Source organism: Toxotes jaculatrix, chromosome 22 (assembly GCF_017976425.1).
Source record: "Toxotes jaculatrix isolate fToxJac2 chromosome 22, fToxJac2.pri, whole genome shotgun sequence".
Lineage (NCBI taxonomy): Eukaryota > Metazoa > Chordata > Actinopteri > Toxotidae > Toxotes > Toxotes jaculatrix.
The window spans coordinates 14,907,151-14,967,997 of record NC_054415.1 but is presented as its reverse complement, the minus strand read 5'-3'; the positions used below and the strand labels follow the sequence as shown (position 1 = coordinate 14,967,997).

Genomic DNA, 60,847 nt, shown 5'->3' with positions numbered 1-60,847 from the left:
TACATATTTTGTCTCTTTATTAATATTAATATGAATATATATATTTCTTAATGTCTTAATTATGTGTTATTTAGTTAACCTATACCCAGGCACTGAATACTGCCTCAGTCAATAAAACAGTTTCTACAGCTAGCTCTACTTAGAAAGCAAAATATGAATGATGTACTCCCATCACAACAGTGTACACAGTGTTTTTTGTAGATTATGACTTAAATTATCTCTCATATATTATAAATTGTTGATGGCATAAATGTTTCTGGGAGAACTATGAGTATAAATAGGAGAGTTTGACTTGAAAACAACAAAAAGATCTAAGAACCATTAAACACCTTGACCGTGACCTTGATGGACAGTTTCAACTGAGGTAGGTACTTAGAACTTTAACACCTATTACTTAAAAACGTGAGAAATAAATGATGGATTTCAATTTAGAAACTAAAACAGCATCAGCCTACATGAATAAAACGTTTCTCTCCCATGTGTTCAAATGACAGAAAAGCACAAGAAACAAAATTTAAAAAGTCCTAATAAATCTTTAATTTGAGCCGTTTGTACAATTGACAAATTACATTAAAACATCTATCTTTTTAAATGCCTAGTATTTTACACCTCCCCCTCCCACCCCCCTCTTCTGGCTAGCAGGTTAGGGATACTGGAAAACCCAAACATACAATGCAATGGAAACAAAGCTGCATATAATGGTACATACTACAGTTATATCAATGTACAGTGTTTACATAAAATACACCAGAGGAAAAGAATTCATCCGTGATGATGTGTTTTTTTTTATAGGTGAAGCACAAGCCTGGAGAGGTGCCGTCACATCAGACCAACATTTACATTCAGCCTCAGTACAGTCAGTGTGAGGTGAGACGCTGCAGGTGCACCGTTCTGCTGGAGTACAAAAATAGATTACAGTGATGCACTAACAACTGGCTTATTTCTTAAAGTGTTCACTTTATTTTGTTGTTTTACACATCCTGACAGTTGTTTGGAAGTGGATGTAAGGTTGATTCTTGATGAAATAAAGTTATGACACATATGTAACAGGTATAGTGACATTAAAATAGTACATCACCATGGCTGTTTAAAAAAAAAAAAAAAAAAAAGAAATAAATAGAGAGAAGCATTTGGTTTAATATCAAAGGAAACTGCTACAAAATACCAAATCTGAAGATGTAAAACTCTAACAAAACTACATCTATGGCAGGCCTTACTCATCCTCTCAACTGTTTCTATTTCTTAAATCCAGTACATTGTCCAGTAATGCAGTGCCAGTCTTAAAAAAGCACAAATTTAAGGCACTGTTGTGTTGTCTGCTGCCTGCTGCAGCAGATTTTGAACATTTGAAATGTGCATCATTTGTACAATTTCACACTGCAAATACTGAATCCAACTTTCAATTCACTGCATTAAAAAAAAAAAACAATTATGTCTAGCATCTCCTGGATTTTTAGCATTTTCTGAATATACAGATGCTGTAAAAAACAAAACAAAAACAAAAACAAAAAAAAACACAAGCAACCAGGAATCCCTAAGTTCAGTAAAGTCTCCTTACAGGGGAGCTGGGATATTTAGAGTAGCGTATTACAAAATGTCAACATTCTCACAGTACTCCTTATGACAAAAAAAAAAAAAAAAAAAAAAAAAAAAAGCGTGGTAGCATCATTACATGAGGCTGATATATGATCAAAGAACAATGGTGACAGATTCAGGTTCCACCATGATAGGAAACATCTGTCTCAAAGAGATGACAACACACGGCAACTCATTCAGAACAGGTGTGGAAATCAAATCCAACGACAGGTTGCACCAACTGTAAAAAAAAAAAAAAAAAAAAAACTTGAAAGAGGTAAATAATAAATATAATAAGTGATGATAAGAATAACTTGGGGATATATTGGATTACATCTGCAGTAGAAAGGTTCAGCTGATTGTTAGAGGTACACTCCCTGATTCTGTTACATCGCTCAAAAGCGTGAGCGTCTGGGATCACTGCTGGATGCTAGAACAAAAAACTAATTTGAGGACAAAGAAAAGCCCATGCGTGGAACGCAACGGAGCAAACGCGGCGGCCGAATCAACGCACTCGCCGTTGCTCGCTTCAGATCTGAATCTGTTCTGTGCGTATCTGTGCTATCGCAGCCTCCTTCGGGGAGTGTTTGCCTCTGGATACAGATGTACTCTGCTGTGGTAAGTGAGCAGCAAGAAAAAAAAATATGAGCTTATGGTTTGCTTTTTAATACAGAAGATGTAATAAAGCTTGTGCCACCATTCACATGTATTTACAGGACACCCTCTGCAAGTCGGTTCATCCCTTCCTCACTTGACTAAATAATAATAATAATCAGAATAATAATAATAACAAGGAGTACATCGAACATCTTCAGGAAATCAACATCCACACTGTGTTGTATTGAAAGCTTACATAGAGGCATACTGTGAAACATGCAGCCGTTTTCATACAGTGCCCAGATGAATTCCGTCATGGGATCAGTTAGTTACACTGTGGAAGAGGAGGGAGGGAGGGTCGGAGTATCTGCACACGTCTTAAATATTCCAGAAGAGCTTTGCTTCCTTGTTAAATCCATGACATTTCTAATACAAAGGTTATAGAAAACAAACACTGCAACGCCTGATCAGCTTTTCTTGCAAAGATCCTGTTTAAGGAAACAAAAAAAAAAAAAAAAAAAAAAAAAAGCTCTCCCATGGCACAGACTGAAGTCTTCCCCGTTATAAAGCAGTGAAGGAGCAGCAGCAGACTGGTGCTGTGATGCAGGGAGGGCACAGAAAAGAACGCTAAATTTAATGCTTATGGTCATCTCATGAGAAGCCCGAACAGTTGGCTGAGCCGTGGTGCTGCAGGCTGGGTGTAGTGTCTGTGGTGCTCAGGTGGAGGCTGGAGGCCTTCAGAGGCGTGCTGCAGCCCTGTGCCTGTGGGAAGCGCTGGTGGTACCGGTCCAGACGCAGGTACTTTACCGTCACCAGCTTACCTGTCGACCCGAAAGAAGGAGAATGTCAGTGAGCAATCACTGCAGCGCTCTTTAATTATCACATTTCAGTTAGTGAGTCAACAGCTACAAGCAGGATGCTAACTTTCTACTGCTGTTTCAGCTGTTTTCATGGGGAAATGTGCAGAGACTGAGAAAAGCAACCACCACTGAGTTGCTCGTAGGTAACTATGCACCAACTATGCATCGTTTTGTGTAGTGAAAGTTTCATTACAGCTGTTATAGCTGAATGAGAGCTGATCCAATTAAGAGAATTGGGACGGACTGCAGATGTCAAGTGTTATTAAAAGTGTGTAATTTACCATCAAACCAGGAGCCATGAAGTGCCTTGAAGGCTTTCCCTGAGTGCTCTGCAGAGAGACACTTCACATAGACGCAGCCCTGTGGAGAGAGCAGGAAGCACAGTGTAACATCCTTGCAGCTAACAGCACACAGCGTGAACATTTGCTCGTCACTCATTGGACGGAGCGTACCTCTCGCGAGTTCTTGTCGACGGCGATGTGGACGATGCCGTCGTTGTCGCTGCACTTCTCCAGGATGGCCTCGTGGATGGCGAGATCCCAGTTCTCCCCAACTTCCCTGAGAACACAGACAGGAAGAGGTTACAAGCAGGAAGTCAACGCAGGGAGAAACCTAATCTCGGCTGCCCCCCCACCCCTTCCCTGACAGCTCATGGGACCGGCAGCAGACACCTGTACTCACATGACTGGGTCGAACATGTTTCTGATCTTCAGACATGGAGTCAGGCTGTTGGGAGGTGAGTTCCTCCGGTCCAGAGGGAAAGCTGAAGGAGAGAGAGACGAAATCTCAGTGAGCTTTGGTTAACACGATGACATGTTCACCGGAGCCTGTTAAACCACTGTGTATATAGGATCTAAGCCTGCGACATGCTGCTTCTGTTTACATTTATTATATTTATATATATTCACAAGTGAATTTCAGGCTTCAGAGACACGAGCTAGTCCAGTAAAAAATAGAGCTGGTGTGTAAAGATAGCAGAGGAGGGAAAGGAATGGAGAATGCATAAATTGTTGCAGACAGTGCAAAACACCCCCACAGAGGAAATTGCACACAGGTCGCTGCACAGAGCATGCTGGGACTCTTAGAGCTAAGCTTGCTTACTAGACATTTACCTCCAGGAAATCTGAAAAGGCAGTGACGGTGTGCTGTCAGCTCTAAATATCTCTTTACCCATGATGCCTTGCATTTTCAGGTGTCTGAATGAACGAACAAAACGCTCTCTTGAACGAGAAAGTATTTAGTGGGTGTGTTACCTTTTCCCTGCCAGACTTTAGAGGGCATCAAGGAGGTCTTGTCACAACTGAGAGAAGGCTGGATCCACCTCCAGACCAGGAAGTCCGAGCCGCCAATCCTCTGAGTCTCCGTTCGAATCCTGGACTCGTTGGCGGAGAGGAAGCTCACGGCCCGCTCCCAAATCTTCTTCATTTTCTTTCTGTAAAATATCAGAGCTTCTGTAACATTTCTGCACGTTAAGAGAAAGGCTACAGCACACACAAACACAGACAGAGACTAAATTCCACCTCCTTAAAGGGGCAATAAGAATTGGCCAAATGTTGAATTCATACTCCAAACAAATAGGGGGCAGCATTTTGCCAGAAAGTTGGGGTATCCAACCCTATCGTAAGAAACAAGTGCCATAGCCAGACTAGACTTTTTTTTTTGGATAAGATCAACAGCAGGACAGGAGAAAAATTCCTCATCAGCCACTGATGTAGCTGATGTTAAACCCATTTTTTAGTTCGGACTTGAATATGCTGTTTAGTAGGTGTCTGACATTTTCTATCTGGATTCAGATCAAGCTGTGGCAGTGCTGGTACTGACCGGTCCTGAGGCTGAACCAGGGAGTCTCTGACGTGGGGGATGGGCAGGTAGGGCTGCAGCTCCTGGTTTTCTTGGCAAGCCTCATTGTGACTCCTCAACACATCTGAACAACAAAAGGTTGTTGAAACAAAAAAAAAGGATTAAAGCTTGATAATAAAATACAGCATTGAGAGAAAACCAGCAGATTTCAAGCACCAGAAATCACCACGACATTCTGTACATGTACAGTGGCTTCACCAAAACATGTCGGCAACCATCTTTGTCCGGATCTCTGTGTGAGACAGGTGAATGTGTGCTGCTCCTTACCGATGATCCTCTCCACCATGTCATACATCTGCCTGGTCTCCTCCTCCTCTCTCCTCCAGCGATACTTCACGTAGCAGACCACACTCCACACGCAGCCTACCACTGCACACAGAGACACACACAGGGTTCACAGGTTCAAACACAGCTCCACAGTCCACAGTTTTTTTTTTAAATAAAATAATATTGTGCACAGCGCTTCCTATTGTATGTTTATGTCACTGTTTGTGCAGTGAGAGCAGCGTGTTAGCAGAATATATTAATCAGCCGTGATGTTCACTCCGTCTGTTTGAGGCCTGCCGTCGTTTATGTGCTGTGGTTCATCTCACCGACTGCGATGAGGAAGACTCTGCTGATGACGGTGAGGAAGGCTCGGCGGAAGCGGCACGTGAAGGGCATCTTGGGATGTGTGGACTCCAGCCAAGAGACCTCGGACACATCAGTCACTGGATCATCAGCTACCTGCCCGGTCAGCCTAATCACATACACACACACACACAAAGAAACACAGAGTGAGTACAGATGTCTCACACACACGCACACAGAGTGAGGTACTGTGCGAGGCTTGTGATCAGCATTAGTACCTTATCCCAACATCCTGGCCTGTCCGGATGATCCACTCCAGAGACGTGTGAATGAAGTCCTCAAACTCCTTATTCTGGGCCTGAACAAAAGACACACTGTACTGATGAGAGAAACTGCACAAACCTGAACATCAGTTACAGAAACACACCAGCAAACCCAATCTACACTCCACACCACAGCTGCCTGGTGGACGTACCAGTAAATATTCAGAGGCCTCGTCTATGGACAGACTCCTGTTTGGACACTTCTGGTCTCCACAGTCATGCTGGCCTGTAATCACAGAATCAAACCGTCACTGATGAAAAGGAGAACACTGCTTCCACAAACACATTACACGTGATTGGCCGAGTGGATTATTGCATGAAGACGCGGGTATACAGAATAAAGAGTTTGGTGGGTGTCTGTCAAAGCGCTGGATCTTTTCAATGGGATGTAATTTTAATATTCACTACATTATAGAAACTCTCTCACACGGCGAGTGTAATACTGTGCCACTCATAATAATATCCAGAACCACTCTGCTTGCTTTCATCTGCGCACAGAGCAAATGAAAAAGCAAATAAATGTGAATTATTTGCTTATTAATCATTTAAAGCTCTGATATAAGCAAAGTGTTCATTCGCTCTTTCAGCCTAATGAATACACGTTGCCTGTGCTGTCCAGCCTTAGAGTGTGCTATCACAGTGAAATGTGCCAAAGGTTTGGGTCAGTGTTAAAATGGAAGCCCAGCGATAAATGATGTTTAACCTATCACCTATCAAACCACATTAACTGGCTCTACCGGCCCGACAGGCACTTTCATCTGAATGCCTATGAATATGAACGGATGCATATCGATGCTGTGACCAACAGCAGGGGCGGTGCGTTCATGTAGTGGGAAAAAAAAAACAAAAAAACACTCTTTACTTAGCTCAGCCCTACACAGTCAGTCAGTCAGAGGCCGCAGAGTGCAGTGCAGAGAGTTTATAGCTGCCACCTACCAGCGATGTAGGCCAGGTGGTCGTGCAGATTGAGCAGCAGCTTTAGGATCAGCTCCTTCTCTGCCTTGTCCTGCAGACAATAAATACTTAGTGGACACATCAAGACAACTGCATTTATGTGTTATTTTATTTAAAGACCTTTATGATGGCACTTTGATAGCTGGGGGGAAAAAAAAAATCAAACTAAAAACCTGAAGGGGAAGCAAAATATTACAGTCTAGTAGTGATGTCAAGATTCAGAGTCTGAGTCTTTTAATATTGGGTATCTGCCACACCCCATCCAATTGTTATCTGCTTCAATGTTGACTAAATATGTATCTGACACATAGAGATAACAGCGGCTGCTTTTACATATGGCACACCCTCTTTTTCACAGACCACTGGATCAAAATACTGAATGTGCTGCTTAAAGAAATATTATGTCTCTAAGCTTAAATTATACATTTTAGTTTCATAAGAATGAAAAAGCAGCTCCTCAAACTGACTTCACACGATTAGCTGGAGAGAAGAGGTATCAGTCTGAACACACCTCATCTGAGCTTCCATCTTTGTCAGTGTCAGCACTGACAAAGACCGAAGAACCGATTTAACCGGAGAACAGACAAGTTTACGGCCGGTCATCAAAAGTTACTCAGAGCATCGGCATCAATTCACAGCTGCTGATATGATCTGTTGCTGGTGACATTTGTCATTTTAGCTGCTCAAAGTGATGATCACTCCCAGCTAAGGATGAGAAGCAGCTTTCTGAATGTTTAGTCCACTGCTCTCTGCTAATGATGATTAATGCTGGACCTTAGCAAATCCAGAGACCTGTGTCTCTGTGCTGTCATATAGGAGCAGAGCACTGCAGCATTACAAAGCTGAGGAGGAAAAACAGAGGATCGGCTTTATTTTAGCATGATACTAATACATTAAAATACACCTGGCTCTGCTCAGGACATCTCTACAATACAGAACCTGAGATTTAGTGAACTCTCAAATTTAATCTAGAACCTATTGTGAGTTATTAATAGTATTCATTAACAGTGTGGGTTAACTGGTTTTACAGTTTTGATCTTTTATCTACCCTTGTTGATATAAACGGGGTGGACAAAACTTTTTTAAAACACCTCCCAGCAAAGGTAGCTTCCAAGCCAAAGTGCACATCACAACAAATATGAGGAGCTTGAAAGGTAACACTGCTGCTGCTGCTGCTGCTGGGACAGATCACAGCATGGCCAGGAGAGCAGGTTAAGTTCATTAACATGGCAGCACTTAAGCTGTGTTCACTGCTCACATCCATTGTGCTTCCAATCCAATTCCAGGTTAAGTGTACAGATTACATTTCGTGTGCACCGAGCAAAAAAAACCTTGCTCCGCAAATTTTGTTGTACACAGAACAAGAAGAGCAAAATATCTACTTACATAAGTGGAGTCAAACTCGACGCCAAACGGGTGGCTCTTAACTGCAACAAAAGAGAAAGTGGTACAGTCAGGGTGACAGAAACAGCACTGTAAACCCAGAACACAACCACCAACAAGCAAAAGGCACAAGCTGCATGAGTAGAAGGAAAAACTTGTTCTTTTTTTTTTTACAATAAGACATGTTTGGAGAGACGTGAAATGCGAGTGCAGTTCAGACGCCGCTTAACACATGACTCAGTGTCTGTACATGAAGTTCAGCCACTGAAAGCTCACCACATCAGCTTGGCACTGAAATTCAATTAATTCACGGCAGAATTACGTGAATAATATTCAAGGAAATCTGACAACTAGCTGCTTGTTCATCTCGCAGTTTGGGAGCCGTGGAACTTCAACTCTGAAGTCATTTCACTACACTATAAAGTGATGAACAAACACAAGTATGATAATAAAATGCTCACAAGCTCCTAAAAATTATATATAACTACTTTACTTGGTTACACACTTTATGAGTACAAAAGTAAAAATCCATGTCCAATGTAAGGTAACTTGGCTGTCATGTATATAACACACATTTTTAACTTCTGACTGAGTCTAAGAGGTGCTGAAATCCACAGTAGTGTTTGAGCTTGTAAACTGTGGTGTGTTTAAGGTTTTTACTGCTCCATACTTAAATAAAGTGGACAAAAATACAAAGAGGAGGAGGAAATATATTTGTTAGATCCGGGGATGATGCATCGCGGCACCTGCGAGCACATCCTTGTGTGCATGCACAACATTTTTTGGTATCTATGAAATGATCAGAACTGTGAAAGATAAAATTTGAGAGGTTTATGTAAAAGTCTATAACCTTAAGCTTTACTTTAAATACGTGACCATTATTTTTTTGAGTAATATTATTATTCCTTTCTTCCATTGTCTCGTTGATACTGGTTTGCATTATGGGTAATCTTCTGATGGAAGTCTGCACACCAAGCAGACTCTTTGGAAGTCTGGAGAATGTGCATTCAGGAGTCCTTGTGTACCTGATGAACTGTGAATTTAGACACGTCCTGGCACTTGCACACTTCCTGGGGATGCACCCTTAGAGCCTGCAAACGCAGCGAGGTCTAGACATTTGTATTCATCCATACATCAGGGAGGAAGGGTGAAAGTTTGGGTCAGCTCTGAGTCCCTGCTTGGACATAGCTGAATAGCAGCTCGCTTGATCACAAACACATCCGAGACAAGACCTTCTCAAACCTGTGTGGGTCAGGAGTGGACCAACACTTCTTAGAGAGGGACGGATTATGTTCCTGTCAAGTGGTTAACTGGCTCTTACAAGACAAATCTAAAGAGTGCACCTGCAGGAGGGACAGACTGAAAACAGTACTGTGCACACTGATCTGTACTCCTGGTTTACATTTGTTGAAGATATTGTAGGAGCTCTGCTTAGCTGTACTGACAGCTCACACCTGTATGGGGTATTCGGTTTCTTTTTTAATACCCATAATGCCAGCAGGCTTGGAAATAGCCATCTGATAACAAATAATCACTGTGGAGAGGAAGGCAGTCTGCCTGAAAAATACACACATACAAACACAAACCCCATGACCATCCCACGTGGGAATAAAAATGAAACACTGGCTTGAAATTGTTAGTGTACACTCCATGGATATAAACAATGGACAAGGTTAATTAGCAAATCTTATCAGATACTTACTGACTCCATCCACATCTGAGGACCCAGAGCCCCTCATCCTAAGGTACATGAGGCCTAGCAGCAGAAAGAAGAGGCAGGCTGCCGTGAGCAGGAACATGGACAGGTAGTGAGCGCTAAAGCTACCAGAGGAGGCCACCTCTTCCCTTTTGAACTGCTGGAGCAGCTCATCCTCCGGGACAGACAGCTTCTGCTTCAGGGCCGCCTGGCTGTATGAGTGGTTGGGAGCGGTGTGGTTGGAGTGGTTGCCCCTGTAAGGCTGGGACAGGCTGCTGTAGTTGGTAAAGCGCGGTCTCAGCCCGATGCTGAACCTATTCGTGCTGCTGCTGCTGCTCCTGGAGGATCCGTCCTCGCTGTCGACGTGGTTGTTTTTGCCGGCCTCTCTTCCATGGTTCTCGGCGAGGGACACGTAGATGGACTTCCTGGGAAAGTTGTGGCTCCGCAAGCCTCCCGATGGGTCCGAGTCCCGTCTCTTTACGTCGTCTTCCCCCGCCTCCACCCTCCGACTTCCCACCATGTTTAGACTCCCAGGCGGGTTAACCTGTCTGGACGCCCCTCCCGTCTGAGACCCTCGGCCGACTCCGTGTGAAGAGAACGCCGCTTTCGGGTGGCTCCGTCTATGCTCCAGCCTATCCCGCTGTCGGTCTCCGGCGCCAAGGGCCCCAACCTCCTCCTCGTCCGAGTCTGAGTAATCCCCAGCTAACTTGCTAGTGATCAAGTGAGACGCCCCACAACCATTTAAAGAGCGAGAGTTCTTCTCCGTTTCCCCCTCATTATCGTCCTCGTCTCCCGATTCGTCGTAATCCCTCCCTTCCGCCTCAGGGCTGGATCTGGCACGAACTCCCCAGCCCAGCGAGACACCTCTCTGTCCGTCCGGACCCGGGGAAGAACTGCTGCTATTCAGCGTACTCCCTGCGCCATACTGATTCTTGTTAGCCACAGTCGGTGTTGCAACGGGCCTTATCTTCGGTTGTGGTTGAAAACCGGGGCTTCGGTCCGCCCTACCGCTGTGGTTGAGGCCCTTTCTTTTCAGTGGAGTTTCAGCGTCAGACTCGTCGGAGCTGAATCCGAGGACGGAGGACTTCCGGCCCGGTCTCCTGTTAGAGCTCAGGTGCGTGACGTCATGGCTGGCTGGCCTGGATCCCGCCGTGTTGCCGCCGCCAGTGGTGCTGTTGATGGCCCCGCTGCTACGGGTTTTACCCGACCTGGAGCCCCGCTGCTGCTGCTCTTCGCGAAGCTTCTTCAGTTTCTTCAAATATACCGGGCGGGTGTTTTCGGTAACCGGGCCTGGAGTGAAACCAAAGCGCTTTAATTCGGAGAAAAGCTCCTCATCCGTTAACTGCATTGACGCCATCTTAGACAAAACTCTCGGAGAAGGTTGTGTGACGGAAATGACGTAGGGGTGAAGTGGCAGCAGACCAAGTGGGCTGCGTTCAAAATCAACAACAAGCGGTTTATAAATGATAATGCTCAAATTCTTAGATATGAGACATTTCGTAGGTATAAAAGCTTCTTTGTTCCATATGTATTTTAACGCATGTCTTCTGCAGCTTTTTTTTTTTTTTTTTTACATTTTTTCCACAGTCGTTTTTTTATTCATCTACTTGACTTAATTGATGTTAATATCAATACTAAATTTATTAGTAGTGATTATCCTTTCTCCTTTTTCTGTTTGTACTACTTTATATTTTATCCTAGCTTTTCTTTATTGACATTTTCATTGTCTTAATTCAATATGTAACTATTATACATCTTACTATTATACATTTTTTTCTGTTTTATTGTGCATATTTTTAGGTAGTATGAGGCTACCTGCTTAATAATGAACATTCATGTTGAACAGTGCAAAACAAGAAAATAGCCAAACAAAAAGGAAAACAAGTGCTCATCCATCCATCAGTTACACCACTTATCCTTTCTGAGAGTTGTGGGGTGGCTAAAGCCAATCCCATCTGCCATTCAGTGAGAGGTGGGGTACATCATAGCCAGGTCTCCAGTCTTTATTAGATACATATAGAGACAACCATTCACACTCACATCCATACCTATGAGTACTCCACACAGAAAGGCTCCAGCAGGCCTGCAGGTGTTGTGACCACAAACCTGAACTTTAATGACAATGCAAGGTGTGGCTAACTGTCTATAATCCTGCTTTTCAAGCTCTGAAACAGCTGTGTCTGATGAGTTTTTGTTAAGAAATGCATTCCACTGACAGATTATATTAATATTAAAAGCCATACATCAGTAATCAATAGCATTAAGTCGACAAGGCAATGCTTGTACTCACAGACATTACCCCCACTTCACCCAGAAAGACTGTCAAACATAAAAATTAAATATCCAATTTAAAAAAGTGTTCTTCCCCTTTAAGTCTTTATTTAATGCCTGTTGGTATAACCTCTTCAGTTTTTTAGAGAAATTAAATCTGCAAGTATGCTACAAAAAAAAAAATCTTTGAGACAGAAAGTTCATTCTGTTGATAAATCACTTGTTTCTGTAGTTTTACCCACAGTCAGGCACCACTGTGGTCTGAAAATGAAAAACACTTCACGTGGTCTTTTTTTAATTAAATCATGCTTTAAGAACAGTCGAAGCAAACCCTCTCACAACATTTAACCAAATCCTGGTGCTCGGGATCACTCACAGGACAGAATCACAGATTGTTTATTAAAAGGCTTTAGATTCAACTCTTCACTAACCACAGTACTTGAACATTAATCACAGAGTTTTGCTCCTGATTCCCCCAAAAAATTACATTTACACCATAAAAATACAATATGTACAACCACGGGTATTAGTAATGCCAAGCATGCACTTAACCTTCATTAAAATAAACATACAATGAAACATCTTCTTGCTGTTGTACAACATTAACATCTGTTGAACATGAGAGGGCAGCGCACTGATGGAATATAAGCTACTTATTTTTGGCAACACTGAAAACATTCAACAACAGTTTCAGTTTCAGAATAAATGAGTAGAGTGACAGATGTGAAACCCTTCTGATATAATGCTGTACTGAAAAATATACTCTGACAAACAGAAAAGGGAAAGTTGTTATTGCACTGAAACAACAGGGTAAGCAGCCGGTGGACCAGGTGGGGGTGCTAGTGGGATCTATATCAAATCAGGTAGTGTACGTTTAAGTCACTGAGCTGTCTCCTTACAGGATGAGTACATTCTGGTTTCAAAACAATCAACTTCACTGATGTAAATCTCCTCAATACAAAAGAACAAACAGCTACAAAAAGTAGAGGGATGAAATAAACAGAAGCCTTTTCTTTAGTTTACAAAAGTTCTTGATGAACTTCAGGGCAGTGAAACTCACATGAACACCGGGTATTCGCAGCACAGGTATATCTGTGGGTTTCCAGTGAGGAGGTTAGGACTGAGAATAAGCTGGTTGGAGCTGGGTAAAGCAGGCTGAAGAGGTTCTGCAGCTCTCAGTGTTTCTTCATAGAGTCGAGGACACGCAGGATGTGCAGGAAGAGGTTGACGATGTCCAGGTAGAGGTTGATGGAGGCCAGGATGTGCTCCTCAGGGGAGAGCTGCTTCATCAGCAGGTGGGTGTCGTAGATGATGAAGCCGCAGAAGACCAGGGCCCCGGCTCCAGCCAAGACCAGCTCTGTGCTGTCACTGTTGAAGAAGAACTGCAGAGAGAACAGAGTGGGTATGAACCTCGAGGTGAGGTTGAAGGTTTCTTTCAGGACTTCGTCTGCAACATGGACTGGTCGTTTTGAAAGGTGGAACACCAGTCCAAAAGTATGTGGACAATCCTGTTCCACAGCCTCCACTCTTGGGCTGGGCAATGAATCAAAAAGTTATTCAAATCAAGTCCATATATTCCATTACAAGCAGCTGCCTGCCTCTGTGCTACATCTGTCATATGAAATAAACACATAATATAAAATAATCAGGCACTTCCACTCACCCTCATGAAGCTTGCAATGATGAGGATCCACAGGCAGGTGAACAGACTGTAAGGGCAGAACAGATCAGATGTTGTAAGTCTGACTGATGGCTCCCTCTAGAGGAGGGAAACAGCAGCACTGATAAAACCACTGTGCAACCATATCGTAACAGAAGCCACCTACCCTACTCCCATTTTGCTGAAGTCTCTCTTGGACTGGAACGTGTACGCTGTCAGTCCAGCAAACACAGCACAGGTCAGGAACAGGGCTTGCAGTACAGTGGAGTATTCATAGAAGCTGACTGTGGAGAGAAAAACTCAGCAGTCAGGACAGTCTGCCAACAGGCTCAGAGGATGGAAACTGACAGAGTCCTTCAAAAGATCACTTACCAGCTGTGGCCACAGAAACTGCCTCCAGCAGAGTCTGCAAACAACACACAATTAGTGGCACTTACACACTATCCAGCTAGGAGTTATCATTAAACAACCAGTGACTGTAAAGGTCACTGAGCAGCTAATCCATCATCACAAAATGAAAGTAAATATGGAAATAAATGGAGGGGGTAAATATACACTGTACGCCATCTGTTACAATGCTGGACAGTGTAATATTTACACTTACAAATACAAGCAGCAGGTAGAGGTTGACTGGATGCTGGTGCCTGTACATGGCCAGGGCCAGTAGGAGAACCAGAGAGCCCAGAGCCGAAACCAAAACCACAGCAGGACTAAGGAAGAAAAGCATACCAGTCAGACAACACCGCCAACACAGGCTTCATGTGTGTTGATCATTATGCTTCTACACAGCCAAAGGTTCCAAAATGAGTCTTGGTCAGACAGACCATTCTCACCTGGCGTGGACAAAGTCCTTGATGGGTTGAGAGAACATGAAAAGAGCAGAGGTGGCCGTGGTCAGAATGATCTGCAGGCTCAGGAGGCTGTACACCTTCCTCAGGAAGTCTGATCAACACACACAGCAGTGGAGACACAGCATTACAACATATCTACCCTCAGCTAGATACGTACATTTATCTTATAACCAGAAGTATACACAGTATACCATCAGCTTGATTTATTAACATAGCAGCTGGTTCAGCCTGAATTAGAGGCAACAGTTACTAACCTTTGTTGTGAACCAATAATAGCATGTTTTGCTAATGGCACTGCTGAGTCTGGGCCAGTATAAGCAGCTGGTTTAACTTAACGTTAACCAAAACAGGTGCTACTTCAAGCTAACAACGTCAGGTAAAGCTTCTCAAAGTAACCATGGTTGTGTTACTATAACTGATCATAAGCAGCAAACGATATATCTATGCTAACAACGTTAACAATGTCATGGTTTAACTATTAACGTCATGTTTTAACCAGTGCTCTCTAGCTAACACTGGGAAAACGAGGTAACGTTAATAAACGTTACCTGGTCTATAATGACAACAGCGATAGTTTATATTTGTGTAATAGCTCACGTTAGCGTTAACTAGCAATAGCTGACGTGGTGAGGAGCTGCCAACACTACAACCATTACCATTAGCCAAACATTATTTTACTTACCCATTCGTATCTGGACACTGGCTGTAGCGACATTTGTGCCATAGTTAAAGTCGTCTTCAATAGAAGACCGGGGGTATTTTTCACTGCTCATCGTGTTACTGTGGCGTTTCCTCAGATAGATAGTGAAAAGCTGGTTACTGTGGATTCAGGAGAATACGGAAGGACTGGTCTCAATGAGGCTGCGCCATAGGTTTATTATGGGCTGTGCTCCTTATCAACGCCAGGGGGCACTGACTAACCAGGAAAACCAACAAACAGTTGTTGTTTTTTCAAAAATCTTTATTGAAAATGTACAAATCTGTACAAATCTGTGTATGGAATAAATACGTTAAAATAAAAGACTACAACTACGCTATATTTAGACATAAAATACAATCCATTTATAGTCTTTATCTATATGATCTAAAAAAATAAATTTAAAAAACGAATTTGCTAATGAATTTACATTATTTAATTGAAAAAAAAAACAAACAGACTCAGCCTCATAAAGATGACTCAGTGACACATGACTAAAGCACACACACACACACACAGGAAGCCAAACGAAATATTACCTTGCTGTTTTACATGTGCATTATTTGACTTTCTAAAGAAAGACTTCTGACTGGTTAACATGATTTTACCTTTCCTCATTGCCACTCCACATACAGCTTGTGTAGGCCTTATACTTCATTCACTCAGTCATGTGTCATTTAAAGTTAGTCAGTTATATTCTCCTGTTTAGACACTTAATCCAACAGTCTGGTTGTTTATTTTATCACTGCTACGCTGCAGATGCACAGCTTTTACCATTAGGCTTGGTGACCACACAGAGACTGTAAACGGTCTTGAGCGAGGGGACTGTATGTTTCCTGCCCTGGGTCCCAGGCAGTTTGCTGACCTGTCTCTCCTCATGGGAGACAGGTCAGCAAACTGAAGAGCTATATTGTTTTCTAAGTGTCAAGTGTTAACAAGATAACAAATAACAAAGCAAACAAAATGGAAAGCGAGAGACACATCTGATCTGTTAGAAAGCCCGCAGGCATGACTGTCCTGTTTTTAATTCAGTGGAATTCCCCTCAACAATCTTATTTATTTACTTTCAGTTTTCAGCAGCACCATCTCTGCTGTGACAGCACCCCCACTGGCATCAGTGTGGCACACACAGACACACTGAAGCCAGTGCTGTCCAGAGTCCAGAGAGAAAATTTCTAAATTCTCAGTGAAATAAATCCTTCCAGTGTGTTCCCATGGGGAAAAAAGTACAGCTAAAAACATGTGTTTCCATGGAAAGGATAAGATCATGGAACATTTCTGCTATTACTCCATTGTTAAGTCACTTAACATTACATCAAGAGGACACTCACCTTGGCTGTGAGCATATGATTCACATAATTTTCATTCTCATCAAACCAAATGGAAAGTGAAAGGTTCTGACCAAGACAACACACACAGACAACAATAAATACACAAAAATGAACATAGAAAATACAAAAAATATATATATTTGAAAACATATCTGAATACTTGCACCACTGTTGGTGTCAAGAACACCACAACTTGACTTTATATCATATGTAAACAAACAAGGAACACTGGAGGGCAAGTTATAGCTAAAAAGCATAATTAAACACACAACACAACCATTGCTTTGAGGGAAGAGGCCGGGATCTTGAAGAGATTAGGGTAAATGGGGAAAGGGAGGAAGAAATGAAAGTAAAGCAAGCAAGAGAATAAATCAGGGACAAAAGAACAGAGGGCGGGAAGGACACACGAACAAAAAAAAAAGCAAGAGGACTGAGAACAGTCCCCGATAGTTGTCTAAACTGTAGGGTTGAACTGTATCGTTCCTGTCATGGGGGTCTGGATGTCATATTGCCTTGTTCTTGGCATCATTACACAAAGAAAGCTCAAAGAAAAACACACTTTTTTTTCCTGCAGTTTGATGAAAGCGGATTTGGGTTTTCAGGGAGTTTCTTTAAACCCTCCCTCTCCATGATGTACCAAACCTGTTAGGTCATATTTTACCTAGTAACAGCCTGGTGAAATTAATGATTGGCCTGTGTCCTGCAGTGGGCAGTCTTAGAGAGCCTTGCTTTTATGCTCTGCTGTTCATACTTTCACTTTAGTATAGCCTGCCAGACAGTGGGGACAGACGCATCTCATTCGAGGATCTGTGAAACAAAGAATTTGACCAAATATGAAGATCATTCTATGCCTAGCAGCTCTGGTAGCTGTTTTCTGCTCAGTGGAATCCAAACACAGTAAGTATTATTTTCATCTACCTGCTCTAACTTAAACCTAGGCATTTTACTGATGAGTACCAGAAACTGTACCTACTGTAAAACGCCCTTTATGATGGCCAAACTACATGATAGATTAATTAGGATGTGTGATTTTTGATAGTCAACATACAAGATACAAACAGAAAATGAGGTCTAAATGAGGTCTAAACCTGTAATAGGTTGCTTGTAATTTGTTAAAAACACTCAGAGGATAATGTAAAGAGCTGATCTAGATCAAATAGAAGGTCAAATAGAAAACGGACACATTCTAAAACATGTATGTCTTGTTTTTTTTTTTTTTTAATTTACTCGGTGGAATTCCCCTCAGCTGCCTGCATTTAGTTTCGATTTTCTGTAAAATCATGTCTGCTGTGACAGCACCCTCCACAGGCTTCAGTGTGGTACTCCTGCTGCTGCCCAAAACTCCAGAGGGTGGATGTCAACAGGAAACTCAATTTACTGCTCATATGCTAGAGGACAAACAAAAAAAAAAACAGTGCAGCATGGCTTTGATTCTACACGTCTCTGGACTCTATTGGAAGGACGAACACCGTTCTCCCATTGGATATTCCCTCATCTGATGTTTTAATGATGGTGGTGGAAAGTACCGTCTAACACGTCGGCCCAAAATCTCCCATAGGTGTTCACTGAGGTTGAGATCTGGTGACTGTGAAGGCCTTAGCAGTATATCATTTTCATACTCCTCAAACTATTCAACGAGCACTCTGATTAGTAAAGAATCACTGTTACATTTCTCAGCTCACTGTTTAATCTGTCATCTCTCCACATGATATATATTAAACACAATGTTGATTAAACATCACAGCAGTTTGACATAATTTCCCTTTCCATGTTGCCTTTAGGTCCACCCAAGGTTCAGGTGTACAGCCGTGACCCAGGAGAGTATGGGCTGGACAACACCCTGATTTGCCATGTGAGTAACTTCCACCCTCCTGACATCACCATCGAGCTGCTGAAGAATGAAATGGAGATGCCACAAACCAAGCAGACAGACCTGGCCTTCAAACAGGATTGGCACTTCCACCTGACCAAGACTGCTCCCTTCAAACCCGTCAAAGGAGAGCACTACAGCTGCAAGGTCACCCATGGAGGCCAATCTAAAGTATATGTCTGGGGTGAGTAAGGACAAGGCAAAAAAAAAAAAACGTGTGTGGAATGTTCTCATAACCTAAGAATGGACAAAAACTAAAACTTTATCAGCATATGATACAAAGTTCTGCAGAAAAACACACAGTGATAGACAATTTTAGAGTCATCTGCCTTGAAATAATAAACATCCAAAAATACATGAGACAAAATGTAAGGAAAAGCAATGTGAAACAAGTTAAAGGACAAGGAGAGAAGGATTCAGCGGTAAATGCAAGAATGTTGGCTCACCAGCTCTGATGAGATGGATGATAACATCTGTACACTTTTTCTTTCTGTCTTTACAGAGCCAAACATGTAACTGTCGGCGGAGGCCCAGTTCGGTGAGTTCACGTCTTTCCCGCCCCAGGAGCGTCACCAGATGTTGATTTGTCGTGAGCTGTTGTGTGATGCTGTGATGTCCTTTTCTCTTTCCAGAGTGACACCAGATGTTTGGGCGTAGGCTGCTCCAGCATTCATTCTTCACAGCTTCAATCAACAGGATCACAGCTTCTGTCAACTTTCTCACTTTTATTTTCATAAAACCAAAATACCAATTCCATAATAACGGGGCTGTAAATGTTCAGTAGTTATTGTAATATGACAGAATGCACAAACTGCAGTTCTTGTAGGGATTTGTAATTAAACTGTCTTGCTTAGATTACTTGCAGCTTATTTTCCAGCCTTTGAGTCTCCAAAATTGTGTGTATAGGACACTGAAGTAACGCTTATGTTTATTTCAACCTGTTTTATTGGTTTGTTTAGCTCGAATGACTTTGACTGTTTTTTTTGTTTTTTTTTAATCCAAATTCAAATGGTGACTGGTCAGATTAATCATATATGAATGGGGTAGTCTTTCTGGACCACATGACCAGTGTTTTCTACGATTTTCAATTGTCATTATATGGATTTGTCAATTCCCTGTAAAATAAATTAAATTAAATTTAAAAAAAAATTAAATGTATTGATGCTGTCAATTTTTAACCACCAGCTTCTTTATGCTGTTATTATGGCAATATTTATCAATATGTTATCTTCGTGGCTGTAAGGAGTAGAGAGTGGCAACACATATCCATTGCGGGTAGACAAAGAAGTCAATTAATGTAGTGCAAAGACATTTAAATGAGTCGCCCAGATTTTACCCTTCCCTCCAGTTAAGGGCTCCACCTGAGACTCATCTGACCTGCAGTCTAATGTCTGCCTTGTATATGAGCTGTTTATTTCAGCTGGATGTGGAAATAAAATTGTTGTGAAAACTCCCTGTCCCTGTGCAGGTGAATATGCTCTTTGAGTTAAACATGATTCATAAAAGACTTAAGAGGCTGAGATCAACCCTCTCTGGAGATCAGGTGATTGAAATAACAACAGAAGTCAGATGTTTGTCAGCGTTTTTTGTTGGTGAACTTCCTTCCTCAATACCATGACTGATACATTTATCATTACAACTATTTATGTAAAGTAACTTTTCTTTTTAAATTATAAAGTATAAAGTACATGGTCAGTGTGTGAGAGAACAATCAGAAAGTACGGATAAAGTACAGAAATTAGGGGGTAGGCTCTTAAAATTAACAGGGAACTCAAATAAACATGGAGTCGATGTAATCTAAACTGCGCCACAATGAGGAACATGTCGGACTGATTTCTACCTAGCAACAGACACTTTCGATTTTTCTATTGGGGGAATTAGTGGACAAACAGCCTCGCGAAGTAAGGTTAGCCGAAACTCCTTCTGGCGGGCGGAGTTAGCAAAGACTCAACACTGTGGGGTTTAAACACCGCCCCCAAAACCTCCCGTCGCCAACGAGGAAGCGCTCCCTCATACAAGACAGTTTTTACTTTCATTTTGCATCGCGAGGCGAATTTATCGTCTCTTTTATTTGAACAAATTTCGGAAACGTTTTTGACCGTCTGAAGGTGAAGTCATGAAGGCCTTTATCTGCACTGTTCTGGTGGGTCTGCTCTGCCTCCCGGAGCCTTCACGGACCACAGAACGTAAGTAAACTACTGTCCGCGTATGCGTACCAATATATTTACCAAAAAATGTAAGGCCCTGAAATGACAGGTAGGCCTCGGCCTCTAAGGCTCTTAGACTTCAGTTTATCGCCATATTCAATACAAAATATTAAGAAATAAATAAAGGAACACTTCCTCTGTGGGTAAAGGTCTCAGTTATGAGCTAAACATCTGGTAAAGTTAATGTTTTCGAGGCCGCAGTTTCATCTTCATCTGATAAACAACAGAGCATTGACAGGCTGAGAGGACAACGTTACATATCTAACCCTCTGCTGAAGCCTGACACACCAAATAACAGTCAGTAAATGTCATTATTATTATTGTTATTCCTTAACAAACTATTTTTCACCGCATTTTCAGTTTTGTTCTTTATTTGTTTGTTCAAAAATGTGTTTATTTATTTTGCTGAAAAGATTGAAAAAGTTTCCCGTTTGAACAAATAAAGAACGAAACTAATTGAAAAGTTTCACAATCAAACTATACTTGCTTTTGTTTCTAAAATAAACAATATTATGGTCAGTAAATAACCACAAAGGCCTTATTTATGGTGCACTGGTGCCATTAAGTTTTTCTGATTCTAATCATGATTGAATAACAACTGAGATGTGTTATATAATTTTTTAACACAATTCTACTATAACAAATATAATATTTTGTCTCAATATAAATATTGAGTAATCATGAGTTCAATACAATAATGAAAAATTAGTAGCAAAATTATAAATTATATTCTCACTGGAACTAGCAAAGATCTACCTGCTGTAAACTAGTGAGTCATTACCTGGTCACGACACCTGCGTGCAGTGCACAGACAATCCATCAGAGGGAGGAAGACGTGTGTCAGGTTGTGTACAACAGGAAAGTACTGATCATGTTGATGATGTAGAGGCCTGAGAAACTCGTGGAGCAAATATGATACAGCTGGCTACAGTATGACCAGTCAGGGTGATAATACTGTACTATACTTTTTTTTTTTTTTGCAGATCCACCCAAGGTTCAGGTGTACAGCCGTAACCCGGGACAGTTCGATAAGCCCAACGTTTTCATCTGCCATGCGAGCGGCTTCCACCCCCCGGAAATCCGCATTGAGCTGCTCAAGAACGGAGGGGAAATACCTGGCGCCAAGCAGACCGACCTGGCCTTCGAGGAGACCTGGTACTACCACCTGACCAAACACGTACCCTTCACTCCACAGAAAGGAGAGCTGTTTTCTTGCAGAGTGACTCACATGGGAAAGTCCAAGACATACAACTGGGGTAAGTGTCTGTTCTCTGTCTGTACATGTTACTACTCTATATAACATGCAGTACATTACTCAGCTGCATTACTTAACCTACCCAGGCACTGAGCAGTAGGCAGCATTTCTCTTGTGACTATTGCTTCTTTTGGACTTTTATCTGTTTTACACTTCTGTGAATCTCATGCACTTTGTGTTTTGTGTAGTTTCTAATTTATCTAAACTGACCTGATGGTTTTTTTCCCCCTCTACAGAAGCAGATGTGTAATTCCTATGCTCCACCTTTGCTCCAGGTATGTAGCCTCTTCACTGTCAGTGTCATTTCTCAGCTCAGTAAACACGTAATCTGTGCAGCAACTGTACAAATGACCACATGCTTGTTTTTTTAATCCTTTGTTTGATAACCGCAGGTCTGCTCAGTCTCAAGAAGGTGAAGAAGATTGGAACATTTTGTCTATACTCGCTGGGTTTACTCGCGAAAGTTTGAGCATCAGAAAATGAGAGGAAAGACGGCCCTTAAAAACCCAGCTGGCTTTTTCTGGATCAGAAAGTCCAAATGGCAGTGGAGCCTCATTAGTTTGCTGTGAAAAAGGCAGCAACACTCCAAAACAACAAGCCTTAAATTACAAGATGATATGTTTCATAATGAAAACTAGGAAAAAATAAATAAACACAATGAATTACTAATTGATGCTCCTCACCCAGTTTTCTCTCCCTGTATTATTTGACCTGTGGTAAATGCGTTCACACTAGTCGTTTTGTGTCCTGGCAAAAAAAGGATTTTTAACTATGAATATTTAGTCCATGTATGAAGAAAATGTTTTCTGGGTTGCAGTAGATTTCTTTGTTACGGCAAAACTGAGTGTGCCACCCTGTATCCAGTTTATTTAACACAGACCTGCTCTATCATTGTGATATTAAGTCCTAATGGCCGACACCTAATAATGTGGACATCCGTGGATATGACATTTACTGTGACAGACAGCTCAACGTAGTCATGTCAACAACATGGCAGTATTACAAAAAAACAAGTGCAATGATTAGTAATGAAACACTGAGCCACAGTGTGCAACAAGTTCTGAGTATATAAGGTACAGGGTAAGTGATCACCAATAAAATCATGTAAATGTATGAGGGCCTGCTCTTAATTAATTAATTCTCCAAACAAAATATTAAATTAGAATTTCAGTTACTTTAAATGATGGATTTTTAGCACCTGCTGTCAGATACAGTGGCTCATGGCTCGCAGGAAGTGTCCTGTCAGCTGAGTACAAATTTTACCGCTCTGAGGAGTCATTGGATTTAATATTCATATGAAAAATATTGCTTTGTGGAGCTTTACCTTTTGTTTTGGGGTTTTTTGGGGGGGGGGGGGGTTTCGGTGATGATTTGAAATATAAACGTTTGCATACTCTGATTCTTAATCTTACCTCTTCTCATGAGTTATAATTCACATAAAAGGAAACTAAATAGTTCTTTAACTTTCACTGTGCACAGATTAGCTCATTAAATAGAAGGAGAGGGTTAAGTTTATGATTTTTTTTAGTGGGGATTTATTGTACAGAGTGATTCTAAGCTACAGCACTTACCTTTGTTTTTTTTTTTCTGGTTTGCTGTATACATGTAGATTTGTGCCTGACAGCACCTGTCCAGCTCATATCGACTGTAAACTTATTTTTACATTGATTTTCTGTGATTACATTGTTTATGGCTCTTCAGATTAAATTTATTTGGAAATAAACTTGACAGTGTGCTTGTCTGTTTGTTCTCATCAGAGGACAAAGTCCAGTTTTTATGTCTTCTCGTCACATTTTCAATGGAGGACACAATCCAAATCTGTCTGTTTTCATCTGTCTGAGTAAGACCATTTGGGGACACAAAGACAGGTAATTATTTGAACTCTGAAGCCTCATACTGGTTTCAGATAAACTTTGGGATGTATTTCTTTTTCAGCTCTCGATCTCTCAGGTTTTCATTTAAATTTAAAGAAGGGAAATTCTGGGTCAACTCAAAGCCACAAATTGCTTCAGTGATTGGTTAGCAGGCTCACTTCAGTATATGAAAACAAGTGACATAAATAGAAGCAAATTTTAAACTGAGTTTGAAAGGAAGTAGAAGGGGATACAGTAGCACTGATGCTTGGTCAACTGAATCCATGCAGAACCCAAACTGGAGACTCGTTACTTATTTATGAGATGCACCTGCAGCACTCTCACATTATTCTGCCTCTGCCACAGAAACCAGACACACACAGCTGATGTCACTGTTGTCACCACGCACCACTATTATTTTTTCACTGGATGTTCGTGACCATGAGTGAAGCTGTTTTTCCAGTTGTCCTCCTGATGGTGCTGCTGTCTCACTGTTAACACAAGTGAATGCAGACACACTCATGAAGAAGCATATTTTTTAAACAGCTTATTGTCCTGGTAACAAGATGGTGCAGCACCTGGATCACAGGTTTTAGGGATGCAAACAGGTGTGGGGTTTTTTTTTTTCTGGCCAACCTTGTGAAGCCACAAACACACCACAACAATTACTGCTACAGGATTTGTCTTTTTGTCACCCAGACTCCTGCCTGTGTTGACACTGTGTTTCCTGGCCTCCATGAGCAGCACCATAAAATGAGAGAGTGCTGCAGGTGCACCTCATAAATCTGTAACGAGTCTGGGTTCCGCATGGATTCAGTTCACCAAGCATCCGCACTTCCGTCTTCGCTTTTAACTCAGAGTCAATATTTTACTTCAGTCATCCACATAGATCTGTGTCCAAACAGCTGGTGTGGTCCACACAGCTCTGATAACACGGACCAGTCCTGCTTCTTTCAAGTATATTATCAAGGGTTCAAGCATTTTGACATGTTACCAAAGATTTTTATTGTCACTTCACTATATGTGCAGGACATAGAGAAAAATCTAAATGCTGTCTCTCTCTCGCCGAGTGATTGGAGTGATGGGACAGGTCCTCAGAGATGTGCACCCTCAGGAACCTTTGGTGCTGCTCACCCTCTCCACAGCAGCACTGTTGACGGGCAGTGGGAGATGCTGCAGAGGTCTTCTCCTGGTTTTCCCCCCAACATTGAGCAAGAGATTGTTGTCTCTTCATCACTGGATCATTTGGCTCACCTTACTTCTGTAGTTGGCTTCATCATCATTGTGGGTGATGATGAGGCCTTGACTGACACCTTGTGAATGTCCTTGACTGAAACGCCCTCGTATGATTTCAGTGTCTCATCAGTCTACAGCTGGCTCTGTAGTACATACACCTCATACACCTGTGGCGTGTCAGAGCATCAGGTGGCTCACAAAGTTTGAAATAGTGTGTTTCCTGTTTTGTTGTTGTGTTTGGTGAAAGTGTTGTGTTTTGCTGTTGAAATCACTGTAACTCGGGTTTTTTTCCCCTCATTGTGAGTTGAAAGATTGTTGTATGTTGAAATTGTGAGTCTCTTCTGTTGACTCACCAATCAGTGACTTCATAGGTCGTAACGTAACTTCGGCTGCGCGAGCGCAGCGGAGGGAGTTTCCGTACTTGAGCAACTCTAGTGCAGCGGATCTGTAGTTGGACCCGCGTCCTTCTGTGAGAGCGGCTGTGCTGTGATGGATTCCTCCACCTTCCTTTACGATGTCCCTCCGCTCGTCGTCGAGAAGTTCTGTAAGATCATGGACACCGGAGATGACAGCCTCGGGTGGCGGGGACTAGGTGAGCAACCGCCGTTATTGTCGCGGAGATCGCAGCCGCACAAAGCGGCCCCTCTGCGGGCTGAGAAGCCGGATGATGGGAGGAAGAGGTCCAACTTTCAAAGTGTTGACTGTGATAACAGGAGGCTGTCTCTGTCTGAAATCTTTGGGGCTTTTAAAGAAAGATCTCAGTCAGATTACTTAAAAACCATCAAATCAGGTTGAATGGAACTGACTAGTGAGGCTTTTGTTAACAAAACAGATACTGTAACATCTCCTAAAATAGCAATAGTGTAATAGCACACTTTAAAAATCTTAGAATAAGACCTGTTAACTGCAGACAGTTCATTGAAACTGATAAATTATAAAATATTATGTATGATTTAGTTATTAAAGAAGTTTGACATCTGCTTGATTTTCTATGTTGCATGTAATAATAAAATGATTGCTTTCTTTGTTGGTTAGTAAGAATGTAGAAGCAGCTTCAAGTCATCCATATGAACCAGTGAATGTATGCCCAGGTGTACATACATGTGGGTAAAGGAATGAATGAATACATGTTCTTATTTTAATGTGACACTAAGTATAATGTGATATCCGTCTCCTCCTTGTCCCCAGCTGTCCGAGTCGTCCCCAGCCTGTTAGAAGTTCGCATGTTGGAGCGCACGGAGGCAGCAGGTCGGAGCCCCACCAGGGAGCTGCTGTGGTCCTGGGCCCAGCAGAATCCAAGAGTGCAGGACCTGCTCAAGGTGCTGCAGGACATGGGCCACCACAGGGCCCTGCAGCTCTTCCACAGTCAGTGTCAGTTACCAGCAGGTAAGGGTAAGTGTAGTGATCTTCTCTGGCTTTTGTGTCCGGTCTGTATGGAAGTGTTGGAGGGAAGTTATATCGCACATGAGCCCCTGTCGTGGTTCCTGTTTGTGGTGCATGTCTGATGTAAGCAAACCACACTGAACCAGTTGACCCTCAGATATAAAACTCTGATTTAATATTTAGGGAATGTTTTTTATTTCAGAATCACCTTCGCCCTCTGCCAACCAGCTCCCAGAGTCCACGGGGCAGACGTCAGCAGCTAAAGCGAAGGTAGAATTATTTGAATGTGTTTAGTCCTGTTGTTTAGTCTTCAGACAGGAAGTGGCCTTCTTGACCATTATATCGTGTCTGTGCGTCATGTCTGTGATCAGGAATCCCTCCAACCAGAGTCTGGCTCCTCGAGTCAAGCTTCAAGTCCTGGTAAGTACAGTGAACATTAAAATGAGTGCCGTCCGTGGCTTGTCAAAATGTGATTTTGAGCGTGCGTGTGTGTGTGTGTGTGCGTGTATTCCAGTGAAGTCTGCCAGAGAGAACCAGTCACATGTGATCACTCTCCAGGACATCATAGAGGGAACCAGAAACTTTCATCATGAGCTGAGAATTGCCGAGGGCCACTTTTCCAATGTCTACAGAGCACAGATTGGAAGTGGAACATTTGCAGTGAAGCTTTTTAAACAGGTTTGATTGATTGTTGATTCTGAAAGGAGCAGTGTGGCATCTTGGGAAAATACACCATTTTTCCTGTTTAACAACTTCAGGTGGAAATTTGTAAATTTCAAAATACATTGAAAGTTTGAGTTTGAGTGCAAGGCTAATTGGAGTTTATCCCTTATCCGTCTTTCTCCAGACTAATAAGGTGTCCTGGAGGAAGCTGTGGGAGATCTTCAGGAAAGAAATGGAAATCCATCATTTGTAAGGGTCAACCCTCACACTCAAAAACGCCTTTCTCTGTTTATCGGATAGAGCGGGTTCATTGTATTCAGCGTGGTGATGTGTTACAGGTATCAGCACCCGAATATCTTACCCTTATCGGGCTGTTTCTCTGATGAGGGCCACTACTGTCTGGTCTATCCTTACCTCCCCAGTGGATCGCTTTTCCGCAGACTACACCATCAGGTAGATTTATACTTTATCCACATCTCTTGTTGTTGTTGTTCATCCTGCTGTTTTTCCAGTATGTGGTGACTGTGAGGTGAGTTTTTGTTTTGCGACTCGCAAAACGGTTTCTAGGCAGAACTTCAAGTATCAGAGGAACAGGAAGTGAGCTTGTGGTACACAAGCGGGCAGTGGTTTTGTCTCACTTTGTGGAACGTCGTCGACAGATAAGAACAAAAAGGGAACGAATTTACAATGATGAAGAACTGTCCACGTAAAACGCTGTCACTTCTGGCCTTAGTGCAGACTGACACTGAGGAGGAGAGGACAGCTGTCTGTGGATTTATGCACAAGTATACGTGAGTTTGTTGTGTCTCAGTAAACCACACTTGCTCGGAGGACGTATGACGTCCTTGCTTGTCAGTTAAATGTCTATAATTAGAGGATGTAGGCTTTACCTGAAACCAGAGGAGGCCCACCTGCTTCCTGTGGCTGCTCCACTCAGAGCAGAGAGTGGAGGATCAGTGCGGGCTGGTGCTCTTCTCGCCAACGGGGCACTTACCTTGTAAGTTGGTTTCAGTTCATGAATTTAACCTATAGACGCAATTAGAAACATTTTTTTTTTCCCATTGTGGCCTCAACAGAAAGCACAGAATGTCCTCTAAAAGACACATGATCATTTATACATAGAAATCTTTCCTATTAGGGTTTTTGAGCAAGTCATCACAAACTCACCCACAGGTTTCTCAGCTCCTGTGTAGGTCGTCTGTTTACGTTGTTGTCCTCATTCGCTTCACTGATCTCTGCGCCACATGCATCCACAGTGGATGGAAACCTGGTCCTTATGTCATGCGTACTCAGTGGTCTGTGGAGGCCTTTACATCCAAGCCAAGCTGGTTTTGAAAGCATGTTTTTGTGTTAAATCTAAAGTGGTATGTTGTCGCCGCACAGGACAGACAGCAACCTCTGACTTGGCAAGAGCGCCTCGCCATCATCAAGGGAATCGCAAAGGCTCTGCATCACCTGCATACCACCCAGCCCTGCCCTGTCATCTGTGGCAACATCTCCAGGTACGAGTGTCTACACACACACACACACACTCACTTCACTGACTCCCAAGCACAGTTCCGGTTTTACAAACCCACCCCTGCTCCAGTCCTGAAAGAAACCAACTGATGACAACTTCAACCTACAAAGCTGACACGGTGTCTGTCTGTCTGTCTTCCCCCGCCACAGTTCTAACATACTCTTGGATGACGCCCTCCAACCCAAGCTGTCCGACTTCGGGTTGGCTCGTCTTCGTCCTCATTCAACCAATCAGTCCTGTACCATCACTCTTGATACGAGTTCCCACAGCAACCTGGGATACCTCCCTGAGGAGTACATCCGAGATGGCAAGCTTTCCTTCAGCCTGGACGTTTACAGCTTTGGAATGGTGATTGTGACAAGCTCATGGGCGTAGCTTTAACTACTTTACATTGTTTTTTAGTAGAAGAAGTCATTAATGAATTAATTTGAGTTTACTTACTCTCAGGTCATAATGGAAACAGTAACAGGACGGAAGGTTATAGAAGATGCACCTAAACAAACACTGCTGGTGAGTCAACACTGAAGCTGTGTGTTCAGGTTTTACACAGAGTTTACCAGAAAAATAGGAATGCATTTACAATCTGTAGTTGCATTGTGTAGGATATAAATAAAGAATTAGCGCCTCGTGATGTGTTGTACTCATAAACCACATGCGCGCTCTGTCTCTCCCTTCCCTCCTTCAGAGAGATCTGCTCGTCACTAAGGTGGAGGACAGCGGTGGCGTGGACTCTTGTCTGCAGTTTTTGGACAAGACGGCCGATCAGTGGCCGACTGCCATGGCCCTCAGTCTGCTGTCTCTGTCCTTGGACTGCACTGCAAGCCGCCACCGCCAAAGACCAAGCATGGAGAACGTGAGCGTTAACAGTTCATTCTTGACTTTTAAGACATTATCTATTATTATTATCCTGCTGCTGGAGGATTGCTGGATTGAAGTACCTGTGGATATAATAAATCCTCTAAATCTCAACTGTCTTCAGGTGCTCCTGGCGCTGAGCCAGCTGCTTCCTCCACCGAGATGCCCGCCTGCCGACCAGCCCCGCAGCCTGGACGATGGAGCCCCTGTTAGTGCCCAGCGGCTTCCCTCGTCCTCCATACCCGTGGAGCACGAAGAGCAGCGCAGCCCACCTGTCTCTCCGACGCAGGCGGAGCCCTGTGAATACAGCCAGTCAGAGGTGACGCACCTGAGTGACGCTGTGGGCGCTCAAGGCGAAGCGGCAGTAGACCTGTACAGCAGCTGGCCTGTGCAGTGCAGCTGCCCGGCTGAGACGGGCGGTCTGGCCTGTGAGGACTGCAGGGCTAACGGGTTCACCTCCGACCACGCGGAGAGTCCTCAGAGTAAGTCTCTTTAAGACACTCAGCTCCTGCATATGGTCACATTCCATCATCTAAAACTTCCAGGTGATTCCTAGATGTCGCTTCATCTGAGGAAACAGACGTCATCTAAAACATCCTCAAATAAAAATCAATCAGTGCGATCACTTATATATATTTATTACACGTGGAATACGCTGAGTGTGTGTCAGCCTAATAAAACAAATCTGTTGTTATGTTGTTGTTGTTTTGTGTGTGTGTTTCAGCCGACTTCGGTGTGGTGGAAAACGCAGCCAAGCAGAGACTGAGGAACAAACTGAGTCTTTATAACGGAGGGTTGATCCGCACAGAGGAACTGTTCTCTGAGACAGGACTGCAGTAGAGACCAGAGTCCCTTCAACAGTCCCGACAACAGCTCTCTGGACCGATGTGTTGTCTGTTGCATCCCTGTAAGCTACGGTATCACAGTGTGACACCTGAAAATGTTCTCATTCAGATGGTAATTACTAAAACTTAAAAGATAGCATGACTTTAAACAACACAAACTAACTTAGACACCTCAGAGCACATTAATGTCAAAGTGTAGCAGTGGAAGTAACTGCCCTGTGTTATTATTACTATTAGAATTGGTGTTATTAGAATACCAGCAGGTTGATTTGCATTAAATGACTTGTAAATAACAACATCCACGTGGTGTAAATCTTATTTAAATACCTTAAATACTATCTGCTCCCCTTGTGTTTTCATCAAGAAGAAGTTTTTGGTTTTTATTTTATTTTAATGACCTAAAATGAGAGTATGTGTTTTTTTTCCAGTGCATTTGGCTTTGCAGTTGTTTTTTAAGAGAAAAAGCTAAACCAGATTACCAAGCTGCCCACAGCAGATGTGTGGGTTGCAGTCAAAAAGCCTGTAGTGGTGAGGAAGGTTACTAAAGATAAGAGTTGGTTTAATTCTCTTCATGCTTGTGACGCGATCCAGCGCTTCCTGAAATCCTCACGTGATTGGTTGAGTTCCAAATCTAAACCTGCATCTATCCAATCAGAACGTCTTATCAAATATGTAAATAATGTAAAAACCCTATATACTTTTTGTCTGAATATAATAATTTAAGTTCATTGTTTTTATTTAATTATTATTTTAATTGCTTAACTTTCTCTACATGTATTTTCCTTTTTTTTTTTTTCTCCCCACATTATCTGTTTTGTTGTTACTTCCTGTCTGTAGCTGATGGTTAGATGTACCCTGCATATAAACTGAAAGCTTCCTTTCTCAGGAGGTGTAATTCTGTTTTGGACAGGAAACTGTACTTGAATCGAAGGCTGAAAGAACTGAGTTTGTCTCTGTACTGATCTTCCATGTGTTATAAATAAAGTATTTTAATTTTTTTTTAATTTTTTAAAGACAAGTGTAAGTTCAGTCTTAGCACCACTTTTATGTTTTCCTAAGTCCGTTTGAATTCTCCTTCACATCTTTGCTTGACGTTTTCCGTGTAGTTCAAGGAAAAGTGCTCATGAAAGGACAGTAGCGGTATCTGATGGCTTCCCAGCATGCACTGGGGCAATAGAATTATTCATCTTAATTCATCTTAATTTTATCTGTGCTGTTGCGCTGGTAACTGGTGTTATTGTGATCTGCAGTGTTTCCACATTCTTGTACAATTAGACAACAGTAGTGATGGATTACATCCTGAGTGATGTGTGCAGATGTGAGCAGAAACTGATCTGATGACTTGAGGGGACACCGATAGTGAATTATGCTGCAAGTAATGACCCCATGTTATCATGAGTGAGAGATCAAGCCCAACAGGAAGTTTGTATCTCGAATTGCGTGTTGTGACCAACACACTGATGAAATCATAGTCTGAGAAAATTAAAATGAGCATGTCAGAGTCAGCTGTTTGCTCTAACTAGTACTGACAACACATTTGAAAACATTTCTTTGGGGCCAACAGCGTTTCTTTTAAATCAAATTTTGAAACTGAAATTAGTGAGTCAAGTACAAGAAGAAGTGTCTCAATAAAAGAAAATACAGCACAGGATGCAATTACAGCGTCACACCCACATACAACCACATGTTATCATGTGACCGCAGTTCAGTTCTCAAGAGGGAACAATAGTGACAACTGCTGATTAAGTGATGTGGTGAGATACGAAAGCTCAACAACAACAACAACAACAAAAGTAAAACTAAAAACTAACTAAAACTAGTAAGTGAAACAGGAAATTGAAGATTACACACATGTGTTGTGGATTCTCTGTTCATTTTCTTACACTGGGACACTTCAAACATTACATTCAAACATGACACTATTGACTACATTCATCATAAGAAGGATATGCTTCTATAAACAGCTGATTGGTTCCTGCCAGAGAACTGCATCAATATAAAGAGCCGTGTTGGCGTCATCATAAGAGGAGCGTTTGTCATCTTCCTGTCTCAGTTGGCAGCAATGTTGGAAGGGTGGGTGGAGGAGACGCTAATTACTATTCACAGTTCCATGTTGTGAGTGTGCAGCGGTGCTTTCTCCTGGATGAGGCTGACAAACTCGTGTTTCTCCAGGCAGCCTCGACACTCTTCTCCCCACGAGGCTAGAATGTTCCTCAGCTCCAAAACTCTCAGCTTTTTGAGCCCGTCGCTGCTCAGATCCCTCAGCTGAGGCTCTGCAGACAAACACACGACACGGGACACAGGTTTTGTTCTGCGTCTGCACACATAGATGCACAAAGGAACGGTTCGTCTTTGAACACACTTTACCGTATCTAAGCTCGCAGATCTGCGTGTCTGTGCTACTGAGGCGCTGACAGATCTTCTCAACGGGGACATGGGAGGCCAGAGGTCGAGCCACTGATGCTGTGACGCGTGTTGCTGCATCACTGCTGGCTCCGAGGTAGTAACACTAGGACAGCACATAAACGTATTGGTCAAATCTGCAGATACACCAAACTACAAAAAGAGACAGGTGATGAAATAGGTTGCAGCACAAAGCGGGGTCAGTGAAGCAGGGCAGGGCAACATGACTAGTTTCTGTTAGATGCTCTGATACACTCCACTGTATCATCATCAGATGTGGCAGACTTCGTGGAAATCTGATGTTTTCACATCCCAGATTATGAATAAATACATTTAAACATTAAATATTCTTATCTCTCCTATTTGTAGGTGTAATAAGGAAAAGGCAACAGTAGTAATCTTAAGTGTTTATCAAAACAAAAATAACTATGAACCATTTGAATAACAGGGTGTTTTAGTTTAGCCCGATCTCTCCCTAACTTCAACCAAGGTAAAAAGAAATGTGTCTTGAAGGTCAAATACAAGTTTTTAAGCCTGAAATATAATAATTTAATTGGATTTCAAGTTTTTAAATAGATTTTTTTCTCATAAAATATCCATAAATGTTATTTTCTTTGTTGCGGCGATGCTCTCACCAGCCTTGCCTCCTTCCCCTGGGCATCAGCGCAGGCCCGGACCAGCTCTTCCTCCACCAGGGCAGGAGTGAGTTCCGTGTGGGCTGAGTTCACGATGCCATACAGTCTGTGGAGAAAGCTCACACACACTGCACACCAGTTTCCCCACTTCGTTATACATATACAGTATGCATCTGACACATTTATCAGTGTGTGAAACACACCTGTTACAGTAAACTGAGGTTGTGTTTTCCTGTGTGTACACTGCATGAAGACATACATGTTATTTTGACTCAAAGAGGATAGTCTCTGTGGGTGCTTTGTGGCCCACCCACCCACATGTGAATTAGATCAAATCAGTTGAGTGTCCTGACACCTGCTCACATTCATTCAAAAACTGTCTCTTGATATTTTTAGAAATTGTGTGTTCCCTTCCTTTACTTACAATTTTGTTTGCCTTCAATACAGGAAAACCTCAGGAGCTGTATCCTGTGAGCCATGTCTGTAATTTTTACATTCATCTCCTAACAAAGTCCTACCTGTATTCTGACTCAGATCCCTGTAAAATAACTTCGCAAAAGTCATTTGTGAGGTTTCAGCCCGACTTCGTCAGCACATGCAGGGCCGCTTGTGGTGCGGACGCAGGCATGCAGGGCTGATTTATTATTGACATTTGGAGTAAATGCCTGATTGAGTAACACTGCTAAACCACAGACTGATCACACTTCTGATCACACCATGCTGTCTAACCTTCACAGTCCTCTGCGGCAGATAAAGTAAACCCCCTGAACAACAGGAGAATGGCAAGGGACAGCACCGACATGGCAGAGTTTGCGGTTAGTTATTAATAGCTCCGGCCAACAGCCTGCCGCCGCAGCACGGACTGAGGCTCCGGGACACACGTCACCGCGGGGTTAAGGAAGGGGGCATGAACAGGGAAAGTCCCGTTAATGTTTCCCACAGAACATGTTATATAATGTTTCATACAGTTAAGACCATTTCGACGCTTAAAAGTCTGGAAAGAAAAACTTTTTTTTGTAAATCCCCACGTCCCTATTTATTTTCTCCCTCTTTGCCTGTACCCTTGGGCAGGTTGTGTTTTTGAAAATGTATTTTGTGCCTTTGCATGTCCTACATAGGCCTATATTTATCTCATTGCCTTCTATAAAAAAGTGAATAATAATATAAAATAATAAAATCTAGTGCTTAAAACGTTTATTCATTTGTTTGTTTGTTTATTTTACAGTTCTGTACGTTAACAAATAATAATGCACTATCAGAATAAAAGCTCGTAACTTCTTTGATTGGTTCATAGAAGCTTTTACTCTGACAAAAAAAAATGCTACCGGAAGTCGTTCCTGTGAGCGGAAGCCGGTTAACGTGCGCGTGGTCCAGCCCTTCTAGCTGAGAGTTTTCAGCATGGCGGCTATTGGGGTTCATTTCGGTTATACCTGCGCTTGTGTGGCGATATTTAAGGTGAGTGTCGCACAGTTTGACTCTACAGACACTCTCACACGCCGACCTTCTTCTTGTGGTATTTAATACAGTGACAGGTTTGATCTTAAATCCAAAATTGGCACTGAAACAGCGCGGGATGTAGCTGCTAACAAACTCCACACCAACAGAATGAATCAAGTCATTTCACGAGTGATGGGTCTGTCCGTCACAGTACAGCTGCGCAGTCCACTCTTAACGAAAAATAGTCCCACTTTAAACTGTAAAAAGCAGAACTGACAGCAAAGCTTTCCTTTAGTGATTCCTTGTTACATTATCGTAATGTCATGAATATAGTGCAGTGTGCTACAGTGCTATTTGAACCAGAGCAGCAGCACAGGGCGCTGCTCACATGCACACAGACTGTATTTTAAATGCATCTCTGTCTCATCATTGATGACACCTTGGTGTGTATGTGTGTGTGTGTTGTTTAGGACGGACGGGCAGATGTGGTGGCTAATGATGCAGGAGACAGAGTAACTCCAGCTGTGGTGGCCTACAGAGACACTGAGCAGGTACTTCACAGTTTATCATTGACAGTCATGTGCTGTGTAAAGCCTCTATAGCTTTTTCACAGAGAAACAAAGAGGCTGACATGTTGGATTTTGTCTTATAGCAGCCCCTTTATTGACAGATTTTTTTACCTTTTGCAGATTGTAGGCATTGCAGCAAAACAAGGACGGGTCCGCAACGCTGCCAACACAGTTGTTAAAGTGAAACAAGTGCTGGGGAGAAGGTGACACACTTCACTGTCGTGTTGGCTAATCATAAAGCTATGGAACAAATTTTTAACGTGTTGAATATTGAAATCAAAATAATATGTCAGCAGGCAGATTTACAGAACAATTTGTAGCCTGACTCTTGGCTTGAATGTTTGAGGAGGCGGCCATTCATCATATAAATGACCTGTAATCAACAGAATCAGCTAATTGATGTACAGATGTGTAGGATATCACTGAATGAGTAGATTCTCTCTCTCTCTCTCTCTCTCTCTGTCTCCCAATGTCCAGCTTTGATGATCCAGAGACACAAACGCACAAAACAGAGACCAAGTGTCGGGTGAGTTTGTGAGCAGATCCGCAGTTGTGTTGTCTGTGTCGGTTTTGTTTGTTAGCTATATTTTTGAAAACACCGGATGAACCCACAGCGATTGACTGTACAGGTAAAGCAGTGAATACTCAGACTGAGCAGTGTGTGCTGTGTTCAGGTGGTGAACAGAAACCAGAAGCCTTATTATGAGATCACAGCAGGAGAACACCCAGAGTATGTTGCTCCAGAGGATGTTGCAAAACTCGTCTTCCACAAAATGAAAGGTAAGCTTGTGGAAAACACACACACACACACATTCACGTGTTGTAAACAGTAACTTTATTGGTTATTACTTGCATCCTGACAGAAACGGCTCAGTCAGCTCTGGGCTCTGATGTAACGGACGCAGTGATCACGGTCCCTTTCGAGTTTGCACATGCTCAGAAGCGTGCTCTGAGGTAGGCCACGTTACCCTCTGCTCGTCTGTACTACTTTGTTGTGACACAGTGAAAATCGTTCTATTTGCAGTGTTTGATAGAGTCTGGGTTTGTTTTGTGCAGGGAGGCAGCTGAGGCTGCAGGGTTCCATGTCCTGAGGCTGATCCATGAGCCTGCTGCTGCTCTGTTGGCCTATAACATCGGACAGGACTGTTATTCTGGAAAGAGGTGCGTGTTGTGGAACACGTTACATGTCAAGAGTTGACCTGTTTCCTCATTTGCTGATGTTAGCCTTTTTCCAAAATGATGAATACATGGGTCTAGACTGCCACCTGCTGGTGGTTATGATGGAATAGCGTGGGGAATGTTTTCCTGACTCACTTTGGGCTGTAATACCAATCAGTCATGGTCTGAATGCCTCAGTCTGTCTGAGTATTGTTGCTGACCATGTTCATCCTTTCATGGCCACAGTTCATCATCTTCTAATGGCTACCTCCAGCAGGATAATGCCCCATGTCACAAAGCTAAAGTCGTCTCAAACTGGTTTCAGTTTGCCCTCATACTGATCTGTTCTGTGTTGACAGCCATGTCCTGGTGTATAAGCTGGGCGGGACGTCCTTGAGCGTGACGGTGCTGCAGGTCAATGGAGGAATGTTCCGGGTTCTCAACACCCGCACTGACCACAGCATCGGAGGAGAGAGCTTCACCCAGGCCCTGGCCCAGCACCTGGCCGCTGAGTTCAAACGGTAGCTGTTGTGTTAAGTAGTATTTATGATTGGTTAGGGTTAGATAGCATCTTATGAAATTTGAATCTAGTTTTGAATCCCTTATTAAATCCAATCATCTTCGACCTGGGATCTAAAATGAACTGCCCAACTAATCCTGCTTCATGACACAGGCCTCTCATGTCTTTACATGCAAAGCATATGATGCACCTCTGCTGCTAATCAAGTATGATCCATAGTGACACCACCTGTCCTACAGAGCAGCCAGTCTCAGAGAGCTGGTTCATGTTTTGTGTGTGTGTGTGTGTCACTCGCATATCCCTTCTGATGTCTCACACACACCTGCTCCTACACAGTGTCTTTCCTTCCTCATGTTATTTCTCTGTGTTTCTCACGCAGCACCTTTAAACATGATGTGAGCGGTAACGCTCGGGCGATGCTGAAGCTGATGAACGGCGCAGACATGGCCAAACACTCTCTGTCCTCGCTGGGATCGGCCAACTGCTTCGTCGACTCCCTGCACGACGGCATTGACTTTGAATGCAACGTCTCGAGGTAAAACACAGGACAATGCACAGATGTTAGCATCGGTCAGTCGGCCACTGTCAACAATTGTTACCAACGCTTGTTGTTGCCAACACGATAATCTCAGTGTTGTGTTTCCTCAGAGCTCGATTTGAGTTGCTCTGCTCCTCGCTCTTCAACAAGAGCATCCAGCCAATCAGACCCCTGCTGGAGGAGGCGGGACTCTCCACCAGCAACATTAACAAGGTACAAGATTTACAGAAGTGTCTGAATGAGAGTGACTGTTATTATTATTATTATTTTTTTTAATTCTTTGATGTGTCGGCGTGTTTCAGGTGGTGCTTTGCGGTGGGTCAGCCAGGATCCCTCGACTCCAGCAGATGATTCGTGAGATGTTTCCCGATGTGGAGCTTCTCAGCTCGGCGCCGCCTGATGAGGTCATCGCCGTGGGAGCGGCGCTGGAAGCGGGTTTACTGGTCGGCAAAGACAGCCTTGCCCCTGAGGAAGAGTCGGTCACAGTGGATGTTTCTGCCACTGACATACTTGTGAAGGTATACTGATCAGTTAAGAACACACAACTGAATATTCAGCAGTGAGAATACGAATTACTTTCACTTTTCCATGCGTTTAAATATAAACGTTTTAATTTTATTAGTCGATCCTGCCTGATCTAAAGACTTTAACACATTCATTTTAATTTGTTCTGTCTGGTTTGGTTGTGTGTGGGTGCTGCAGGAGGTGGATGAATCCGGATCTGAGGTGTTCACTGTTCTTCTCCCGTCCGGCACGCCCCTCCCTGCCCGCAGACATCACATCCTGAGTGGAGGGGGGAAGCTGTCCTCCCTCTGTCTGGAGATTTACCAGAGATTTGTCACGGAGCAGCCGGAAAAACTAGCTAAGGTACAGAAAACTGCTTTGTTTCAAAAACATTAGAAATTATGACAGAATACATTTGTCAACATCCTTTTTTTTCTCCCCGTAAGGAAGACGAGATGTTGAAGAGATGGAACTGACTTTATTAAACAATAAAAAGAAGAGATGAGATTTTCATAGACTTTTCAGTAGACTTTTTTTTTTTTTTTTTCCTTTCTAACAAGAAGTAGGGCTTGGTTGGAAAACAACAGACTGACATTTGGACCCACATCAGATGTAATAGCACAGAGAGAAAAAGGGAGTGTACAGTAACATTATTGTCAGGCTGGAAGCCCTGCAGCGACAAATTAGCCCGGGAAGAATACAACAAACCTGAAGAGACACCTCACACAAGTCGCACCACGCACGAACGGAGGCAACGGTCATGATAAGACGTTTAATAATGTGACGCTGGTGCAGCATTGTGTATCATAAGCATCTCACAACAAGCAGACAGCAGACATCCACTCTTATCTGAATTAATGATGACTTTATTAGTAATAATTGAACCTCAGCATTAATCTGCTTGTGTGTGTGTGTCATGTACAGATTATCTTGAGAGACCTGCAGCCCACAGAGGAGAACCACAGCATCGACACTGTGGTGACCATGAAGAGGTATCCACCCTCCCAGCATCAGTGCGTGTGCCTCCTCGCATGACCGCTGGTATGTAACTGTTTTTCTGTATGTTGCAGGGACGGCTCCGTTCATGTTTCCTGTGCGGAGCAGAGCACCGGGAGGTCTGAGGCCGTCACCGTAGCAGTTTCATCGTGAAGCCGCCGACCTGCCGTCCAAGTGACCACGGTGCCAGTACACGGTGTCAGTGCAATGTCTTTTTCTATTTTTCACTCAATAAACATAATCAAACCAATTATATGCTCAGATTTATTACTGTCTGGGTTTTTATATATATTCTCATCAAATATTATATGACGCTGCTTATCAGTGGGGACTTTTCATGCAGCTGCAGCTAAAGTGGTGGTGGTGATGCAACAACATGTAGCATGCAAAAAAAAAAAAAAGTCATTTCTGCTCATGAAACATTTGCTTTATTTCAAAAGTACACTTCAAGTATCTGGTCTGCGAGTCTTTGCACACGTCAAGTCTTCATGGTGAGTGCAAAAGGAGAGTGATGACAGAAAAGAAGACCCCATATAGTCACTGCAGGAGCCATCGCGTGTGATTTGTTTCAGTCATGACCTCAGGTTGAAAAACGCTGTGTATTGCAGCAGCAGTGTTTGTATGGAGCCTCCTATTTCCACTAAGTATCTCCTGTAGAAATGACTAAAAAAATTATATATGTATTACTATATTTAAACATGCTGTGCGTTCTACACTTACTCCATCCTGTCCATGCTCAACCCTCGATTGTCCACACACTAGATAATATCGGGGTGTGAAGAGTGGTGGGGTGGGGGGTGGGTAGAGTCTTTGGGTTAGGAGTGAACATATGTGTGTATCAGTTTACATCCCATACAAAACAGAACAAAAAAAAAAGCTACATCTTTATCCGTGCGGTCGCTAAGTGAAGCGTTTCCATTCCGGGCGTGTGGATATTTCTGGAAGTGTTTTCTGGCCTTCAGCATCCGTACTCGGGAACGATGCGACACTTGAGGATCTTCAGGTAGTTCTGGACCTTGTTGGAGTCTCGGCGGAAGCAGTAGAGGAGGTCGTAGTCTTTCATCAGGCGCCATTCGGCACTGTCAGACGGCAGCCAAGCCTCAGGAGAAGCCTGGCTGCTGACGGAGTTACTGATGAGCCCCAACGTCTGCATCTGGAGCACAGAGGACACACACACACACACATTTAAATTATAATACTCACAATACTACACAAATACTCAGGATGAATAGATTCATACACTTAGACGTGTCTGTTATGTGGCCTACCCTCGTTGATTTAAATGGAGGTGGACAAAAAAATAAGAACACCTGTCAGTCTAATGAGTCACTTTGTGGAAATGTTTTTCTTTCTTGTTTTTATATCTTGATTCAGTCATTCATTGTATGAAATATAAAATATTAACACTCGCCCTTTTCATACAAATAAATATACTGGTTAGTTGGATGATGCCTATTGGTCGATTTGGACAAAGGGAGGAAGACAGACAGGCAGAGTGGTGGCTTCCTTTTTTTTTACATTGCGGCTGAATGAATGTCCGAACGATAGGTCGTGTGAGGGTGAACGGTGCAGTTTGCATCTGTTGTGTGACGCAAGGACTTTGCCATCTGGGTGTCTTTGTCATTTACTAGGATTATGCAACCTGACAAGGAAATACATCCCCGGAAGCTACGTGAACCCCAAGCATCCAGCACGCGACCTGCCGTGCCATTTCACCTCGATATAAGACATACAGTACCTTCTCAGCCACTTTCTCTACACCTTTGCGTAGCTCGTGCACCATGTCGCTCATCTCCAGAGCTTTATTGGAGCTGAAGTTGTTGAAGTCGTGCTGGTGAGCCATGCTCTGGTGGAAATGCCACAGAGGATCCCTCCACGCCACCAGGAGCTTCAGAATCACCTCCGTCAGCTCCTCTCTCTGCAGTGACAACACGACAGGCGGATGCAGAAGACATTTAAAAGCCAGTTCAAACTCAAGCCGTCCTTTAAGTCATGACGGCTCTGTGTAGTTAGGATGACATTTATATCACTGGATGTTTGAGGATGATGCAAAAAAATAAATAAATATAAAGGGAAACAACAAGGAAAAAAATCTAAAAGAAATATTTCAAATACCCATGTAGAGTGGCGTCTTGTAGAAAGGAACAAAGGAAGAAAAACTCAAGATGAGGGATGAGAGAACATTGCATTCTCACTGGAAACATGATGAGGACAGTTCGTGCCAATGAGAGGAAATAGCTTTTCAGGAAGGTTAATTCACCGCCATTCTCTGAGCGTTCTCCTTGCCATTTGGGGTGAAGATGGTGGAGGTGTGACAGTTGCGACCGACCCGGCCAATTTGATTCTTACTGGGCAGGAAGTACTGCTCCTTGAGAGGACAGACACGAGCGCAAGAATGAAATGTCAGAGGTCAGGTGTCATCTAAATGGCAACTGTGTCCAGAGTCCAAAAGTGATGAATGAAACAACAGAATAGCCTGCTACTGCAAACAGTCACAAACAGCTTAACATCCTTCTCTCTCTCTCACTATGTGTGTGTGTGTGTGCCAGTTTATGAAGTGCAACTAGCCAAAGCAAACTCAGCCTATATATACATTTAGCAATACGTTTGTCCAAGCATAAATATCCCCATTACACAATCAAACATAAACATCATTAGGAAAGTAATGAAACAATTTGCACGATGAGACTCACAAACTCAGAGTGAAGGTCGTTCGAGATGCCGTGCATCCTGGCCGAGTGCTGGATGACCCGGTCAAACAGGTTGGCCAGGGAGACTACGTGGCACCCAGCTTGAGCGTTGGTACAGATGGGTGCTGCACCGATGCTGGTCAGTCTCCTGCAGAACACCAGACAGACCAACACCACCCACACAACAGACACTGGGAGAGACCAGAGAAGAAAAGAGGAACTAAATAAAACAAAATGTCCAACACACAGAACAATAACTGATGCATGTCATGTCCTCGCTTTTAAAAAAGTGTTTGTCTCTTTTTTAGTTTTTCTAAAAAAAAAAGAAAAAAAAAGTAATGTCTGAGGACAGATGAAAAATTAAGAAGTGAATGAAATACAGAGGAGAAATCATGATGGAGAGGTGAACATGAGGAAGACAGGATGACATGCAGAAAAGACTGACGGTTCTGACAGCTCTTCCTCTGGGTTCCTTCATGCGGAGTTCCAGTCCTGCACTAGTTACCTGATCTGATGTGTCCAGGCATCCTGCAGGGCGCAGAAGGAGGCTTTGTCTCAGAGCAGAGGGTGCAGAAGCTTTTCTGTTCAAAGACCCCCGCAGCTTCATGTGAGGGTCCCTCACTCACCATTTCACTCTCACACTTTAATATCTAAGAAAAAGAGAGGGAGGGAGGGAGGGAGATAGAGAGAGGGCGGGGGCAAAGAAAGGGATGGGTAGAACATTTACAGTGACCAGGAGCTACTGTCCTGTGAGTCAGATGTAAACACTACATAGTAAAATAAGTGTGCGTCAGTACAGTACTGAGTCCTGGTTGTTCCAAACTTCTTCCATCCACTGTGCTCTGAGGAACCTTCAATACCCTTCAACCTTATGGTACACATATCACACTGACATTCATAAGTCTACATATATATAAATATAAGTATATATAAATGGCCCCTCAAGTGCTAGAAGTCTGTCTCCTTTCAGGCTGTGTGTGTGTGTGGGGGGGGGGGCAAGGTTTAGGTTAGGGTTAGGGGCTGGGGAATGGATGATGTCATCAACAGGTCCCTATGAATATGGTACAACAAAGATGTGTGTGTGTGTGTGTCTGAGTGAGGGAGACTATTACAATAAAGTGACCTAAGGCCGTCTGCGAGATGACATCACCAGCCTCAGACGTCATTCAGGCAAAGCATGGCGGGACTGTCTGTCCAGCACTGTTTGGTAGCTGACACTCACTCAGCTCACTCAGCAGTATTCACGTTTATATGTCGTGCAGGCTGAGATACCAGCCCATTAAAAGGGCATGCAGAGCACTGATAGGAAGAGAAGTGGAAGCCGGTGAGTGAGCTTTGCCGGAGCTCAGACTGACACCACAGGGCAGCAGTAAATGAATGTCACGTTGTTTAGAAAGTCAGTCCAATGACGTCAGCTAATTGGAGCCTGAATCAGTTTGTCTCTGTTATGAGCAGCTGACTCACTTTGCTGTGTGTTGGTCAGGTATCGTGACGTTGGCCAGTGGAAACATGACAGGAAACAATCAGCAGAGAAGGTTAGAATTCCTGAGGACATTTTATTTTACAATACCATTAATGATATCATGACTAACTTCACTGAAACACTGACAGTAACACCATTTTTCCCATTTTCCTGCCTTGTTAAGCAGTAACAATATTACTGTTCAATAACATATGTTATGACATATTTTAATTGGTGATAATGAGAAAATATGTTATCATAAATGCCTTCATACATATCTTTTTTTTTATGAGAACTGTTTATTTTGTTAAAACAAAGAATATTTTGTTGTCACAGAGAGCGAGTGAGCAGACGTGTGTGGGCCAGTGAGAGTAATACGTAGGTATACCTGCGTGTTTTAGTCAATGAAAGTTTCCGGAGATGACTAAAAGGCTGGTGCTCCACGTGACTCTGCTGCACGTTCTTACACACACACACACGCGGGAACATAGTGTTGTCGGGCAGACGGTCTCGTGTTGTCACATTCAGACTGACCTGCAGAGTAACGGGGTGACTGTTACAGCCGTACATGCCCCTGGGCCAGCACCTTCACAGGCTTTGGCCTTTTGCTCCATTTTTTACAGAACAAGAACTTCCTCTGTGAAGACAGACCTGCAGCTCAGGCTACTACACTAAAATATAGTTTTGTTTGGGACAAAGTCTCCACAGAGTGCTGTGCTTATACCACTCATAAAGATGTAGGTGGGGTGACGTACTGCAGCACTGGTGAGTGACATCAAGGCTGCAGAGATGTCAGGGCCTTCCAGCCAAACTCAAACTGGGCTGTCAGCTGACTGTTGGGTTATGTGGTAGCTCAGGCAGCATGCTCCAGTTGTTGAGCGGGTGCCCAGGTATTGAATCAGTAGACTTGCCTGCACCCTTACATGACACATAACTTCATATAGATTTTGTTCCTGTGCTTAGTAAGACGGGTCAGCTGACAGCGGTCAAAAAAGGTTTCTCATAACAGCAGGGTTGCTAATTCGTGGCTATTGGTAAAACTATTGGAACCAGTTGTACAGTGTCGGTGGCTGGACAACCGAACAGGTCATGGCATTCAGACAATCCAGCTATAAGATCAGATCATGGCACAGAGTATCTGCTCTTTGCTTGGGTGAAAGTAGGAATTAAAGACAACTTAAAGCTACGTTAGGTCAGGGCTAGAGAATGGTGCCCTCTGTCACGGGGGCCCAGAACATTTATGGTGGCATAGCCTAGTATGCACTGCGGGGCCTTTTGGTAGGTCAAGCATCATTTAACATAAATAGTTGGCTTTTATAGGAATTCTTAGCCAACTTTTGACAGATTTTACTTTGTATTTATAACTGTAAAATTGACATTAATTACTTCTCAGGCATTGGACACTGGAAAAATGAAAACCACAGAATGTCAAGACAACAAATTGCAATAAAATCCTTAGTTTGAATTCAAACCGCATCTTAATGCCAGCTGAAAATCTTGGTTTAATGACTTCCTGTGGACCAGGAGTGATGCAGAAGTGGACCACGGGGTGCATCAGTGTGACATCAGTGTTTTACAGGTGCAACACATTTGAAGTTTTGTGGTTAATCCTGCGGTAGTCTGCAGGATCCAACCTCCATTCAACGTCTCTTGAGTCAAACCCATCAGAGAGGTCTCTCTCTGTTCATTTCCTCGTGAATGTGATATTTTTTTCTCGTTAGATTATGTGTAACCTGAAACCATTTGTGTATGAATTTTTATTTAAAAAAAAAAAAAAAGAAAGAAATTAAAAAAAAAAAAACAGGAAGCAACAGAAAAAATGAATGAATTTGTTGACGTGTGCTCCATGGCGTGCGTGATGACGTGGAGCCTGCAGTAGCCTCATTGGTGCCGACGTGACCTTGTTTTCCTCCTCAGTGTGCTCCATAGATACAGCTTTTGGCGGAACGAGTCTGCAAGAGCCAATGTTTCAGTACACAGAGTTAGCAAAACACACGTATTAACTTCATTTATGTTGAAATCATATACGTACGAGGAGTAAGTTAAAAACTCGGGCATTTCAATGTCACGTAGTCACGGGCGAAGACACTGTGCCCGCCCGCGGGACACGCACGTACTAGAATCGAGCGCCTCCTTTCCCATAGCGTCGTAGAAAGTTTGTTGACAGCGTTGCAGAGGAAAGATGGCGGCGCTCACAGCAGCAGAGCAAACGATGAACAAGCTGACAGACCACTTCTCAGACCCCGTTTACTCGAAAAGCCAAGATGGCGAATCTTTTTCAGCAGGTTCGGGGAAACTTGAGGACTTTGTGGTGGACTTCCTGGAGAAAGAAGTGGGCAGCGACCTGAAGTCCCTGAAGAATGTTGGCAACCTGCTGAAAAAGCTCAGAGAGGAGAACAGCGTTCTGGAGGAACAGGTGAAATAAGTGCAGGTCACTGGTGATAGCTTAGCATTGCTTATTGAATAATGTGTCTTGTTTATACTCAAATATTTGGTGTAACCTCCCTTTAAAACAGCATCAGCCCTCTGAGGTTCAGTTTTATAAAGTACTTGGCCTGAACCAGGTATGTTGGTGAACTTGTCACGGTTCATCTTGACTCTGGTTGTATGTGTGGGGTTGTTGTCATGCTACACAATGAATTTGGGAGCGTGATGACATATACTCTGTCTGTTCCTGTCATCCAGGTTCTGACTGTATCCAGCTCCGTGCCTCCGAAAGTTTCTGCAGCCCTGTCTGCAGCGGAGGAGGCTCGAAGTTCTCTGGACGACCTGCAGCAGAGGGAGCGCCTCATCTCCAACAGGCTGCACCAGGTAGAGACAACACAGTGTGTGTTACTCACTGATAAATGTCCATTCTGTTAGTCTGTTAGTTACAAGGTGTAAGCCTTAGTTCATGTTCCCTCTTCTAGCACCTGCAGGGGGCCCAGCCTTGGATGGACAGTCTTGGCCAGACGCTTAACCAAGTCGACACCATAGAGAGACACATGAAATACCTGCGCTGCCTTCAACATATAGAGGAACTCAGGTACTGTAAATGAGGAAGAGGGGCTGAAGACACTGATTAGTTATCAGAGACTAACGCAGAATAATGTGTGAAATGTTGTGTCCCTGCAGTGCTGCAGTCCAACAGTGTCTGATGACTAGCAGTGTCTGGGAGGCCATAAGGGCGGTAGACAGCATGGCTGCGCTGGACGCTGGACTACAACAGTCCGGATGTTCTCACCTCCAAGACTTCCTCCGAGAAACACTTCACTTCTGGCACAAGATTATCAAAGACCGACTGGCCAGGTACACCCCCGCACCACGTGCTTTCATAAGGCTTTGTCTTTAAATGTGAAATAGTTCAGAAATGCCAACACATATCCTTTATCACTGTGTCGTTATCCTCTGTTCACCAGCTGAATCCTCTTCTTTTCTTTCATAGTGATTTTGAGAAAGTATTGACTCAGCTTCACTGGCCGATCATCTCCCCTCCTACTCAGTCACTGACTCCCACTGCCAATTGTCAGGAGATTAGCAGTCAGCTGGAGCTGCTGGTCACACAGCTACTCGCCCTGCAGACCTCGTATCCTTCATTTTGGGCTTCTACATATCTTTGTTCCATAGAACCCACATTTTTCAGTGTGGGCACAGAACTCTGCATGTGCTGGTTTCTTTAACTTCCCCCCCGCCAGTGATGACCTCATATCTCAGAGGGCTCCGGCCTCTGGTCCGGGTGGACCCTCGACGCAGCCGGTGTCTTCAGCCACACCTCCGTCCCAAGCTCCTCCCCTCTGTCTGCCCATCCAGATCATGCTGCTGCCGCTCAGCAAGAGGTTCAGATACCACTTCTTCGGGAATCGACAGACCAACTCCCTCAGCAAGGTCTCTGACACACACAGAACACGTGCAAAGTTGTGCAGCAGCCTTCAGTTTGTATCTGGTGAAACTATAGAACCTCAGACTCTTCCTCTGTCTCTGCCTTTTCCAGCCTGAGTGGTACCTCACACAGGTTCTGATGTGGATGGGGAACAGCACGACCTTCATGGAGGAAAAGATCCAGCCTATCCTGGACCGAGCTGGAGCCGCCATCAGTGCCAGGGTGTGTTGCTCTATGATTATTACCTGACAGCTCTGACCTTGTCTGGTGAAGTGAAGCCCAAACTGGTTTCATTTTCAGTCAGATTTAATCCAGACCAGACTTAACGCCTGTTGTCAGCTGAGCACGCTAATTATTGTACGTGTCTGTGCGTGCAGGTGGAGCTGTGTCGAGGCCTGTTGTCTCTGGTCCAGGAGAAAGTGGCCAGCGATGCTTCCAGGCTGCTGTATGATGATGTGCTCTTCTGTCACTTGGTGGAGGAGGTGCTGCAGTTTGAGAAGGAGCTGCGAAGCAACCAGTCCTACCCAACGGGGCTGCCTGGTCTGCTTCACCTCCTGCTTGACGACGCAGTCCTTCAGAAGTGGCTTACTGTGGAGAGGAAGAGTAAGTTGTCGAGTGTGAAGGCACTGAACTGCAGGAGCCTTTCATTCCTGTGTCAGTGTGATGAAACTGTGAAGCGTGGACCATTGATATATGAATAAAAAGTGTAACAGGAGAATAACCCTGTGTTCCTCTGGATGCACAGTGGCAGTGGAGAAGATGGACGCCATGCTGTCGGCTGAGGGAGCTTGGAGCTCTCAGTACAAAGATATCAGTGACATGGATGAGCTGAAGGCTCCAGATTGTGCTGAGACTTTCATGACTCTGCTACAGGTCATCACAGGTAAAACCACCAGTCCTCTGATCCTGTTAGTTCGCTTTTTGTTTTTTATTATGGAAAAGCATCAGAATAGAGTGAAACCATTGACAGGTGTGCGTAGAATGCCACCTGCAAGCTTGTGGGTGTGGATTCCTTTAAGCCATACAGGTTAAGTGAACAAGAGTCTTGTGTTGTTTGTCGTCTTGCTGCACTCAGAGCGGTACCGGGCTTTACCCTGTCCTTCTGCGCAACTGAAGTTTCTGGGCCTACAGAGAGAACTGGTGGATGATTTCCGTATTCGACTCACTCAGGTAATAAAGACAAAAACAGGAGGTGGCTGTTTTTTTGTTTGTTTGTTTGTTTTAAAATTATAATTATGCTTTTGTCCTCCAGGTGATGAAGGAGGAGTCTCGGTGCCCACTCGGTGCCCGTTATTGTGCCATCCTTAATGCTGTCAACTACATTTCCACCATCCTGGGAGACTGGGGGGACAATGTGGTACGTAGACCTTATTAAATGTATTTATTTTATTTATACAACAGGTCAGGGCTGCCTTGTCTTGTTACGTTTGCACAGAAGGGACTTGAAAGGTGCAATATGGAAATTCTGACCCAGGTTTACGAACAATTTAAAGACGAGGGAAAGCTGCTCTGAGCTGCCTGACGACAGTGAGGATGCCGTTCTCATTAAGTTGTGTGTTCACCGGCTCCTTTATTCTTTCCTCAGTTTTTCCTACAGCTGCAGCAGGCTGCGGTTTCACTCGGCGAGGAGACGGTACTGGGAGACCTCGGGGTGATGGAGGTGGGTCGCCTGGCTTCTCTGGAGGGCTCTCTGTTCGAAGGTCTGCTGGCATTGCTGGATCGACTGAAAGGAGACATGATGGGAAGACTGCTGGAATGGACCATGAGAGAAATCACGGAAAAAGCCAGACCGTATTGCCAAGACAGGTAAGAACTATTTAAGAGCTATGTTTAGACCCAGATGAATAAAAGAATAAACCTTAGCTCTGACCTATTCTCTTTTTTTTTCAGGTGGTTGTCTCTTCCATCCCAGCATGACCAGTCCACCATGTCCCTGTCCAGTTCAGCATGTCCCATGATGCTCTGTGTGAGGGACAGATTGTTGAACCTTCATCAGGTCCTGAGTCTTTCTCTGTTCCAGTTAGCCTGGCAGGGTTTGGCTGAGAGACTTGACAACTTTCTCTACCAAGATGTAAGAAATGAATACACACCACACATACAGCGTAGTTTATCTCTGCTCATTGGCATTAGCTCTGGGAGTTGTTTGGAAACTCCAGCTCTGCCCTGACTATGAAGTTTAGCTATTAAACAGCTGATCCGTGTGGATTCCTAGCATTGCAGTTACAGTGAGCTCATTAAATGCACCTGTCTCCCTGTCAGGTGATCCTGTCTAACCATTTCAGTGATGGCGGAGCAGCTCAGCTTCAGTTTGACATGACCAGAAACCTGTTTCCTCTGTTTGGTCACTACTGCAAAAGACCTGAGAACTTCTTCAAACAGTGAGTGTGTGTGTGAGAGTGACCATAGGGGTCAAATTGCCCACACAAGTGTGCGTGCATGTGTATGGGTGAACTGTCAAGGTCAGTTAAATGTGCATGTATGTATGTTAACGAACTAGAGAAAGGGGCAGATTAATTATGTACAAACGCTGTGATAGCAGCACTAAGAGAATCACAGAATTGTGTGTGTGTGATGCATGCACAGTGTTTTCCAGAAGTTGTTTTACTATGTTTTCTCTTTGTCTCCGCAGTGTTAAGGAGGCCTGCATCATCTTGTGTCTGAATGTGGGCTCAGCTATTCTGCTAAGGGATCTCCTTAAAGATTCAGAAGAGCAGACAAAGGACTGGGCAGGCGCAGGGGATCCTACACCCGAGTCTGCACTAAACGAGCTGGGGGTTTTCTGCTTGGCATCCTGTGATGTGTTGATTCTCCTCAGGCTCAGAGCCTCCTTACCTGGACAGTGACATTTCCCTCTGGCAGTATGTGTTGGAGTGTGGAGTGTGTATCAGACTGAGTGCTTGTCAAAAATTTCTTATGCCATTTTTAGCAGTGGCTTTAATCTTCTTTGTAAACAAGACAGATAATATGTCTGTGTATGTGTAAGGGCTGTCCAGATAGTGTTTACTAAGTTAATGCTATTGAATTGCCATTGTATGAAATGATTGTGTTGCACTATTTACCTGTCACCTCAGCTGACTAAAGTATGCCACAACAAAGTATAGAGAACAGTCCTTCATCTGATGGATTATGTAATAAACCCATCTGATCTGCTATGCTCTCATCCTCAGTTAACTTATAATGCTTTTTCAAAGTGATAGCCTATTCTTTTTTGTTTATTTTTTACAGAATAATAGAGCAGATGAAAGCCTTTTAAATACCTGTGAGTCTTTAAATATATTGCATTATAGTTATTCCAAAACCCTGCTTTAACATTTCGTTGTTAACATCAGACACCCAATCACTGAAGTTGAACTCCTCTAGCCCCGCCCACTGAATGTCATATCCTGGCGACGAGTTCCCCGGTCCTTCTCTCATTGGTTAATATTTGGATTTCCGCCATGTTCAAAAAATAGTCACGAGTGTCTGTTATTGTCCTAAGATTTATTGTCATTATCCCGTTTAACCTTGTCAGTAACAGTAGTCTGTGTCATTGACATTTCAAATGGGTGAAACCGGTGAGGTCCAAGCTCCTGTTTCGGATTCAGAGAAACCGAAGAGACAACCGAGCTCCAGGAACTTAAAGAGGAAGTTTTCAGCTGAAGAAGAGTCTCCCCCCGAGAACAACAGCAGGAGTGTGCGACGGTGAGCCCAGCTTTTCTCCCCAGACCCTGAACCGGCTCAATAAAACTGTAGTATTGAAATTAATAACGCCAGCTGAACCGTTAGTGCCAAACCATTCTTAGCTATTAATTCGAGATAACAGTTATTAGAAAGCTAACGGTGGCTAGCAAGCTCTAGCTCGGCATTTTACTGCAGTTAGCTTATCAGTTTTTACTGCTGTAGTTTCTCCTAAGAGGCAACATTATCAATTTTAAATCGCACAGTTTAAGAATGTCACGTTTGTAAAGTCAAACGTACTACCAGAACAATACAAACACAAATAAAGACGTTGCGTTTTACTTTGTTTAAAGTGGGTACATATTGCATTTGCGTCAAAACGCCACTAGGTGGCAGCAAAGGGTCACTGCGCGCCCTCCTCAGGTGAAGAAAAGTGTGTCCAACAACTTGTACCCAATTCTTTCCACTGTATTTGATTTCATGATGTTTATTTGCTTTTATTTGCTTTTCAGCAGGTCACCAGTAACCCTTTTAAGGTACAATGGGGTTTGTGATTCTTGTTTTATGACCAACTTCTAAAAAAATGTGAAACCCTTTCTTTGGTTAAAGCCCCCAAAAATAATAAACAACAATGCTGGTGGGATGCTTCAGGTATGCAGTTAATATTTGACTGATACTTTAATATTAAAGCAGATATTAGCCAATAATCACAATTCATTGCTGCATTTCTCTGATCTTTGCAGTTCCCAAAGCATCAATCACAATAAAACTAGTATTCAGGCAGTGTTTTTTCTCACCCTACTTCTGTGTCTAACGTTTGAATCATGATCCAATGCAAAATTGTAAACATGCAACGCAGACATTATCTCTCTAAGTCATGTCTTTAGTGTGGTGGCCAATAACGTCCCAGAGCTCATTTATATCGATATATTATATATTCCTGGTAAATTCTCAGACTACTGACTAACGTTATAGTAATCAGTGTGTTTTGGGATAATAAAACCCTGGGAGCATTTATATTGGAAATATTCTTTTGAAAGGCTTTCCATATTGTGTGCCAAAGTGTCCCAGTCCTGCCCAGTGCCCAGCTGGCTCTGCAGACAAACATGGAAAAAACATCACCCAATATTTGACCTCCACCCAACAAGGTTTATGGAAAAAAAAAAGACATAAATGTTGAGCGAGTGAAAATAAGGCTTGATTTCCCAAGTGAGGCTGGCATTAAAACATGAGACCGGCAGTGGATTTTTTTTTTTTTTTTTCATTTTTGTGTGGTCTTGTTGCCAAGCATGTGCAGACTTCAGCTCACAGAAATAAACAAGGCTGGTCCAAAGTTTGTGAACTCAGCATTCTAAGTTCATTGTCAGTGTAAAGCAGCATGGTTAAAACATCTCGTTGAATGGATGTAGAGATATAATATATGTAGTTTCATATATGTTGTTATGGTCGGGTCCATAAAAATGGAAATGCTCCATAAAACACTTCATAGAACAGTAGAACGGTCCATGATTTCTACTTTGCCCGCCAGCATCATGAAAATGCTATGAGGGTGTTTGTCTTCTATTATAGTATCAGTAGAAAAGACACAGGCGGCCTTGTGGGTGCAGGTGGGGTCAGGGGATAGTTCAGTTTCAGATTTAGCTTTAACAAACAAGGGCAGGGCTAACTGGGATGCTAATCCACTGACTCATGTAGCATACTTCCATTGGCACATAAGAGCCAGGTAAAGGAGGAGAAAAGACCTTTGTCCCCTGACTTGCCGCGATGAGGACTGTGTATTGACATCAATCACGTAGTCATGAAAAGGTTACACTCACCAGAGCTATTGGCTTTCAAAATAGCCCATTGTACGGGAAACAAGACATTGCAGTGTTTCTCCCAGGACTTGATGCACTAATTGTGCATCAACTAATTGATGCACGGAGCAAATCACTGTGATTGTAGGTAAATGAGTCTTTTTTTTTTTAATAAAATGTGACTGTCAGTTGTGAAAAGGCAGGGACGAAACAACGGCAGAGAGAGGGTTCTGACTTGAAACACAGAATCTAACTGGGCTACTAGCTAATGTTTTAACTTCTCCTGAAATAAGCTGAGCAAAGTCCATGCGGACTCCTATTTTGGATCCACGGGGACGCTCACGGAAACCATGAATTAGCCTTAACACCCCTTGAGCTTATCATAATGCAAACGCCCAGTGTAATTACATTTATCTTAACATGTTTTCAAGGGAAAGAGCTTGGTTTTTTTTGTTGCTGTGTGGTCACTGGCACACTCAAGCATCTCAGTACAATGTCCTTTTTCTGTGGAATTTCTCGTGGATAACCAAATTTAATTAGCATCAGCCCACACTGACTTTGGTCACAGTCCATTCTGGAGGAATGAGTGCACCCTGATGTATATTTCTGAAGCAGAGATATTTGTCATAACTTTATGACAAAAACCATGGTCAAGCTAAAAAAAAAACATTCTTCCCACATTCTTCCCATGACAGCTCTGTCTTAGTAAGACATAGGCTTAGTCATTTGATGCTTGTATCTGTGGAGACATCGGGGGTGTACAACAACAGAGTTAACCTCAGGTCCGGGGTCCTCAGAATTTCAAATGAGCTCTGTTATGGAGCATCAAAACCACAGGACATTTTCCCAGGATAATAATCTGATTCTAAATCATAAAGCAGTCCTCGCCCCAGATGGATAAGTAAACTGGCTGGAAACTCCTTAAAATGCTGAGTAAACCAGTGTATTACCTCCCCACATGGTCATAGACATAGACGTCATAGGGAACATCACTTATCTTTAAATCATCAACAGTAATATTGCCTGCAGTGACATTTTGAGTGGCCAAACGGGGACAAACTAACCTGTCCAGGAGTGTCCCATTAATTCAGCACTTTGACAGTTAAGTCTGAACACCTGCAGTGACCTTTAACCCCTAACTTTGCCTGAGGACACCCAGGGAGCGTCTCATTTTCCTTCTCTCTGTAGCTATTTCTGTTATTCCACAACACATGCTGTTTATCCAGAGCACCTTACAGGAGCATCAGTGCATGCATGTCCAACGCGGGTGGTCCCGACAGGAACTCGAAAACTAGCTTAGTTAATTAGTGTGTATTAGTGCTCAGTTCATTTCCCACTCAGCTCCACAGGACCTGTCAGCTCTCACTTACTCTACTTTTTGGTCTTTATATTATTGTCAACCTCAGTGTTTGTGTTATCACTTAGTTTTATAAGCCTCTCAATTAGCTATAGTAATGTTGCATACCTCTGCTTTGTTGTGAGCATTATGAGATCACTATGAGACCAGTGGTGACTTATTTCTTCACTCCCTCCGCCTTCGTGTGTTGCTGTCGGGAACAACTATAAATGTCATGTGTTAAGACTTAGTTATGAGCGACCAAAAACCAACCCTTAATGTCAGCTACCTAGTTCAGTTGAGTTTCTGCCACACAAACTGTTGTTACTGTTACTGAACCATAAAATGCCTCACTTCCTGAGCAGGAGCTACAGGAAAACAGGGCTGTGTTAACTGCTGCCAGATGTAGTAGTCCATACAAAGTGCTGCTACTGGTTGTTACTAAAGTGGTGAATAAATGAATAAACAAAGCTCTAAGGTCTGTTTGGAACATTGTCATGCTTGTGCCTGTCACACAGCTCAGTTTGGTTTTTAATGTCACAGATTATAAATATAAAAATCCTCAAACAGTTCTGTTTTGTTGATGTGAAATTACTAAATTACAGTAAATTGCTCTAAATGATTGTCTGGCCCACCACTAGTCCATCTGTAGGAGCTGTGAAAGGGGTGCAGGGAGCAATGCTGACTGTAAGACAGTTGCTGTGTCACTGGATAAATACCACCTGAAGCAACAGTAGTGGAGCGACAGTATGACTGGAATGACTCAGCCTTACGAGCAGCACTTGCGGGACACACACACACACACAGAACAAGTGTTTCTGAGCAGCTCAGCATTCTCTGAATGCTCATGGCTTTTTTTTTTTTTTATGTCCTGCCATCAAAGGCCTCCCCAAGACATAAATCCCCAATATTATAAACTTCTCTGATACCATTTATGATCATGTGTGAGTCCCAGATTAGGTTGTGAAATGTAGGTGGTTTGATTCACTGTGCTGTCACGTCTGCTGAATGTGATGAGCCACTGTTGCGTGATAGTTCCTTTAAACATACTCCACAACGTCTTAACATTTCATCTTTTGTTTGCCTTTTTATATGACTTCTGCTCAGTTACGGTATCATGGAGAGTTTTTCCTCATATTTTGGGGGTTAAAATTCTTCCTACTTGTGGTCTTGTAAAAAGGTCACAGCTGTATGTCTTTATCAACAAAACTTTATCAACTAACTTTGCGGTCTGTGTCGAGGCAGTACATAGCTTTTTGTAATCCATTTACTTAGTTTCATAAGTTACTTAGCCATGTATGGCAGTCGGAGGCGCGTTTCTCATCGAAAGCATTTCATCAGTGTGAAATAAAATTCAGTTAAAATGCAGTGTATTGTTGGTACAAGACACATTTCAGGCCCTGCTTTGATGTTTTTCATTCACTGAGTGCGACGTGTTGTGTAATGGTCTTTAGTGTGGCCTCATCTGGCCTAACCTTGTTATAATACTTTAATAATCACACAGGTTGAAGATAAATTCTTTGACATGAGAAGGATTTACAGTATGCATGGCTGGTTCGTAGGGTGGGGGGTGTTTAGTCCTGACAGTCCCCCACTGTGGAGTCCCAAAAAAGGCAAATATCTCCCCTTTCAGAATATCTCAAAAAAAAAAAAAGACATTTGGGTGCTGCCCAAATCTTTGGGAGGGAGGAAGGTGTAGGATAAAGGACTCCTCCTTCAGATGTCACAGGGGTCTTAGGTCTAAGGACAGCGTAGCGGTTGATGAGGCTTTTCTGAGGAAGTGGACCGGGGTCATGTTCCCCTGTCCTCACTGACTGGGTGGATCTTTATTTCTCAGTTCTGGTCTGGGTTGGAGGACAGTGCTTGCAGCCACACCATGCTGAGGCTGTGGTAGGTAACGGGAGGTGAATGTTTTCTCAGGACACCACCTCTTCTCTGAGTCACAGTTCCCCTCTTATCACCGTATGAATGCTTTGAACTCACTAAGTCAGTGGCTTTACTCACTCTTTGGCTGGGACTTTAGGTCAGTGTGGTTTCCACTGGTGGTTTAAATGAATATTCCCATAGTTTGATCAGAGTCATGTCTGTTTCACAGGATGGGACGACCTCTTCAAATGACATTGATGCCACAGTTAAAACCACAATGTGACGCCATGATAAACAGACTCTGTGCTCTAAAAATGGTGGTTTCTGATTCATCTTTCTATTTGTCATCAAACAGGTCACTGCGAAGAGGAAGCTCGTTCACCTTCCTCACCCCGGGACCACAATGGGACTTCAGCCTGGTGAGTGCAGGCCTCATATTTTCCAGTTTTGTATATTATATTACGCCACCTGCAAGACACTAACACACAGTTTGGCTAGTTTATCGAAATAACCTGAGGTGGCTCTGAAGTAAAGAAAAAAAAAAGTACGAGGTGGTCCATTACTAAGCAGCAAGACAATTAGACAGTTGCTTTATTTATTTCTTATGTGACATACAGCACATGCATTATGTATACAAGTTTTGTATACATTTACCGTCTGCACATTCCTCCCAGCTGGCTTCTGGCTGACTTCTGTCCTGTCGTGCAAACTGGAAGGCAAACTCGAGCACCACTTCCCATCATAACAGTGTCTTTTGGCTTTAAAACCCACCCTCAGAGTTTTCAACAAAGTCCAGGAAACGGTATCGCTGTTCACTGTCACGGCGATGAAAGGCGGCTCCATGGTGGCCCACAGCCTCTGATAAACCATCCAGACTGGAGGATAAAGGTCCTGTTTACACTTTAGACATATTAAGCATTAATTAGGAGTAAATTCTTTGATTTGAGGGATAATTGTATAGATGTTACGATTTGATCTCACTTGGCTATCCGTCACGTTATTTATATAAAGTTTAGCCCTTCTCAGCTTCCCCCCCTGTGGTGTAGCTAAGAGCTTTTTGAATCCATTGGGCACAGTGTCCCAGCTTTATGAATGGCCCCTTCGGATGTTTTCTAAATAAGGCCCCTGCCCTTTATACTAATTGCTTCATAGCGATCACCAGCCTTGATCCTTGTAAAATTTGCTCTACTTACTCAGCCAGCTTTTCCCTCAGCAGCTGTCAGCACTGAGTGTGTATCTATATCTAATACCTCACTCAGGGACCGTGATGACTGTTGTTATGTGGCTCCTTCATCGCTGAAACAAGGCCTGTTCGTGTGCCAGAGACCAAATGCTGGATACAGGAAATCCAGCCTGCTCTGATTTCTTATCCCCCCCCCCCCCCCCCCCCCCCCCCCCCCACCTACCAGAGGAACATAATGGCCTACAAAGAACGGCTGTCTGTGAAAGACTGGCCTGCTCGTGGTTTACAGTCAGTCTTAAATGAAACAATCTGATTAGAAACAGAAAATAGAGCGCAGATTAGACGGCGAGCAACATGACGAGTGTGAAGGTATTCCAGGGTTTACAGCTGCCTAAAACACGATCCAGCGCTCATCTGAAGGCAGAGGAGGGGAAATAAAAGCAATAAGAGAGAGAAGGCCAGCGGCTCTTTATCTTGTGCCAGCCTGCTGCCTTTGATTTGCAAACATGGTACGCTTAGCTCATCCAACAAAACCATGTGGACCTCATTAGGTCACCCTTACAATCTACTCCCCCCCCCCACCCTCACCTCCAATTTATCTGTCACTTATAAATCTACAGCGAGCCCTAAAGGAATCCTGGAACAGTCTTGGTCTCATTGCCCCTCACTGCACCTACCTCACCCCTGCCACTTTAAGCTTGAAGGTTTTGCCAGGCCTTTAAATAAAGTTTAGCCAGATCTTTAGACTTTGAAGTGGTTAGGGGGGATTTTTTTTTTTCATTGCAGACTGGAGTGTGGCCAGGTATAGGTGGGGGCGCATTGGCCTCCAGGCGAACTTTAGAGAGGTTGGCGAGGCAAGCATTCCCCGGGCACCTGGTGCATTCTCTCAGACTACATCAGGCGCGAGGCCTCAAGGGGCTTTCTGTCATGGCAAGAATGCGTATCAGGTTTCCAACCCCAGCGCCAAGGTGGAGAGCAGATCAAACCGAGACTGCCTTTTTGGTGGAATGTGGAGGTGATTAACAAAAGTGAGAATCTTACCCTGAGTTTTCTGCAACAAGTTCAGACGGCCAGAGATGTCAGCCTCGAGAGTGGCTTGCCTGATAAGCATTCCAGCTTTAATCAGATGATGGTGATTTAATGTGGCTGTCAGCCGCCGAGTCGTGTCTGGCTTTCCACACAAACATCCATAATTATTGTGGGAAGGTTCTGCCTATATCAGCGGCTATTTATATTCAATCTAAGACTCACTTCTTTACTTGTGGACTCTCTGAAGAGACCTCAGCATTCCACAGACGGCACCATTTATATCCCATAACCCTTGATAGCACGAAAAGCATCCAAGGTGCTGCTTGTCCGGTGGACGCTCGTCTGTTTCAGTGAGAGAGCCCAGCACAACACAGCACAACACATCATCACTCTGCGGACAGATTGCACTTTGATGTTGCACTGCAGTTGTCCAGTGTCTTGGATTCATGCCTCTTAATAGTTGATAACACGTGTTTTAAGTGAAATGAAATTTCAGCCTGTTTTTATTAGCTCTCTGTGATGTTTCGCAGCTTTTTGATAGTAGCTTGATGTGGTCGTGAATGTATGTTGTAATGCTGCAGTCGGTGAGTTATTCATCTCACTGTATCTCTCTCTCCCTCCCCCTCTTCCTGTCCATCGAGTAAATATTTATCCTTCTCACCAGATTGTATGTGTTAAACATTTATTGGTTAGTTAGGCTCCTGTCTATTGCAGGCGTGGGTCAGAATGAGCAACAATTCCTGTCCCAGTAGTTTTTTTTTAGCATCCAGCCCATTATGTCATGGCAAATGTGTTGAAGCCTGTGTATAGTGTGGGCTGTTCATCATGGCTGTGTTTCTGTTGTGTGTAGACGTCATTATCCTTTTATGTAACACAAATCTGTCAGTCGTTGCCCATATGAGTAATGAAGAAACCTACAGAAAACTTCTCCCGCCTCAGTGGGTGTGTATAATTAGCAGGAGGGGGGCGGGTGGGCTGTGTTTGTTGAGTCAGATTATTTACATTGAACCCAGGTAACCATCTGAACAAGTCACTGCTTGGAGTGTGTGTGTGTGTGTGTGTGTGTTATCTGTGAGCTGCTGACGGAGGGATTTCCAAAGGTGGGAGGATCAGGATGGCTCATTTTCCTCTCCTTTTCCCCCCGTCATGTCTGTTTTTTTTGCACGAGAGATTACTCTGGTGTTGTTTTTATCTCATGTGCAAGACCTGAGCTTAAGGCTAATATTTAATTTGGACGGAGCATTCACACTTAGCACGCACCCTACCATAGACAATGAGCTGCTGACCGGCACCTCCACCACGGCTGAGGCTTTTATTAGTGTCCCTGTTCAGCCAAACATTTTCATAACCCAGTCTGCATGTTACCCTTCTCACAGACACTGTACATGTGTATATATGTCCTGTATGTATCTGTATATGTTTATTCACATTCATTTGTCCATTTACTTTTGAGCCACTGAAAATGGATGCGTATAAAAATGGCTGGAAAGTGATTAATGCAATATTTTTGTTAAACCCCTTGAATCAAAGTTACAAAGTTGTGTCATTGTCCAGATTTTTATGGACCTTACTATGTGTGTATATGTAAACACACACACACTAGCTTTATTACTAACAGTGAAACGCCTCTGTTTGCTCAAGTGTGGCGCTGAAAGAAAGTCTGTCTGTGAATTACACAATCTTTTGTTATTTGCAGCTCTGTTCACAGCCTCCTATTGTTATTCAATGCTATGTGAAGGGTAACGGCCAGTCACAACGCCACCTGAAATGCATGCAGGGAAAATATTTAAGAGTAAAGCTGAGCAGATAGCTCTTCATTTTTTATGGAAGCGGGAAAACAAATAGTTTAACCTGCCACAGAGGAAATGCTTCACACCACCACCCGTCTTTAACACAAACACACAGCTCAGCCATTCACCGCCAGCCACCCCTGACCATTATGTATCCATTTTGGCCCTCCTCACCTCTCTGCTCAGTCAGGTCTTGACATCCTGTGTGTCCAGCCAGACGTATTCTGGCCTCCATGGTTAATGGAGCGCAGTAACTGAGCCCTGGGGGTCCCAGCACTGCCACCACTGCTCCTCAGGACTTTTATAACCCTCAGCCTCAGCAGGCCAGACTACTGCTCTCACCTGCTGAGTGACAGTCCGCATGCAGGTGTTAAAGTGTCCTGCTGCCTAATTAACCCTTTCCTGTTTTCTATAGGACCTACAGCAGTGTCTGTTGTGGCTTTACAATAGAGCTACAGGGGAAATGAGCATAACTGGCCTGAAGTACAAGCAAGGAATGGGGGGTGGCTGTAAATTTCTCTGCATGTTAGTCTCATCTTGGCCCCCAGACAAGAATGTGTACTACACCACAAAGCAAGTCAAATACACACTACCTGTCTGTTGTTCCCATATGTAAGGGCTCTCATCAGTTACCTCAAACAGAATGGGGAGACAGCTAGGAAAGTCACATCCTTAAAAAAAAAAAGTGTGTGTTCCAGACTCATGCAACTTGTTTTAGTGTCTGCGGCAGACTCGCTTCCCACACTGTGAGTCATAGCAGCGTTTGGTGATACATCAGCCTCTTCCTGATAACGTACTTGCCGCTCGTCTCTTTCCACAGAAACGGAAGCGCAGAGAGAAGGATGACAGCGACGCCGTCAGCCTCTGCAGCTTCGACTTTAAGGTAAAACACATCGGCTGACATCAGGCTGCAGTTAAACTTCCCGCTTTGAAAACCAGTAAATGGGATCCACACATCTCCTCCCTTATGTCACAGACCACACACTTTATACTCATTCAATTATATTTCACCCAGCGAAAACAGAAGAAAGTGCAGCTTGGGTTAAAAACACGCAAGAAAATAAAAAGCATTACAACAGAAATTAGAAGTAAAGCAGGCCTCCGA

The 60,847-nt window shown here is 43.4% G+C and overlaps 10 protein-coding genes across 13 annotated transcripts; 6 read left to right on the top strand and 4 right to left on the bottom strand.

Annotated features, from left to right (window-relative positions):
- Positions 1 to 2,652: 2,652 nt before the first annotated feature.
- On the bottom strand, positions 2,653 to 11,181 carry lemd3 (LEM domain containing 3). The gene is made up of 13 exons (XM_041030444.1): positions 9,825 to 11,181; positions 8,126 to 8,166; positions 6,722 to 6,791; positions 5,938 to 6,011; positions 5,741 to 5,820; positions 5,486 to 5,631; positions 5,160 to 5,261; positions 4,854 to 4,956; positions 4,286 to 4,464; positions 3,714 to 3,795; positions 3,485 to 3,590; positions 3,314 to 3,392; positions 2,653 to 2,993 (listed from the first exon to the last, which is right to left on the bottom strand). The coding sequence occupies exons 1-13, from the start codon at positions 11,173 to 11,175 to the stop codon at positions 2,824 to 2,826; spliced, it is 2,583 nt and encodes an 860-aa protein (XP_040886378.1). The 5' UTR covers positions 11,176 to 11,181; the 3' UTR covers positions 2,653 to 2,823.
- A 1,190-nt stretch (positions 11,182 to 12,371) lies between these two features.
- On the bottom strand, positions 12,372 to 15,480 carry tmbim4 (transmembrane BAX inhibitor motif containing 4). Its single transcript, XM_041030617.1, has 7 exons — positions 15,283 to 15,480; positions 14,583 to 14,691; positions 14,354 to 14,459; positions 14,122 to 14,155; positions 13,916 to 14,033; positions 13,753 to 13,798; positions 12,372 to 13,471 (listed from the first exon to the last, which is right to left on the bottom strand). The coding sequence occupies exons 1-7, from the start codon at positions 15,371 to 15,373 to the stop codon at positions 13,265 to 13,267; spliced, it is 711 nt and encodes a 236-aa protein (XP_040886551.1). The 5' UTR covers positions 15,374 to 15,480; the 3' UTR covers positions 12,372 to 13,264.
- Positions 15,481 to 17,371: 1,891 nt separating this feature from the next.
- Positions 17,372 to 19,637, top strand: LOC121176152 (beta-2-microglobulin-like). Its single transcript, XM_041030150.1, has 4 exons — positions 17,372 to 17,525; positions 18,410 to 18,682; positions 19,001 to 19,036; positions 19,131 to 19,637. Exons 1-3 carry the CDS (start codon positions 17,462 to 17,464, stop codon positions 19,012 to 19,014), a joined length of 351 nt encoding a protein of 116 aa, XP_040886084.1. The 5' UTR covers positions 17,372 to 17,461; the 3' UTR covers positions 19,015 to 19,036; positions 19,131 to 19,637.
- An 838-nt stretch (positions 19,638 to 20,475) lies between these two features.
- LOC121176229 (beta-2-microglobulin-like) lies at positions 20,476 to 23,683 on the top strand. The gene is made up of 4 exons (XM_041030253.1): positions 20,476 to 20,684; positions 21,689 to 21,961; positions 22,197 to 22,235; positions 22,353 to 23,683. The coding sequence occupies exons 1-3, from the start codon at positions 20,615 to 20,617 to the stop codon at positions 22,208 to 22,210; spliced, it is 357 nt and encodes a 118-aa protein (XP_040886187.1). The 5' UTR covers positions 20,476 to 20,614; the 3' UTR covers positions 22,211 to 22,235; positions 22,353 to 23,683.
- A 1,797-nt stretch (positions 23,684 to 25,480) lies between these two features.
- irak3 (interleukin-1 receptor-associated kinase 3) lies at positions 25,481 to 31,332 on the top strand. Of its 2 annotated transcripts, none has more exons than XM_041030592.1 (13): positions 25,481 to 25,641; positions 26,238 to 26,435; positions 26,635 to 26,702; positions 26,804 to 26,852; positions 26,947 to 27,110; positions 27,280 to 27,344; positions 27,434 to 27,548; positions 28,479 to 28,597; positions 28,764 to 28,962; positions 29,062 to 29,124; positions 29,300 to 29,467; positions 29,594 to 29,951; positions 30,194 to 31,332. In XM_041030592.1, the coding sequence occupies exons 1-13, from the start codon at positions 25,539 to 25,541 to the stop codon at positions 30,307 to 30,309; spliced, it is 1,785 nt and encodes a 594-aa protein (XP_040886526.1). In that variant the 5' UTR covers positions 25,481 to 25,538; the 3' UTR covers positions 30,310 to 31,332. The 2 variants fall into 2 exon arrangements, with proteins under 2 accessions (XP_040886526.1, XP_040886525.1); XM_041030591.1 differs by having other exon boundaries at positions 26,238 to 26,441.
- A 150-nt stretch (positions 31,333 to 31,482) lies between these two features.
- cdnf (cerebral dopamine neurotrophic factor) lies at positions 31,483 to 34,163 on the bottom strand. Of its 2 annotated transcripts, none has more exons than XM_041030316.1 (4): positions 34,082 to 34,163; positions 33,353 to 33,480; positions 32,682 to 32,823; positions 31,483 to 32,587 (listed from the first exon to the last, which is right to left on the bottom strand). In XM_041030316.1, exons 1-4 carry the CDS (start codon positions 34,152 to 34,154, stop codon positions 32,415 to 32,417), a joined length of 516 nt encoding a protein of 171 aa, XP_040886250.1. In that variant the 5' UTR covers positions 34,155 to 34,163; the 3' UTR covers positions 31,483 to 32,414. The 2 variants fall into 2 exon arrangements, with proteins under 2 accessions (XP_040886250.1, XP_040886249.1); XM_041030315.1 differs by lacking the exon at positions 34,082 to 34,163 and adding an exon at positions 33,777 to 34,067 and having other exon boundaries at positions 31,485 to 32,587.
- A 551-nt stretch (positions 34,164 to 34,714) lies between these two features.
- hspa14 (heat shock protein 14) lies at positions 34,715 to 39,324 on the top strand. Its single transcript, XM_041030207.1, has 14 exons — positions 34,715 to 34,807; positions 35,260 to 35,340; positions 35,479 to 35,561; positions 35,836 to 35,884; positions 36,033 to 36,138; positions 36,222 to 36,312; positions 36,415 to 36,519; positions 36,876 to 37,037; positions 37,416 to 37,571; positions 37,685 to 37,787; positions 37,877 to 38,092; positions 38,277 to 38,441; positions 39,003 to 39,070; positions 39,149 to 39,324. Exons 1-14 carry the CDS (start codon positions 34,751 to 34,753, stop codon positions 39,225 to 39,227), a joined length of 1,521 nt encoding a protein of 506 aa, XP_040886141.1. The 5' UTR covers positions 34,715 to 34,750; the 3' UTR covers positions 39,228 to 39,324.
- A 679-nt stretch (positions 39,325 to 40,003) lies between these two features.
- Positions 40,004 to 43,796, bottom strand: prl2 (prolactin 2). The gene is made up of 6 exons (XM_041030679.1): positions 43,761 to 43,796; positions 42,270 to 42,414; positions 41,768 to 41,955; positions 41,335 to 41,442; positions 40,813 to 40,992; positions 40,004 to 40,227 (listed from the first exon to the last, which is right to left on the bottom strand). Exons 1-6 carry the CDS (start codon positions 43,794 to 43,796, stop codon positions 40,033 to 40,035), a joined length of 852 nt encoding a protein of 283 aa, XP_040886613.1. The 3' UTR covers positions 40,004 to 40,032.
- A 1,508-nt stretch (positions 43,797 to 45,304) lies between these two features.
- Positions 45,305 to 50,291, top strand: rint1 (RAD50 interactor 1). 2 transcript variants are annotated; one of them, XM_041029702.1, is made up of 15 exons: positions 45,305 to 45,642; positions 45,912 to 46,037; positions 46,136 to 46,251; positions 46,341 to 46,514; positions 46,651 to 46,787; positions 46,897 to 47,090; positions 47,197 to 47,307; positions 47,463 to 47,688; positions 47,831 to 47,968; positions 48,161 to 48,255; positions 48,338 to 48,442; positions 48,671 to 48,891; positions 48,976 to 49,156; positions 49,345 to 49,463; positions 49,715 to 50,291. In XM_041029702.1, the coding sequence occupies exons 1-15, from the start codon at positions 45,409 to 45,411 to the stop codon at positions 49,926 to 49,928; spliced, it is 2,391 nt and encodes a 796-aa protein (XP_040885636.1). In that variant the 5' UTR covers positions 45,305 to 45,408; the 3' UTR covers positions 49,929 to 50,291. The 2 variants fall into 2 exon arrangements, with proteins under 2 accessions (XP_040885636.1, XP_040885635.1); XM_041029701.1 differs by having other exon boundaries at positions 45,306 to 45,642; positions 46,651 to 46,791; positions 46,901 to 47,090; positions 49,715 to 50,290.
- Positions 50,292 to 50,535: 244 nt separating this feature from the next.
- Positions 50,536 to 60,643, top strand: LOC121176587 (neuroepithelial cell-transforming gene 1 protein-like). The gene is made up of 3 exons (XM_041030678.1): positions 50,536 to 50,766; positions 56,096 to 56,159; positions 60,563 to 60,643. The coding sequence occupies exons 1-3, from the start codon at positions 50,627 to 50,629 to the stop codon at positions 60,641 to 60,643; spliced, it is 285 nt and encodes a 94-aa protein (XP_040886612.1). The 5' UTR covers positions 50,536 to 50,626.
- Positions 60,644 to 60,847: the final 204 nt, after the last annotated feature.

What these genes read in the sequence shown, in the direction of transcription:
- lemd3 (XM_041030444.1), bottom strand. Translation starts at nt 11,175, where the DNA reads ATGGCGTCAATGCAGTTAACGGATGAGGAGCTTTTCTCCGAATTAAAG. An exon ending in CATGGTGGAGAGGATCATCG is followed by an intron (nt 4,957 to 5,159) that starts GTAAGGAGCAGC and finishes TTTGTTGTTCAG; the next exon opens with ATGTGTTGAGGAGTCACAAT. An exon ending in TCGACAAGAACTCGCGAGAG is followed by an intron (nt 3,393 to 3,484) that starts GTACGCTCCGTC and finishes CTCTCTCCACAG; the next exon opens with GGCTGCGTCTATGTGAAGTG.
- tmbim4 (XM_041030617.1), bottom strand. Translation starts at nt 15,373, where the DNA reads ATGAGCAGTGAAAAATACCCCCGGTCTTCTATTGAAGACGACTTTAAC. An exon ending in CAGTGTCCAGATACGAATGG is followed by an intron (nt 14,692 to 15,282) that starts GTAAGTAAAATA and finishes TGTGTTGATCAG; the next exon opens with ACTTCCTGAGGAAGGTGTAC. An exon ending in AGTTTCTGTGGCCACAGCTG is followed by an intron (nt 14,034 to 14,121) that starts GTAAGTGATCTT and finishes TTCTCTCCACAG; the next exon opens with TCAGCTTCTATGAATACTCC.
- LOC121176152 (XM_041030150.1), top strand. Translation starts at nt 17,462, where the DNA reads ATGAAGATCATTCTATGCCTAGCAGCTCTGGTAGCTGTTTTCTGCTCA. An exon ending in CTCAGTGGAATCCAAACACA is followed by an intron (nt 17,526 to 18,409) that starts GTAAGTATTATT and finishes TGTTGCCTTTAG; the next exon opens with GTCCACCCAAGGTTCAGGTG.
- LOC121176229 (XM_041030253.1), top strand. Translation starts at nt 20,615, where the DNA reads ATGAAGGCCTTTATCTGCACTGTTCTGGTGGGTCTGCTCTGCCTCCCG. An exon ending in GCCTTCACGGACCACAGAAC is followed by an intron (nt 20,685 to 21,688) that starts GTAAGTAAACTA and finishes TTTTTTTTGCAG; the next exon opens with ATCCACCCAAGGTTCAGGTG.
- irak3 (XM_041030591.1), top strand. Translation starts at nt 25,539, where the DNA reads ATGGATTCCTCCACCTTCCTTTACGATGTCCCTCCGCTCGTCGTCGAG. An exon ending in CCTCGGGTGGCGGGGACTAG is followed by an intron (nt 25,642 to 26,237) that starts GTGAGCAACCGC and finishes CCTTGTCCCCAG; the next exon opens with CTGTCCGAGTCGTCCCCAGC. An exon ending in ATCTGTGGCAACATCTCCAG is followed by an intron (nt 28,598 to 28,763) that starts GTACGAGTGTCT and finishes CCCCCGCCACAG; the next exon opens with TTCTAACATACTCTTGGATG.
- cdnf (XM_041030315.1), bottom strand. Translation starts at nt 33,852, where the DNA reads ATGAATGTAAAAATTACAGACATGGCTCACAGGATACAGCTCCTGAGG. An exon ending in TATTGAAGGCAAACAAAATT is followed by an intron (nt 33,481 to 33,776) that starts GTAAGTAAAGGA and finishes ACTGGTGTGCAG; the next exon opens with TGTGTGTGAGCTTTCTCCAC. An exon ending in AGGGGAAGGAGGCAAGGCTG is followed by an intron (nt 32,824 to 33,352) that starts GTGAGAGCATCG and finishes GTGCTGTCCTAG; the next exon opens with TGTTACTACCTCGGAGCCAG.
- hspa14 (XM_041030207.1), top strand. Translation starts at nt 34,751, where the DNA reads ATGGCGGCTATTGGGGTTCATTTCGGTTATACCTGCGCTTGTGTGGCG. An exon ending in CTTGTGTGGCGATATTTAAG is followed by an intron (nt 34,808 to 35,259) that starts GTGAGTGTCGCA and finishes TGTGTTGTTTAG; the next exon opens with GACGGACGGGCAGATGTGGT. An exon ending in GCTCAGAAGCGTGCTCTGAG is followed by an intron (nt 36,313 to 36,414) that starts GTAGGCCACGTT and finishes TGTTTTGTGCAG; the next exon opens with GGAGGCAGCTGAGGCTGCAG.
- prl2 (XM_041030679.1), bottom strand. Translation starts at nt 43,796, where the DNA reads ATGTACGGCTGTAACAGTCACCCCGTTACTCTGCAG. An exon ending in GTCACCCCGTTACTCTGCAG is followed by an intron (nt 42,415 to 43,760) that starts GTCAGTCTGAAT and finishes TCTTTTTCTTAG; the next exon opens with ATATTAAAGTGTGAGAGTGA. An exon ending in GCCTGGACACATCAGATCAG is followed by an intron (nt 41,956 to 42,269) that starts GTAACTAGTGCA and finishes GGTCTCTCCCAG; the next exon opens with TGTCTGTTGTGTGGGTGGTG.
- rint1 (XM_041029702.1), top strand. Translation starts at nt 45,409, where the DNA reads ATGGCGGCGCTCACAGCAGCAGAGCAAACGATGAACAAGCTGACAGAC. An exon ending in AGACCGTATTGCCAAGACAG is followed by an intron (nt 48,892 to 48,975) that starts GTAAGAACTATT and finishes TTTTTTTTTCAG; the next exon opens with GTGGTTGTCTCTTCCATCCC. An exon ending in ACAACTTTCTCTACCAAGAT is followed by an intron (nt 49,157 to 49,344) that starts GTAAGAAATGAA and finishes TCTCCCTGTCAG; the next exon opens with GTGATCCTGTCTAACCATTT.
- LOC121176587 (XM_041030678.1), top strand. Translation starts at nt 50,627, where the DNA reads ATGGGTGAAACCGGTGAGGTCCAAGCTCCTGTTTCGGATTCAGAGAAA. An exon ending in AACAGCAGGAGTGTGCGACG is followed by an intron (nt 50,767 to 56,095) that starts GTGAGCCCAGCT and finishes GTCATCAAACAG; the next exon opens with GTCACTGCGAAGAGGAAGCT. An exon ending in CACAATGGGACTTCAGCCTG is followed by an intron (nt 56,160 to 60,562) that starts GTGAGTGCAGGC and finishes CTCTTTCCACAG; the next exon opens with AAACGGAAGCGCAGAGAGAA.